The sequence below is a fragment of the Hyperolius riggenbachi genome, chromosome 3, assembly GCF_040937935.1.
Source record: "Hyperolius riggenbachi isolate aHypRig1 chromosome 3, aHypRig1.pri, whole genome shotgun sequence".
Lineage (NCBI taxonomy): Eukaryota > Metazoa > Chordata > Amphibia > Anura > Hyperoliidae > Hyperolius > Hyperolius riggenbachi.
Window position 1 is genome coordinate 249,262,483 of NC_090648.1, and position 72,089 is coordinate 249,334,571.

The window sequence follows — 72,089 nt, forward strand, 5'->3', positions numbered from 1 at the left end:
TTGTGAAACAAATTTCAATAACACCTCAGGTGATAGGCACCCTAGTGAGGGTATCCGTGTGCTACGCTGATATGGCGCTGTAGTCCAGCAGCTCCCAAAGCGTAAGTAGAAGAGATCAGCAGCACCACGTAGATGTATTTAAGCTCTTTATTGCATAAAGATAAAGCCCAGGGACAGCGACAGACGCTGTTTCGGAGGCAAACTCCTTCCTCAAGCTGTATAGGCTCACTCCAGGAGTGAGCCTATACAGCTTGAGGAAGGAGTTTGCCTCCGAAACAGCGTTTGTCGCTGTCCCTGGGCTTTATCTTTATGCAATAAAGAGCTTAAATACATCTACGTGGTGCTGCTGATCTCTTCTACTTACAAATTTCAATAATACATTTAATATAAATAAGGCAATGCTTACACAGACTAAACAACCATTTTTGAACAACCGAATGAATTCATAAGTCTGAATCCTGTGTATATATAGATATACAAAATCTTGTACACCAACCAAGTCACGTTGGACCTAACATATAGGTAAGGCCTGGAATAATACCTGACCTTCAAAGTATAGTCATAAAGAAAGATATACAATGACGATAGAAAAGGAGGCTAAATATGGTAGAAAAGAAAGAGAAAGGTGTCTAGCAGGGGACTCGTCCACAAAGTTTACAGGTATTTATATGGCAGACAATGGAACTGGGGATCGGATTTGCAAGTAATTGTTATAATAGGGTAACCAAGTTTTCTTAAACCGGTCCATTTTGACATCTATATGTGCTTTCATTTTGTCAAAATGCATACCAGTCTGTTACGGACATTCTCAAAACTATTTGAGGCAGACTTACATGTAGCAGCGATTGTCATTTTGGTAGCAAGTAGGTTTTTATTTTAGCCAATAAGGTTATTGCAAGTGTTCTAGGAGCATACATGAAAAAAGGCGCCCGGAAAAAAGGGTGCAGGGGATTGCCGCTAGTAGAGTATTGCTTAAATTATTGATATTCTACTACTGTACTTTGATACGGAAATATCTGTAATATTTACCAATATTTTACTATGGCTAAACCTAACCCTACTCTCACACAAAACCCTCCCCCTGGTGGTGCCTAAACCTAAGGCCTCCCCCCGGATGGTGCCTAACCCTAAATCCCCCCTGGTGGTGCCTAACCCTAAAACCTCCCCTGGTGGTGCCTAAACCTAACAACCCTCCTGGTGGTGCCTGACCCCTCCCCCCTACCAGTGGTGCCTGGTCCTAAACCTCCCTTAACATCTTCCAGACCGTCTCACACCTATGGGCGGTGGGAAGGTGATGCTCCCAGGACCACGTAATGTCGACTGGCGTCAAGTCCTGGAGGTGGGAATTAGCAGGGAATGCATGCGCGCACGTTCCCTGCTCGTAAACACAGCGGGGATCTGTTAGCCTTCCAGCCACGATCGGAGCTGGCATGCTGGAATGTAGTAAAAAAGATACAATTGTACAGCACAGCGATCTAGTGCAGCGCTTTACAGGGGACAGCCCTGCCACTTAGCTGTCCCTCTGATTCGCTCACAATCTAATCCCTCTCATAGGCTGGTGCCTATGAGAGTGGAATGTTATGTATGGAGCACGGTCAGGGCCAATTTAGGGGGGAGGGAGGAAAGGATTTTTTAAATAAATAAAAAAAATAACTTTAAAAATTAATAATAAAAAATATATACAAATCCTCCATTACTGGCAAGAAAAGGAGGTAAAATTCATTTTGGTAGTAAGTTGTATGACCGAGCAATTGTTAAAGCTGCGCAGTGCTGGATTGCAAAAAAATCGCCTGATCACTAGGGGGATATAAACCTGTGGTCCTCAAGTGGTTAAACCATAACTCCCCCTGCCGCAGAGCTGCAATATGCGGCAAAGCAGGTGAACTTCGGCGCTGCCATGCTGCCAATTTTCCCTTTCTAGCTGCAAAATGGGGCTTTTGTTAAATGCGCCTATGGCTGCGCCGTTTTTTCCGAAAGGGCTCCTGCGCCCTTTTTTCCTGCTTCAGTTCTGTGAACCCTTTGATCCATAATGGTATATATTATTTTAAAAATTCTACTCCAAAAAACTTCGAACCTTGGATCAGGTCCTCTAGGTCCAGTTTGAAAAAAGGTGCCTCTCTGTCCACAAGCTCAGAAACAATAGTGTGTTGTTGCAAGATCAAATTTCGCCATTAAAAAACATCAGTTTATATTGGGTCTTCACTAAAGTGGTGATACATGGCACCTTGAACGGCACCACCATGAAAACGCCTTAGGGTTATTGAATCCTGGGGTACACTGGGGATGATCTAAAAATGAGGCAAGTGGATTGTGTGGGGATGTAAGACCTTTCACTTGGTCCCACACTTTTAGCGAGTGTGTAATTATAGGATCATATTACAGCTTTCTGTGTGCGGGAGATATACACAATAGGTTGCTACCTGTCTACCTTAGTAATATTTTACCACTTTTAATAGTGTATACCTACATTAATATCTCTGTCCCTTATCTTCTATACCCAGGACTACAAGTTTCTTATTAAAGCCACGGAGATCTCTGTGAAAGGAAATGCTGAACAATCCCTTCATTTGGGACATGTACGACATGTTCAATAATAACCCCCCCCCCCCCCCCCCAAAAAAAAAAGTCTCTACCTCTAACCTCTCTCCATACTATCCAAAAGTGGAATTGACAAAATCCATGCAGTTGCACTTTTAGATCTTTAGTTAAAATACTATTAATGTGAGGAAATTTCTTTGCAAACTCAAAAGCTTCCAGTTCGCACAGAGATCCTTTGACTGTCAGGCCACTATATTTTCACACTGTGGTAAATGCAATTCTGTGTTTCACTTCCTTGCCAAACCAGGTAACCCAGACTAACAAATGGGAAAAATCTTGCCTATAGCTAACCACTGTTTTGGATGAGCAAAAACAAATTGAAGCAGAACTTTATAGTGTGATCAAATCTGTATTTGCTATAGTTACTCTGATACAGTAACACATTTGTATTACACATAACCCAAATGTATTATTGCACATCAGTAATACATTTGTAAAATCTATTAGGAGTCTTTTTTACATTTTTAAAATCTATGTAAAATCTATTAGGAGAAAATATTCACTGCCACATGTCAGAGGAATAAAATAATTCAAGACCTCCAACCTCCTAGTCCTCCTCTGACCCTCTGAGTATCGACTGGGACTCTGGGACATGGATTAAAATGGCCACAACAGGCCCTCTATAAGCACAAATGGTAAAATCAAACCACTCCAACACTCTAGTGCCACTCCAACCATAGCCTCAGCAAACTGAATTCAACTTTCACATTCTCCTTACAGCCATATCATTGCTGCCTATATGTAGTACTAGCACACCCAAGGGCCACTAGAGCTTTTAATTACAAGGAAAGTTGGGAAGAAGGCTACCCAGAGTTATCCCCTTTCCTCTCAACCACCTCGTCAATCCAAAAATCCAGATGAGCAGCTACAGCTGACATTAAAGAAGGACATAGAAAACACATTCCATGAGAAACTGCCATTTTCCTAAAACATAGAAGAATGTACGGCTTGAAGGACTAAGAGTCTCACATCCTGATTTTACAAACCATTTGCACTTTGGTCACCTGGTTGCCACCATGGCTGCCCCAATTTAGGAGGACTGAAGCTTGTGAAATAACAGTGGCCCGTCTCTTGTGTGCCTTCATAGCTGATACAACCTGAGTTTGTTTGGTTCCTCTAAATTTGTAGATGATTTTCCATTGCTCAATTGTTCTCTGGTATCCTTTCCTCTTTGTGTATCGATCTCCTGCCTTTCCCTTTCCTACCGACCATGTGAGCACTCATAACTGCAGCGCTCATGTAAAAAGAAAAATGCATGTGCTACTGAATCAGCACCCTCCTTGATTAAATTGGCAGGACACCCCATTATTGTGGCTGGAGCCTTGCTGTGCTGAGGCTCCCTGTCCTTCAGCTCCCACAGGAAATAAATGCTTCCCCCCAAGTGCTACAATTCGCTTTATCCACAGAGATTTCTTTGTGTTCCCACTTAATGCTAGGTCTCATTGCTTTCTGTTGTCTAAACTCCTCAGCATATCTTAATCAACCAGAGCTTCCATATGTACAGAGAGCCTTACCAAGTGCTTGGATGAAACAAAACAGAACCAAACAATCTTGTGGCACCTTTTCACCCACACTAGCCAAGACCTGAAAAGTTGTCTAGTCTAGTTTAGACTAGTTAAAAAAAGTAATTGATATCACTGCCTCTCCTGTGCTGTCAGTTTGTCCAGAAATATAATTCATGAAACATGCTGGTAGGTTGGACCATGGGTGAATAACTGTATGGTTTCATGATCCTTTGACAATACTGTTGCCTATCACTTTACTTTTGGCTATAAATCTTAATATGCACTGATAGCATTTCCTAAATCAGTATTTTTCAGTGTAATAACTCCATTGCAGTACTTCTGAGCACAGAGATTTGGGGAGCTGGGTGTTTTGACGTGGTAGATCTCGGGTGGTAGCTTGAAGTGACATCGGAATCAGATGATCTGATGTATCCAAATAAAGCTCAGTATTTACTGGTCCAATAAATGGAAGGGCTAACAACTAACAGCAAGATAGGTTAAAGTATCCCTGACATGGTCTTAAAGTGAATCTGAAGTCTCAATTAAAATAAAAAAGATACTTACCTAAGGAGAGGGAAGGCTCTGGGTCCTAGTGAGCCTTCCTGTTCTCCTCCCGGTGTCCTTGGTCTTCAGCAGGCTCCCTCGTTTGAATCTGCCGGGGGAGACTTCGGCAGCCTTTTGAAGCACTCAGGCCTCAGAAGACAGTTGGCTCTGAACCACGCACACGCGAGAGAGGGCGCATGCATGTGTTCACACTACAGAGCGGTCTGTCTTTGGAAGCCTGAGTGCTTCCGAAGTCTCCCAAACCCGGAAGAGAGCAGCCACAACCCTTTTGGTTGTGGTCTGTTAACAGGGGAGCCTGTGGGGGAATGCGGACATCAGGAGGAGAACAGGAAGGCTAATTAGGACCCAGAGCCTTCCCTCTGCTTAGGTAATTATCTTTTTTTTATTTTTATGGAGGCTTCAGACTCTTTAAATACTTATAAAATTGTTTTATTACTAGTGCTGTGACTTTCTGGCAGGAAGTGGCAGTTCTTCCTCCCCTCTGTGTCCTTAACTCCGCCCCCTCCACGCGTGGCTTTAGGTCCGTATATGTTTTACTGCACACAGCCCGCAGGGGAGCTGCGCTGTGTGCGGGCTTGTGTTAATTGAGGTTGTAAGGATATCTGAGCTCAATTATCACAAGCCCGCACACAGCGCAGCTCCCTTGCACGCTGTTTGCAGTGAAACATATATGGACCTAAAGCCACAAGTGGAGTGGCGGAGATAGAAAATAATTAATTGCAGTACTCACTTTCATAAAAATACATTTGGCAGCAGTAAGACTATGGGGTCACTCTTACCCCACCGTGAAGGGAAAAAAGTAAAAAATCCACAGGAGTCATTTTTTTTTAGCTTTATCTTACTGTCTGTTTGGCAGTGGTATAATGTGAACAGTGTGTGCTTCCCTGTGACCACGAGTGTAAACGGTCACATACAAATAATGAACACATTGTATAGCAACACTGGGAGAGTACAGCTGCTTCACAGGAATGCCATCACTCCTGGTATTGCATCCTCATCAAATGATAATACCCCAAGGAATTAGGAGAAGAAAAAAAAACTTGTGTAAATGTAGTCAGAATGTTTTATTAAATCTGTATTTAGATACATTTACATTTTTACATGATGTACATTGTGTTAAAAAAATACATTCATATTTGGATTACCACACATTTTTGTAGTTCACAGGTCTGTAATTGGCACTTAAATCCAAATTATTGGTTTATTTTGTTAAGTTCAGTAGCCCTCAGAATTATAATATGTATCTTCTCTAATCTTATACCACACTGATGTTACAGCACAAGACAAAAGTCTAATGACTACAAGTGTGTCAAATGGAGGGCACAAGTCTAATTCTTCTGGGACAACCATGATTAAAATGGCCGAAGCAAGATTCCACTGGCCTCATCTTTTAAACATTTGGGTGTGTCAGAAATGCCATGTCAAATAAGTGCTTTATTTCGCAAATGCAGTGGTCATTAAAGGCTATAATCTAATTACATAAACATTCAACACTCCCCAGTCAGAACACTGAATTGGAACAGCAATTGATGCACCAAGTTGCAGCATTCGACCTTAGTTAGAGTGCAGTCACAATCCTCAGCATAGTAAAAGCCAAGCAACTGCCACTTCACCCACCAACCAATCGACTTAGACTATTCACCGCTCCCAATCAGAATATCAATTATTTAGCTGCTTGAAATCAAGTAACTGACTGATAATGAGACACTTAAGTGGTTTTAGCAGATCTAGAAATATAAAATCTGTTCAAAATTCCCTTTTGATATTGGTAAATATGGCTAGTTTTAGATAATGGCTGGTGTGTTGAATCATTTGCCAGCTACTAGCTCGCCCAGAGACATCAGAGGTCAGATTTCTTCACAGCAGATAGGGTCTCTGATTCTCTCCACAAGGCTGTAGCTCCCAAAGTGCACTCTTTGGTGAATAAAGAAATTCTTGGCCCGACCTCAGGGCCCTAGTAGACAGCAATGCAAAGCTTGTTGGGGTATACAAACTCTAAGCATAATGGGCTCAATTCTGGTAGCGCTTAGTAAATAATTACCTCATGGAATTGGGTTTACCTCATGAGGGAAATCAACTTTTGAATTCTGGTAGTTTAAGTAAAGTTTTACCTCATGTAATTTCATGAGGTAATTCATGTGGTAATTTTGTACTAAAAATGTGTGGTATTTAGTAGTGAAATACCTCATACTTGAATTCTGAAGTGAAATAAGGTGCATGTTTGCATGTCTTTTTCCTCACATAATTAGACCTACCTCTACCACATGATAAATGTAGTGCTGTGACAGAATTGTGATATCTGTCACATAACATGAAGCCTTTTCAGCTTGTTCTGTGTTCAGGGCCCCCATATTTTGCTGAAATAAGTAAAAGTGATCTGACCAACGAATCCCCCCAGCTTCCATTTTGTTTTAAAAAAAGAAAAAGTGCTCCAAACCCTGTACAATCTTTCGTTTTTTTTTTATAATGGATGCCTATAAATTTACTTTTCATAGGTTGCTACATAATCAAATACACCTTCCCGCCTCAGAAAAAAAAAAAAAAAAAACATCTTCCAAAGACTATCCTAACTTATGGGAGACAATTAAAGACTATTACTTATGTGTTACTTATGTGCTGCAGGCTTACCAGTTACCACTGAAATACCCCATGTTTTACCTCATGTTTAGAAATGAAGAAAAATCTTTCAGAATTGATAAAGGAAGAGGAAAATACCTCATAAGGTATTTTACCTCCAAAAAAATATTTACCTCACATAGTTACCAGAATTGAGCCCAATGTTTCCTGGGTAGAAATTGATCATTGAGTAGGGGTTAAGTGCTGCAGGACAAAAGTGCTTACACTGCTGTTATTCACACTGACAAAGAACATCTGTGCTTCTTCAGTGTTACAGATGGAATGTCTGATGGATACTTTGGATTAAAGTTATTCATTCACTACCTCGATGATTATCACCTGGAAAGATCATTCTTTAATTGTTGTTGACACACTACTCAGAAGCCTGTTCTGTTCTATGGAGAAGGGAGGATGAATGAGAAGTGCCCCACTGTGGGAATTACAGCAGAAGAATAAAAGAGGTCATTCTCTGAGTCAACATGACAGATCGCTAAAAAACATTGTTAGTTGTAGCAGGGGACACCTGTACCCACAATCCATTTCCAAATGATCTCTCCAAGATAATCCAACAACTGGCCAATGAAAATCCAGGGCTTGTAAATAGCTTCACTTCACATTAAGTAATATCACCTCAGGAGGGATGTCACAATCATCTGACTGCAGGCATTAAGACAGTTGTGAGACATATGCAGCGAGGGTTTGCTAGGACAGCCTACAAGAGATAAAAGAAGCCAGTGTATTGGCAAGTAACCACCAGAATTTCAAATATGTGTTTAGGTGAGTTTGGCCCTTAACTTTACAGGCTGAAATCTTTGGAGGTTCTTTAAGAAAGACTACCACAAAACAAAGCATGCGTTACATAGCGCTGAGGGAAGCAGTCGGTCAAGCCGCATACCAGGTCTGATGAACCTGAATCAAATCATTGAGACCTTCCTCTAGAACCAGTATATAGCTGAATTGTCAGTGAACGCATGTTATTCAGAGGTTTATCCACTGGTGAACTAAGAGACCAGATGATTACACGGAGGAGTTGTGTCATGTACAGATGCATCATATCAGATCTGCATTTTTCATCTAAAGAGTCACACTAGAATTGCCAAAAAGATCTCAAACAAAATTGCATAATAAACAGTAATCACTGACAGTTTTAGAGTAGCGAAGGTGTTTCATAGGGTACTCCTCCTCTTCTTTTGATGGTGTTTTATAGGGTACTCTTTTTCTTGTGACAAGTTACATATTTATTCTTTCCCCATGCACACACCGTGCTTTTGCCATCCAAACATCCTGAATAAAAAAATGGAAATACTTAATTATAATTAAGATTAATGGCCAAACAAAAAGATTAAAAAAAAAAAAAAAAAAGCTACAAAGAGCTGAAGAACCCTTTATCAGGACAAGGGCTAACACTTTATAATATATAAATAAAAAAGTTTAAAGCTATGCCAGAACCCACTCACCCATGTGGACCTATCTAGGGCAAATATAATCATTTAGGTGTGTTTCACCAACACCTTCACTTGCAACTCTACATTGCCTTATGAAGGAACTCACTGGTGTGTGATCAATATGCAGCAATACATAACTTGAAAAAATGCATTGTATCGGATTATAGGACCTCTACACAAAATAATAATAATAATAATATAATTTAACTTTCAGTTGACATTAGTAAACTGAGTTTAAAGTGAACCTGAGACGAAGAACCCTTATGTATTTTACCATATATATCAGTGGGAACATTAGAGAAAACACCTACCCTGCTCTCTGTTTCATCCTTTAGTGCTCAGCCTGCTTGTTATCAACCCTGATAAAATCCCCGACTGAGCATTCAGTCTGGCTTCGCTCAGGAATCATTATAGCTGAGTCATTATAGCAGAGCCTGAAGGGAGCAGGCTTGGGCTTGAAAAGACATCAGAGAAGACAGACTCAGCTATAATGATTCCTGAGAAAAGCCAGACTGAATGCTGAGTCTGGGATTTTTTCAGGGCTGATAACAAGCAGGTTGAGCAGTAAAGGATGAAGCAGAGAGCAGGGTAGGTGTTTTCTCTAATGTTCCCACTGATATATATATAGTAAAATACATGAGGGTGCTTCATCTCTGGTTCACATTAACCACTTAACCCTATTTGGATGACTATAGTTCAGATAGAAGCCGCTCTGGTGTTTCCTCAGCAGAAAATGTATAGAAAATTAAGTACTTACTGAAAAACAAATATCACCCCCCAAAAAGCCTAATTTGTGGTGAACACTAGAGATGTCGCGAACGGTTCCTGGCGAACTTTGGGGGTTCGCGTTCGCCTACATCAGGTGAACTTTTGCGGAAGTTCGATTCGCCCCATAATGCTCTATTGAGCAAAACTTTGACCCTCCATATCACTGTCAGCGGACATGTTATTGCCAAACACACTGCTGGAGGACCCGCCCACCCTCCCTCCTCCAAGTTAGGTCCTTATACCATTTGACTCAGTTGCCTACCTACACTAATTAGTTATGGGACAGCTGCTACACACTCTGCTAGGGAGATTTTAATTAGCCTCTTGTGGGCTCCCTCCCTCCTCCTCCTCCCTCCTCCCCTTCTACCTATTCCCTCCTCCCTCCAGTAGGATCTTTTCTGCCAAGGAATTATACTATTTTAAAAACCAGTATACATCATACCATAGCTGGCAATTGAACCTAGTGGCTGCAGCTCTGGTGCTTTGAGTCCGCCAGGAGAAAAGTGTGATATAAATGTTATTTGTCTTGTCTACTTTTTCTCTTGTATTGAGCATAAATGGTAATTTTTAGGCCAGCTTCAGTTGGTACAGTGGTTAGGGTGCATGCCCACCACACAGTGAGACCCAGGTTCAAATCCCAGCCAATGTGAGTTGGCTTTTATGCTACAAATCCTTAAAGGGAACCTAAACGGAGAAGGATATGAATTTTTCCTTTTAAAATAATACCAGTTGCCTGAATCGCCTGCTGATCCTGTGTCTCTAATACTTTTAGCCACAGCCCCTGAACAAGCATGCAGATCAGGTGCTCTGACTGAAGTCAGACTGGATTAGCTGCATGCTTGTTTCAGGGTGTGATTCAGCCACTATTGCAGTCACAAAGATCAGCTGGACTGCCAGGCAACTGGTATTGTTTACAGGAAACATCCATATCACTCTCAGTTAAGGTTCCCTTTAAAGGAGAACTGTAGTGAAAGGTATTTGGAGGCTACCATATTGATTTCCTTTTAAGCAATACCAGTTACCTGGCTATCCTGCAGATCCTCTGCCTCCAATACTTTTAGCCCTAGACCCTGAACAAGCATGCAGCAGATCTGGTGTTTGACATTTTTGTAAGATCTGACAAGATTAGCTGCATGCTTGTTTCTGGTGTGATTCACACTACTGCAGCCAAATAGATCAGCAGGGCTGCCAGGCAACTGGTATAGCTTAAAAGGAAATCAATATGGCAGCCTCCATATACCTCTCACTACAGTTCTCCTTTAACCTCCTTGCCGGTTATCCCGAGCTCAGCTCGGGGTAACCTGCGCAGGAGGATATCTCAGGCCCCGCTGGGCCGATTTGCATAATTTTTTTTTTGTTACAAGCAGCTAGCACTTTGCTAGCTGCTTGTAACTTCCGATCGCCGCCGCTCGCCGCCGATCCGCCGCAATCCGCCGCGCCGAGTCGCTCCCCCCCGCCCCAGAGCCCTGCGCTGCCTGGCCAATCAGTGCCAGGCAGCGTTGAGGGGCGGATCGGGATTCCCTATGACGTCCCGACGTCCATGACGTCGGTGACGTCATCCCGCCCCGTCGCCATGGCGACCGGGGAAGCCCTGCAGGAAATCCCGTTCTCAACGGGATTCCCTGCATACTCTGATCGCCGAAGGCGATCGGAGTGGGTGGGGGGATGCCGCCGCTTAGCGGCTATCATGTAGCGAGCCCTTGGCTCGCTACATGATTTAAAAAAAAAAAAAATAAAAAAAATGTGCGCCGCTGCCTCCTTGCCGGATTTTTTAGACCGGCAAGGAGGTTAAGAAACCTAATGTTTCTATTGCATTAAGCATAAATGGTAAATTTTAGGCCAGCTTCACTTACTACTGTAGTGGTACAGTGGTTAGGGTGACTTGCCCACCACACAGTGAGATCTGGGTTCAATTCCCAGCTATGGTATGATGTATACTGGTTTTTAAAATAGTATAATTCCCTGGCAGAAGAGACCCTCCTCCCTCCGGGTCTCTTCTGCCAGGGAATTATACCGGGAGGAGGGAATAGGTAGAAGGGTAGGAGGGAGGACCTAACTTGGAGGAGGGAGGGTGGGCGGGCGGGTCCTCCAGCAGTGTGTTTGGCAATAACATGTCTGCTGACAGTGATATGGAGGGTCAAAGTTTTGCTCAATAGAGCATTATGGGGCGAGGGAGGTGGGAGGAGGGAGGTGGGAGCCCACAAGAGGCTAATTAAAATCTCCCTAGCAGAGTGTGTAGCAGCTGTCCCATAACTAATTAGTGTAGGCAGACAACTGAGTCAAATAGTATAAAGACCTTGCTTGGAGGGTGGGCGTGTCCTCCAGCAGTGATGTGTATTTCACTCAATCAGGTGTGCCTCCAGGTATTAGAGCTCTTGAAACATGTTTTCTAGCTGGTAGAATTTTTTCAAATTTTCAAAGTTCGCCTCCCCATTGAAGTCTATTGCGGTTCGAACCGCAAACTTTTTCGCGAACTGAACCTTTCGCGGAGGTTCGCGAACCGAAAATCGGAGGTTCGCGACATCTCTAGCGAACCCCCCCCCCCCCCCCCCCAGATATAGTTAATTTACGTATGATCAGTAGGGAAAAAGTTATTGGCGAATTAATGTGAGGAGTGCTGACGGGAAAATTGCTTTCATCCTTATGGTGAAAATACCCATAGGCTGAAGTGGTTAAAGCCGTTATACAGCCTTCCAATTTTTTCAAGTAAATGTATTAAAATTAGCTGGCAGACTCTAGACTCCCATTTTCTTGTGAGTTCTCAGTGCAATGTTACTGGAGAGAAGGCTCTCCAGATCAAACCTCTATCCCATCACATGAGGTAGTCAGGGAGAAGCCTGAGGGGGAATAAACCAGTATTTGCTTAGATTAGAACAGATCACCTAATCCAGCACATAACTTCCTTCTGCTGGAAGAGATGAACTGTTTATGGTCAGCAGTGCAGCCACAGCTGAGTCTCATAATGATAAGAATCTAGTGTAGATGCAGTGCTGGCACAAACAGTCTGTAAATAGCTTCGTAAAGAGGTGTAAAGGTTGGCTATGTGCTAAGCAGCGAGAACTGTTACTTAGCTGGTAAAAACTCACGCTCCTCAAAAATGCAAGCTTTTGAGAATGCATCCTGGGTAACAAGATTGAGTATTTGAAAAGTATGGCTGCATCACATATTGGAATTGTGTGAGAGATGGCATAATCCATATTCACAATGAAAAATAAGTGAGGGTTAAATATGCCTTTAAAATTTTTTTAATTGTTCCCCATTTACTAGGTCTAAAGACAAGGCAAGCAAACTATTAAACTACAAGTACAGAAAAGAATAAAAGTATTATCCATATGAAATAACACAGGTAAGCTTTTGGAGAGCTCTGGAGAAAGAATAGCAGACATCACATTTTACCTGGAGGGTAATAGGAAAATCAACTCCATAGCGCTTCATTGCAACTTCTCCAACTTCCTTCTCAATTAGCTCCTGGGATGTCCCCTTCACATCTATATAGTGGCAATCAGAGCTGGCATAGTGGCAGGAAATTGCCTAACATTCAAAAATAAATAAAAAAATAGTACTTATGGGTTATGTTGGAAACAAGACAGGACAACATTTATATTGCACTTTTCTCCTGGTGGACTCAAAGCACTTCTGGGCTGCGGCCACTGCTCCATGGGCAACCAGGTTTATTTGGGAGTCTTGCCCAAAGACTCCATACTGTTTTACGTACTGGCTTAAGCCGGGATTAAAACCCTGCTCAAAAGAAACAGCCTTAACCAGTGCACTATAACGAATATCTATATATAAAATCGGATGTATGTGTGTGTGTGTATGTGTGTGTGTGTGTGTATGTATGTGCCGCGATCAGGCGAAAACGCCTTGACCGATTTGAACGAAACTTGGTATACAAATCCCTTACTACCTGGGTATGATATGTTCTGCTGGTCTCTTGGCTCCCCTGCACACGTGGGTGGAGCTACAAACAGCCAATCAGATTTCACCCATTCAAGTCAATGGAAAAAATGTAAAAGGCTTCCATTTTCACAGTAATCAAGCGAGAGTCCCCACACTTGGCACAGTTGGTCACTTGGTGACCGAGGTTACAAATCCAGGAAAAGTGGGCGGAGCATAAAACAGCCAATCGAATTTCAGCCATTCATTTTAAATGGGAAAATGTAAACTGCAACCATTTTTAGACTGTTAATCGCAGGGTTCTCAAACTTGCCACAGTTGGTCACTGGGTGAATACGATTAAGATTCAAGAAAGTGGGTGGAGCCTACAACAGCCAATCAGAATTCACCTATTGATTTTCAAGGGGAATATTTAAACTGCTGCCATTCTTACACTGTTAATGGCAGAGGCTTCAAACTTGCTACAATCGGTCTTTGGGTGACTGGGGTCCAAATTCACAAAAGGGGCGGGGCCACAAACAGCCAATCAGATTTCCTTGGTGGATAAACTTCTTCCGTTCACACATTTTTGATGCCAGGAACCTGAAAGCTCACAAACTTGGTCATTGAGTGACTGTGTGTCCAGGTTACAAAAAGTGGGCGGAGCCAAAAACAAATTTTACTAGGAAAATGTAAACTGTGGCCATTCTTACACCGTTAATGGCAGTGTTCTCAAACTTTGCACAGTTGGTCACTGGGTGAATGAGATTAAGAATTTGGAAGGTAGGTGGAGCCTACAACAGCCAATACAAATTCACCTTTCGATTTTCAAAGGGAATATTTAAGCTGCTACCATTCTTATACTGTTAATAGCAGATGCCTCAAACCTGGTACAGTTGGTCACTGGGTGATTAGGGTTCAAATTCAGAAAGGGGGCGGAGCCACAAACAGCCAATCAGATTTGTTTATTTTTCAATGGGAAAATACAAAGTATTGATACCAAGGACCCCAAAGCTGATAAACTTGATAATTGAGTGACTGTATGTCAAGGTTAGAAAAAGTGTGCGGGGTCAAAAACTTAATTTTTTACATGGCAGGGTTCCCAAACTTGACACAATTGGCCACTAGGTGACTGGGATTAATATTCAGAAATGTGGGTGGAGCCTAAAATCAGCCAATCAAAATTCACCTATTGATTTTCAAGGGGGAACATTTACATTGCTACCATTCTTACACTGTTAATGGCAGAGGTCTCAAACCTGATACAGTCAGTTATTGGGTGACTGGGGTCCAAATTCACTAAAGTGGGTGGAGCCACAAACAGCCAATCAGATTTTTTAGATTGATTTCAGCCATTCTGTTATTGGCAGGGTTCTCAAACTTGACACAGTTGGCCACTGGGTGACTGGGACTAATATTCAGGAAAGTGGGTGGAGCCTTCAGCAGCCAATCAAAATTCACCTTTTGATTTTCAAGGGGAATATTTACATTGCTCCCATTCATACACTCTTAATGGCAGAGGCCTCAAATCTGGTACAGTCAGTCACAGGGAGACTGGGGTTTAAATTCTGAAAAGGGAGTGGGCCAAAACAGCCAATCAGATTTGTTTCATTTAAATGGTAAAATGCAACTTATTGATGCCAAAGACCCCACAGCTCATAAACTTGGTCATTGAGTGACTGCATGTCAAGGTTAGAAATAGTGGGCAGAGCCAAAAACAACTAACTTTTTACATGGGAAAATATAAATTGCAGTTATTATTACACTGTTAATAGCAGGGTTCTCAAACTTGACACAGTAATCTCCCAGCGAAGCAGGCACACCTTCCATTCCTTGGGGTGCTTGGTGAGGCGGTATAGGCAATACCAAACTCGTAAGTCAATCTCAAAGATCTCACCAGCACACCGCAGTTTAAAGCACACCCTTTATTGTGCCAGTATCCACAAAAGTTCCAACAATTGTTTCGGGAGCCACGCAGGGTCCCCCTTTCTCAAGGCATATGGTTACATCACACATCCATGACAATTCCTCTATATACACTCCTACTACCCAATACCCCACCCGAAAGCTGTGACCTCACAAATGGCATCATGGTTATTAACATAGATAAACACAACCTCTATTAACCAACAATGGATAATCTATGGGCTGTTCTTACAAAATGCATATTTCAGGGTATACCTCCTTTCGTTTGTTTACTACACCTATCGTCATCAGGTGCACCCAGATCGCCGCTGGCATATTACAGTCCTAATTACATGCATTCAAACTTCTAATACCTTCCCCCTCCGTCCGTTATCTGCTCATCACCGTCCTGATTCAGCAGAGCGCTCGCCGCTGATGCCGCCTGGGGGCGTGGCTAATGTGTGTCCAATCACTCTGCACAGTGTCACCTAGCCAATGCGCGATGACGCGTAAGCGGCTCACGTGTCGCATGCGTCACGCGTCTTGTCAACACTAGCCACATGCATAGTGCGTGAGTGACCAGGGCGGGCGTGTCAGTTATCCCCGACTCCGCCCTTCTCCACCAGCCCGAACCTCCATCCAGAGAGACCGAGGCGGGCGCGTCATAGACACAGCTCCGCCCCCATCTCTTCCAATGCGCTCACTGTGGACACCACTATTGATCGTTCGTACAGGGAGACCGAGGCAGGCGCGTCAGTAGATGCGACTCCGCCCCCATCCCTCCCAGCACGCTCACCATGGTAACCACTAACGCATTACACCTATGTGTAAACACAACTGTCCACAGGACTAGTTTAAGGCACTGGAGCTAGAGCACCCTCCTGAAGGAATTATCCGAAACCAACAATAGTCCGACCGAAAGAGGATTCTTCACGGATTGACGCGGACTGTGATTGGGTCCGTATTGGCAGTGCAATTGAATCAGTTGTCTGGCTGCGACTGAGCCAGACAAGTAGAGAATATACAAGACACCCTGACGGGCAGTTTAGCCCCAAATGGAGGAGGAAGATCAGATATGTGAATATTCATCGGATGACATCAGTGATATCCTATTCCCAAGGAGGCCTGGAGGCGGATTCGGTAACGATAATGATAAAGACTTGATCAAGGAATATAAAAGATTAAGGAAGAGGAAGGTGGACCTTGAACTGCATGGAGAAACATTATCAGAATATTACAGAGAAAAGAAAATTCCGAAAGGATTCCGCATACCGCTACAACCTACCATCAGCAGGAATAAAACCGAATTCTGTGAACGGTGGTGTGCCTTATCAACTAAGAACTCTCTTACATACATGTTGATGATTATTGAAGAAATAAGGGTTTTACTATCGGATGTGGAGAGTGATATCATTGTGATTCAGACCAAGATAGAAGTTGTATCAGAGAGGAGCGAGAGCTTTAAGAAGGACCTAGCTGCACTAGATAAGGACATTGAGGAGTATAAAAGATTCATTCAGCAAAAGAAGCGTGACAAATATAAATTGGTTTGCCTTGATTACAAGGAAGGCCGGGTGTATCCATGGGTACACGGAAATCAACACCCAAGCGGGCGACCCTTCCCTTACAGACGATGGCCACAACCGCAGAGGCCACAACCGCAGAAACCATACAAACCAAAATAAAGACCAAGACCAAAGGATTTACCCACCAATATAGAAAGCGATGTACTCACAGAAAATCCAAGCTCAGACAGCGAAGCTGGAGTAGGACCCTCGAGTTCTTTTCAACAGGCCGGAGAAGCAGACGACCCCGGAGGAGCAAGCGGAAAAGCAACAAAAAAACATCAAATGGAAACAAGGAAGGTGACCAACCGTGCCCGGTAATTAATCTATCACAAAGATGCCTAGACCCAGCCGAAATGAATCTACTATCCAAAGGATTATCGTTTTGCCCAAATAACCCCAAAAGTGACTTTCAGCTGGAAGTTGACATGTTCAAATTTGAACGTACATTAAAAATCAAGCAATTCTTCTCCAAACAACCACCGAAGCCACAGAGCCACGTAGAAGAGATGAGTCCCTTCAAGTTGAAGAGCAAGTTTGTACCACCCGGGGAGTACCCGAGTATTGAAAGTTTTAGCAATATGGTCAAATTTGACACCAAAAGAGGTGAAGGGAACAGGAAGTCGCGCCCTAATCTGACTAGAGCAGAAAAGGATGCGATCAAACGCCTGAGGAATGATGATACCATAATTATAAAACCAGCAGACAAGGGGGGAGCAATTGTGATTATGGATTATGAAAAGTACAGGGAGGGCATGGTCACCATGTTAAGTGATAACAGCACTTATGCATGTCTGGGTAGTGATCCCACCAATGAAATTAGACAAAAACTGGGGGAACTGTTAAAATTGGGCCTAAATAATGGTTGGGTAACAGAGAATGAATATGACTATATGCACATTTCTTTCCCACAGAGACCAGTAATATATGGACTCCCTAAAGTCCGTAAGGGGGTAAACCCTTTGAAATATAGACCGATTGTATCTGGAACAGAATCGGTTACACAGCCTTTGGCCCAATTCATAGACTTTGTTCTACAGCCCCTAGTGAGAAGTCTGCCGGCCTATCTAAAGGACACGAATGATTTCCTAACAAAATTGGGGAATGTAAGGGAAGTAAAAGCGAATACCCTATTGTGTACAATGGACATAGGGGCTCTATATACATCTATACCAAATATGGCTGGATTGGAAGCAGTACGTTACTTCCTGAATAAGTCACAACACCCAAAGATCCCAGCCGAGTTTATTGTTGAAGGTCTGGAGCTCATTTTGACATCAAACTATTTCAGGTTTGAGACTCAGTGGTACAAACAACACAGGGGCACAGCCATGGGAAGCTCGGCCGCACCGGCCTTTGCTAATCTCTTTATGGGATGGTTGGAGGAGGAGTTTGTCTATACTTCTGCGCCATACAGTCTCCATGTAATGTGGTGGGCCAGATTTATAGACGATATCTTTGTCCTTTGGAGTGGCACCGAACAAGAATTCTATGAGTTTGTGGACTTCCTCAATGGTATGTTCGAAGGAATTGTGTTTAACCCCGAGGTATCAGTGACACAGATACCCTTTCTGGATGTGATGGTGATTAATGAGAAAGGGGCCTTAACTACAACTTTGTATCGCAAACCGACAGATAGGAACACCCTGCTACACTTCCAGAGTGCACATCCCAAACATCTGAGGGAGGGTCTCCCCATATCCCAATTCCTTAGAGTCTTGAGGATATGTAAAGATAGTGAGATGTGTAGAACAAACCTGGCTGAGATGGAAACTAGGTTTCTAGAAAGAGGATACCCCATAGAGGTGTTAGAGAGAGCAAAGAAAAGGGCACTCGAAATAGCGGAGGGCAGGAGCACAAAGAACACCAACCCCAGGAAAGGAATACCTTTTGTACAAACACACAATGTAAATGCGGGTTTGGTTAAGAAAGCTACCATCAAAAATTTGGACATTCTCGAAGCAGATCGGACACTGGTTCCGGAAATTAAGGAAAGACCGATGTTTGCTTACAGGTCCAGTGCTAATCTCAGGAATCTTCTGGTGCAGGCTGACCCCCAATCTAAATATAAAAAAGAATTTGTATTCTCTAACAAAAAAGGCTGTTACAGATGTCACAACTGTAACGTCTGCGATTCCATCATAGTGGGCCCAGAATTTGTGAACCCCAATAGTGGCAAAAAATACAAAATGAATGGATATTTCAATTGCAATACGGACCATTGTGTGTATATGCTAAAATGTCCATGTGGCCTAGCATATATAGGACAGACCACAAATCCTTTTAAAAAACGCTTCCAACACCACCGCAGTGACATCAGGGTGGCATGGGTAGCCAAAGAAAAGGGTGAGAAATTAGATTATACTAAGCCGGTGGCCATACATTGTGTGGAAAACAACCATAGAGCACATCAAATAAGAGGGGTAGTTATTGAGCAAGTAAATAAGCCCAAACGGGGAGGAGACTGGGAGAGAAAACTACTACAGCGAGAGGCCTTCTGGATTTTTGAGATGGGGACAGTTGCACCAGGGGGTCTAAACAAGAACAATCCCCTGACATGCTTCTTGGGGGAAAGATAATGTAAAGCTTGGTGTTGTCGTATGGATATTAACCTCCTTTTTTTCAGGATGATCTTGTACTTTTAATCTTTGATTTTATTGATATTTCACTGTATCATCATGGTTTTTCGTTCATAGAGTGATATGGGATTCCTGTTTGTTTGTTTTTTTCAGATTTGTCCTGGTCACTTCCACACGATAGTCAGTCCGTATGTCCCTCCCATATGTGGGGGTGGCGCTTCACGTTATGGGGTGCCCCGAGATTGCAGGTGGTAAGTGATTATATTATTAATAACGAATGCATTCAGCTCTAAGCCTTCCCTACCAGAAGTACTCTATGCGCATTATATGGGGGATCACTGTCTCCCCCTCGTGGAAAAGTCTGGGGATAGTTATCATGTGCGTACAGTAGCCCTTCATCCATATAACTAGTCCTGTGGACAGTTGTGTTTACACATAGGTGTAATGCGTTAGTGGTTACCATGGTGAGCGTGCTGGGAGGGATGGGGGCGGAGTCGCGTCTACTGACGCGCCTGCCTCGGTCTCCCTGTACGAACGATCAATAGTGGTGTCCACAGTGAGCGCATTGGAAGAGATGGGGGCGGAGCTGTGTCTATGACGCGCCCGCCTCGGTCTCTCTGGATGGAGGTTCGGGCTGGTGGAGAAGGGCGGAGTCGGGGATAACTGACACGCCCGCCCTGGTCACTCACGCACTATGCATGTGGCTAGTGTTGACAAGACGCGTGACGCATGCGACACGTGAGCCGCTTACGCGTCATCGCGCATTGGCTAGGTGACACTGTGCAGAGTGATTGGACACACGTTAGCCACGCCCCCAGGCGGCATCAGCGGCGAGCGCTCTGCTGAATCAGGACGGTGATGAGCAGATAACGGACGGAGGGGGAAGGTATTAGAAGTTTGAATGCATGTAATTAGGACTGTAATATGCCAGCGGCGATCTGGGTGCACCTGATGACGATAGGTGTAGTAAACAAACGAAAGGAGGTATACCCTGAAATATGCATTTTGTAAGAACAGCCCATAGATTATCCATTGTTGGTTAATAGAGGTTGTGTTTATCTATGTTAATAACCATGATGCCATTTGTGAGGTCACAGCTTTCGGGTGGGGTATTGGGTAGTAGGAGTGTATATAGAGGAATTGTCATGGATGTGTGATGTAACCATATGCCTTGAGAAAGGGGGACCCTGCGTGGCTCCCGAAACAATTGTTGGAACTTTTGTGGATACTGGCACAATAAAGGGTGTGCTTTAAACTGCGGTGTGCTGGTGAGATCTTTGAGATAAACTTGACACAGTTGGTCACTGGGGGACTAGGATTAATATTCGGAAAAATAGGTGGAGCCTACAAGAGCCAATCAAAATTCACCTATTGATTTTCAAGGGGAATTGAAACTGCTGTCATTCTTACACTGTTAATGGCAGAGGCCTCAAACCTGCTACAGTCGGTCATCAAGTGACTGGGGGTTCAAATTCACTAAAGGGGTAAAAGCTCACAAACAGCCAATCAGATTTGCTTTTTTTTTATAAACTGCTTCCATTCACACAATTTTGATGCCAGGAACCCAAAAGCTCACAAAATTGGTCATTGAGTAGTGACTGTGTATCAAGGTTACAAAAAGTGGGTGGAGTCAAAAACAGATTTTTCTGGGAAATTGTAAACTGCAGCCCTTCTTCACTGTTAATGGCAGGGTTCTCAAACTTTGCACAGTTGGTTACTGGGTGACTGGGATTAATATTCAGAAAAGTGGGTGGAGCCTAAAAAAGCCAATCAAAATCACCTGTTGATTTTCAAGGGGAATATTAAAATTGCTACCATTCTTGCACTGTTAATGGCACAAACCTCAAACCTGGTACAGTTAGTCATTGGGGTTCAAATTCAGAAAAGGGGACAGAGCCACAAACAGTTTCATTTCTTGAGAAAATACAAATGATTGATGCCAAGGACCCCAAAGCTCACAAACTTGGTCATTGAGTGACTGTATGTCCAGGTTACAAAAAGTAGGCGGAACGAAAACAAAATTTCACTGGGAAAATGTAGACTGCGGGCCTTCTTACACTGTTAATGGCAAGGTTCCCAAACGTTGCCCAGGTGGTCACTGGGTGACTGAGATTAATATTCAGGGAAGTGGATGGAGCCTATAATAGCCAATCAAAATTCACCTGTTGATTTTCAAGGGGAATGTTTAAATTTCTGCCATTTTTATACTGGTAATAGCAGATGCCTCAAACCTGCTACAGTTGTTCATTGGGTGATGGGATCAAATGCTGGAGAGGGGCAGAGCCACAAACAGCCAATCTGATTTGTTTAATTTCTATGGGATTATACAAATTATTGATGCTAAAGACACCAAAGCTCACAAACTTGGTCATTGAGTGTTTGTGCATTAGGGTTAGAAGAAGTGGGCGGAACCAACACAAGACAAATACATACCCGGGCAACGCCGGGTCATCAGTGGGTGGAGACAAATACAAATTTCACTGGGAAAATGTAAACTGCAGCCAATCTTACACTGTTAATGGGAGGGTTCTTAAACTTTGCACAGTTGGTCACTCAGTGAATGGGATTAATATTCAGAAAAGTGGGTAATGGCACAGGCCACAAACCTGGTACAGTTGGTCATTAAGTGACTGGGGTTCAAATTCAGAAAAGGGGGTGGAGCCACAAACAACCCATCAGATTTTTTCATTTCAAAGCAAATTATTGATGCCAAAGACTACAAAGCTCACAAACTTGGTCATTGAGTAATTGTGTGTTAGGGTTAGAAAAAGTGGGTGGAGCCGACACCAGCCAAATACATACCTGGGCAACGCCGGGTAATCAGCTAGTATATATATATATATATATATATATATATATATATATATATATATATATACACACACACACACAGGTATTCCCCGACTTACAAACGTCCGACTTTACGAACGACCCGCCGAAACGAACGGCATGGATTCTGTGTTTCCATGGGAACAAGTCAAAAAAACTTGTAGTTTTTGAGAAAATTGATTTTAAAAAAATCAAAGAAAAAATGGCTTTTAACCACTTGCCGACCTCCCACTGCACAGAGGCGGCCGGCAAGTGGATCCCGCAAGGACCGCCGCATGCATAGAGGCGGCGGTCCTTGTACGGGCATGGGCGGAGCGATCACGTCATTCGTGACGCGATCAGCCACCGGCGCCTGGCTCCGCCCCCTCGCGCTGTAACCCGCTGGCCGTTCGGAAGTGCCGGCGGGTTACTAGCACCCGGATCGCCACATACAAAGTGTATAATACACTTTGTAATGTATACAAAGTGTATTATACAGGCTGCCTCCTGCCCTGGTGGTCCCAGTGTCCGAAGGACCACCAGGGCAGGCTGCAGCCACCCTAGTCTGCACCCAAGCACACTGATTTCCACCCCCCCTGCCCCCTGATCGCCCACAGCATCCCTCAGACCCCCCCCCCTGCCCACCCCCCAGACCACTGTTTGCACCCAATCACCCCCCTAATCACCCATGAATCACTCCCTGTCACTATCTGTAAATGCTATTTTTTTTTATTCCCTAAACTGCCCCCTGCTCCCTCCTGATCACCCCCCACCCCTCAGTTTCTCCCCAGACCCCCCCCCCCCCTGTGTACTGTATGCATCTATCCCCCTGATCACCTGTCAATCACCCATCAATCAACCCCTGTCACTGCCACCCATTAATCAGCCCCTAAAGGGCAATCTGATCACCCACCCACACCAATAGATCGCCCGCAGATCCGACGTCAGATCACCTCCCAAGTGCAGTGTTTACATCTGTTCTCTACCCTAAACACCCACTAATTACCCATCAATCACCCGTCAATCACCCCCTATCACCACCTGTCACTTTTACCCATCAGATCCTAATCTGCCCCTTGCGGGCACCCAATCACCCGCCTACACGCTCAGATTGCCCTGAGACCCCCCCCCCCCCCCTTATCAATTCGCCAGTGCAATATTTACATCTGTTCTTCCCTGTAATAACCCACTGATCACCTGTCAATCACCCATCAATCACCCCCTGTCACTGCCACCCATCAATCACCCCCTGTCACTGCCACCCATCAATCAGACCCTAACCTGCCCCTTGCGGGCAATCTGATCACCCACCCACACCAATAGATCGCCCGCAGATCCGACGTCAGATCACCTCCCAAGTGCAGTGTTTACATCTGTTCTCTACCCTAAACACCCACTAAGTACCCATCAATCACCACCTGTCACTGTTACCCATCAGATCAGACCCTAATCTGCCCCTTGCGGGCACCCAATCACCCGCCTACATGCTCAGATTGCCCTCAGACCCCGCCTTATCAATTTGCCAGTGCATTATTTACATCTGTTCTCCCCTGTAATAACCCACTGATCACCTGTCAATCACCTGTCAATCACCCATCAATCACCCCCTGTCACTGCCACCCATCAATCACCCCCTGTCACTGCCACCCATCAATCAGCCCCTAACCTGCCCCTTGCGTGCAATCTGATCACCCACCCACACCAATAGATCGCCCGCAGATCCGACGTCGTATCACCTCCCAAATGCATTGTTTACATCTGTTCTCTACCCTAAACACCCACTAATTACCCATCAATCATCCCGTCACTGCTACCCATCAGATTAGACCCCTATCTGCCCCTAGGGCACTCAATCACCCGCCCACACCCTCAGACCCCAGCCCTGATCACCTCGCCAGTGCATTGCTTGCATCTATTCCCCCCTCTAATCACACCTTGAGACACCCATCAATCACCTCCTGTCACCCCCTAGCACACCTACCCATCAGATCAGGCCCTAATTTGCCCCGTGTGGGCTCCTGATCACTCGGCCAAACCCTCAGACCCCATTCCGATCACCTCCCCAGTGCATTGATTGCATCTATTTTCCCCTCTAACCACCCCCTGAGACACCCATCAATCACCTCCTGTCACCCCCCTAGCACTCCTATCCATCAGATCAGGCCCAATACAACCTGTCATCTAAAAGGCCACCCTGCTTATGACTGGTTCTACAAAATTCGCCCCCTCATAGACAACCTGTCATCAAAATTTGCAAATGCTTATACCCCTGAACAGTCATTTTGAGACATTTGGTTTCCAGACTACTCACGGTTTTGGGCCCGTAAAATGCCAGGGCGGTATAGGAACCCCACAAGTGACCCCATTTTAGAAAAAAGACACCCCAGGGTATTCTGTTAGGTGTATTACGAGTTCATAGATTTTTTTTTTTGTCAAAAGTTAGCGGAAATTGATTTTTATTGTTTTTTTTTCCCAAAGTGTCATTTTTCACTAACTTGCGACAAAAAATAAAAGCTTCTATGAACTCGCCATACACCTAACGGAATACCTTGGGGTGTCTTCTTTCTAAAATGGGATCACTTGTGGGGTTCCTATACTGCCCTGGCATTTTAGGGGCCCTAAACCGTGAGGAGTAGTCTAGAAAACAAATGCCTCAAAATGACCTGTGAATAGGACGTTGGGCCCCTTAGCGCACCTAGGCTGCAAAAAGTGTCACACATCTGGTACCGCCGTACTCAGGAAAAGTAGTATAATGTGTTTTGGGGTGTATTTTTACACATACCCATGCTGTGTGGGAGAAATATATCTCTATAAATGACAATTGTTTGATTTTTTTTTACACACAATTGTCAATTTTCAGAGATATTTCTCCCACCCAGCATAGGTATGTGTAAAAATACACCCCAAAACACATTATACTACTTCTCCTGAGTACGGCAATACCACATGTGTGGCACTTTTTTGCAGCCTAACTGCGCTAAAGGGCCCAAAGTCCAATGAGCACCTTTAGGCTTTACAGGGGTGCTTACAAATTAGCACCCCCCAAAATGCCAGGACAGTAAACACACCCTACAAATGACCCCATTTTGGAAAGTAGACACTTCAAGGTAATCAGAGAGGGGCATGGTGAGTCCGTGGCAGATTTCATTTTATTTTTTTTGTCACAAGTTAGCAGAAATGGAAACTTTTTTTTTCTTTTTTTACTTTTCACAAACTGTCATTTTCCGCAACTTGTGACAAAAAATAATATCTTCTATGAACTCACTATGCCTATCAGTGAATACTTTGGGATGTCTTCTTTCCAAAATGGGGTCATTTGGGGGGTATTTATACTATCCTTGAATTCTAGCCCCTCATGAAACATGACAGGTGGTCAGAAAAGTCATAGATGCTACAAAATGGGAAAATTCACTTTTTGCACCATAGTTTGTAAACCCTATAACTTTTACCCAAACCAATAAATATAGGCTGAATGGGTTTTTTTTTATCAAAAACATGTTTGTCCACATTTTTCGTGCTGCATGTATACAGAAATTTTACTTTATTTGAAAAATGTCAGCACAGAAAGTTAAAAAAATCATTTTTTTGACAAAATTCATGTCTTTTTTGATGAATATAATAAAAAGTAAAAATCGCAGCAGCAATCAAATAGCACCTAAAGAAAGCTTTATTAGTGACAAGAAAAGGAGCCAAAATTCATTTAGGTGGTAGGTTGTATGAGCGAGCAATAAACCGTGAAAGCTGCAGTGGTCTGAATGGAAAAAAAGGGTCTGGTCCTTAACCACTTGCCGACCAGGGCTGTATTGGCTGATCTGTGCTGCGTGGGCTCTCCAGCCCGCAGCACAGATCAGTATTATGCCAGGGCGATCAGACTTCCCAACTTTTTTCCCCACTAGGGGGATGTCCTGCCGGGGGTTCTGATCGCCGCCGGCCATCTGCGTTTTGCGGGGGGGCTCCTCAAAGCCCCCCTCCGCAGCCATTTCCGCCCTCTGTCTCCTTACCTCCCTCCCTCCCTCTCTCCGTAATGCGCAGGACGGAGTTCCGTCCTGCGCATTGAAGGATAGGCTTCCACCTATCAGATGCCGGCGATCCCCGGCCAATCAGAGGCCGGGGATCGCCGATCTGCCTTACGGCGCTGCTGCGTAGCTGCGGCGTATGATGTAAACAGCGGGGATTTCTTCCCTGCGTGTTTACATTTTGCCGGAGAGCCGCGATCGGCGGCTCTCCGGCTGTTCACGGAGACACCCTCCGTGAACTGACATGGAAAGGCCGCTCGATCGAGCGGCCGTTTCCATGGTAACCCGCAGACGACCAGTTTACGCCGATCGGCGTTAGCTGGTCGTCAAGAGGTTAAAGGGACACTTAAGTCAAACAAAAAAAATGAGTTTTACTCACCTGGGGCTTCTAATAGCCCCCTGCAGCTGTCCGGTGCCCTCGCCGTCTCCCACCGATCCTCCTGGCCCCGCCGGCAGCCGCTTCCTGTTTCGGTGACAGGAGCTGACAGGCTGGGGACGCGAGTGATTCTTCGTGTTCCTGGCCACATTAGCGCCATCTATGCTGCTATAGCATATATCATATACCATATAGCAGCATAGAGGGTGCTAATGTGTCTGGGAACGCGAAGAATCACTCGCGTCCCCAGCCTGTCAGCTCCTGTCACCGAAACAGGAAGTGGCTGCCGGCGGGGCCAGGAGGATCGAAGGGAGACGCCGAGGGCACCGGACAGCTGCAGGGGGCTATTGGAAGCCCTAGGTGAGTAAAACTCATTTTTTTTGTTTGACTTAAGTGTCCCTTTAAGGGGGGTAAAGCCCGCGGTCCTCAAGTGGTTAAACTTGTATAAACAGGTACAAAGGACAGAGGTGACACAGAAGGGGACACTGGAGGCACAAGGGGGGAAAGAGGAGGTACAGGGGACAGAGATAGCACACTGTTCCGACTTAAGAACAGATTCAGGTTAAGAACGAACCTACAGTCCCTATCTCGTTTGTTAACCGGGGACTACCTGTGCGTATATATATATATATATATATGCATTTGAAATAAATGACAAGTGCCTAAATTCACTAACCTTAACTCCTGTCTTTAATAACTCTTCTGAGCTGTTTTACAGTTATCACAATTATATCACCATGGTGATAACTGTCAAACAGCTCAGAAGAGTTATTAAAGACAGGAGTTAAGGTTAGTGAATTGAGGCCATTGTCATTTTTTGAGCACCACAGAATGAACCTGCTTCCTGAAGAGGCAGTTACCCAGAGAACTGTATTGTTTTAGAAAGATTAGGCTGTTGTGTTAACCCTTTCTTTTCTAGCTCAGACTAGATAGTGGGACTAATCCCTCAAATAAGTGGAGGCAGTTTACCGTTAACATATTGAGTAGCAGAATTGTATTCTGGACTCTGTATGCCCATTTCCAGCAATCTGGCATATTGACTGTATACATGAGATTGGTTGGTCTGTGTGCCTGAGTAGATTGGGAGGCTTGACGCAGGCTGGCCGTGGCCAGTAGGTGGCGTGTGACATTGGAGCAAAAGTAGCAACTGCCTGTCAGCAGGGCATATACTGGTTTACATATATAGGTATGCTGACGGTGAGCATCAAATTTGGACAGTAGATTTGCTTATTTCTGTGTGCAATGCGCGATTCATGTATCGATGCAAGTCAATGGAAATGCAGAAAATTTGCATAAAAATGTTCATTTGGCGTAAAAATTTGCATGCAATTTTGTAATTAATTAGATGTATTTTCATTCAAATCAGCTTCATTAATATTCATGGAAAAATCACAATGTGAACTTTTGCATACAAGCGCGTATAATTTTTTTTTTTTTTTGCAAAAACGTGCACAAATGTTAGAAAAAGGAAAATAACATACATAATAAATAATAATAACACACATACATAATAAATATTACTTTTTCTGTGTCCTGTGCAGACAGGAACTCAAGTAAATGTATCAAGTCTTCACTGTTTTCTTCCCTTCCTGCCTCAGTGGCCCCCTATGCTCACTCTAAATTTCATGATGCAAATGGAGCTCAAAATGAGGGAAACACAGACAGCAGTAACAACAGAGGTTCCAGCCCTTATGCTATACAAAGCTAAATGAGGAATGGTCTGTCAGTGTTGGGCTTTAACCAGCTGAGCGGTCTGGACGAGCTCAGCTCGTCCAGTACCGCCGGAGCCTGCCGCTCAGGCCCTGCTGGGCCGATTTGGCTCAAATAAAAAGCAGCACACGCAGCCGGCACTTTGCCACCCGCGTGTGCTGCCTGATCGCCGCTGCAGTGCGGCGATCCGCCGCATGCAGCGGCGAAAGAGGGTCCCCCCAGCCGCCTGAGCCCAGCGTAGCCAGAACAAAAAGTTCCGGCCAGCGCTAAGGGCTGGATCGGAGGCGGCTGACGTCAGGACGTCGGCTGACGTCCATGACGTCACTCCGCTCGTCGCCATGGCGACGAGGTAAGCGAAACAAGGAAGGCTGCTCATTGCGGCCTTCCTTGTTTATTCTGGGCGCCGGAGGCGATCGGAAGATCGCCTCCGGAGCACCCTCTAGTGGGCTTTCATGCAGCCAACTTTCAGTTGGCTGCATGAAATAGTTTTTTTTTTATTAAAAAAAACCCTTCCGCAGCCTCCCTGGCGATCTTAATAGAACGCCAGGGTGGTTAATGATTTACTGTAACAAGAAACAACACATGTGCCTGCTTTCTCAGCTCAATCTCTCTTATAATTTCTATTTTTATTCTATATAGAGTGGGAAAGAGTTTGAACCACTATCAGTTTATTATTGTTGTTGGTATGCCTGTTGGGGAGGTTTCCTCTTGCATTATGTGTCTCCCATGGGACAGACAAGAAGAAAGGCAAACAATGAAAGCAGTGAAAAAAAACAAAAAAAAAACTTAACAGTGATTCAAACTGTTCCCCACTCTGGAAAAAAAATGTCTGTCTATTTCTTTGTTTTGATCACTTCACCTCTCTTCTTTTTGTTTCTGACACCCATAAGAGCAATAGGAAGTGAGTAAAATTCTCAATGTGAAACTTGACAAAAACGTGTCCTAGGTTCTTACCTTTTCTTGCTCTGTTCAAAAACCCCATGACATAAATCTGTATTCATAAAGGCCTTTTCCGCATGAAAAGCCGACATTCGCGAGCAGAGTGATAAATCACCGCCTTGCGGGGTGATTATCATAACAAAAGTAACAAGTAGTCAATTCATAAAGATTAGAGGTAGCGGTATGCGGACGGGTATTACCGCTACCTCTGATGTGGCGAGAAGCGTGCGGAATACATTGCAGTGAATGGGACAGACCTCCCAAGCAGCTGCAGAGAGAACACCGCACAGAGGGACTCCGCCTGCTTCTCCTGTTTCCGCATGTCTCCCGACAGCCTAACGCCTGCCTACAGCGGAATATCTCCGCACGCCTGTCACAACTAGCAACATTTTTATGAATTACCACCCTGAAGGCTGAAATACCGACAGCGGTGTTTCCCCGCTCGACGTTACCTTACCGACAGAACTTTTATGAATCGAGGCCATTGTAGGTGAAGTAGGAATATTAGACTTTAATCTTAAAGTGAACCTCCAGACTAAAAATCTACTCAGCAGAACTGAAAAGGCTTGGTGTTTCTTTAACAGTTTCACAGCATCAGAATTTTGTTTTTCTTACCAAAGCATCATTTTTAGCTGCATTTTTAGCTAAGCTCCACCCATCCAAGAAAACTGCCCAGGCTTTTTTTCCCTGATGCTGTGCAAAGCATGATGGGATTTCCTATGTTGTTGTTTACGTTGCCTAGCAACTGGTAGGGGTGATCAGCACACAGGACAGTTTGAACTGTGTCTCATGCTCCCTGTCACCTCCTTTCAACCAAAAAGATGGCTGCCCTCATGAAATCACAAACATTTGCCTGTTCTTTTAAAACAAGGTTGGTAAGAGATTATATTACCTATCTATTTTAATTAATATAACTAATGTAACTTAATGACAGTATGTTTGTTTAGGCTTAAGTTCCTCTTTAAGTACCACTGTCATGTCATTTTACTGGTAATAGCAGTAGAATATTGTACAGGTAGTCCCCGACTTACGAGCGTCCGACTTACGAACGACCCGCCGATACGATCGGCATGGATTCTCTGTTTCCATGGGAACAAGCCAAAACATTTTTTTTCAAATTGGACTTGTAGTTTTTGAGAAAATCGATTTTGAAAAAATCAAAGAAAAAATGGCTTTTAAACTTGTATAAACAGGTACAAAGGGCAAAGGTGACACAGAGGAGGACACTGGAGGCACAGAGAAGGTACAGGGGACAGAGATGGCATAATGTTCTGACTTAAGAAAAGATTCAGGTTAAGAACGAACCTACAGTCCCTATCTCGTTCGTTAACCAGGGACTACCTGTATCGTGTTAGCCTTTAGTAAAAGCAAGAAGTTTTGAATCAGGATGATACCATTTATTGACTAACTTAAGAAGTTTTGAATCAGATGATACCATTTACTAACTGCATATAGATAATAGGATAACAGAGGCGCCAATAGGATAAAAAACACTAAAAGAACTTAAAAACCCATCTTGGTAATAGAGGAGGAAGTGGTGGACTCACCCCCTCCAAGCAGAACACACGACTGTGGATTTTCAGTCAAAACAATTTTATTGGATACTCCAAATAAAGTGCAACGCGTTTCACGGGATACAAACCCGCTTCATCAGGCAATAACAGATAGGAGTAAACAGCATATGCCAGTATCATCAACACTGAGCGCCTTACTTTGCACTTTATTTGGAGTATCCAATAAAATTGTTTTGACTGAAAATCCACAGTCGTTTGTTCTGCTTGGAGGGGGTGAGTCCACCACTGCCTCCTCTATTACCAAGATGGGTTTTTAAGTTCTTTTAGTGTTTTTTATCCTATTGGCGCCTCTGTTATCCTATTATCTACATCAAGTCCACCCTTGGTGGAGGGTTGTACCCTTCCTTCTTCAACTACAGAGAGCGACTTTTTAATCCTGAGTGGGGTCAGGACAATCTCCCCACCTGCTTTGACAGTGGTTGCCTACTTGGTAACCCTGGTTTGTGAGTATTAAATTAATATTATTACTCTATCAATTATACCTTACCAGTACATACTACACTATATTGGGCTCTTGGTGTTCTCTCTTTTTCTCTTATTAACTGCATATGTTCTGACAGGGTGGACAGAGACAAACATTTGGATTACCTTTAAAAAATTTCATTAACAAGGTTACAACCCTCTGACTGAGACCCAAATCAGGAAAGCTAACGTCATCCCTAGGGCTCGGCTCCTGAAATATAAACAAAACCAGTAAGAGGGACGAATCCCACTGGTTGTCACCTAGAACCGACACCTGGAAATCTTAAAATGGATTGCAAAAGAACTTCATTCCATTTGACACAAGGATTACAGACTGAGAAAGATATTCCCTGAACTTCCGCTCCTGGCATATCGACAGCCACCCAATCTAAAACAGATGATTGTCAGGAGTTCTTTGAATAGGCCACAACAGAATGGAACATCACCCTGCCAACAAAAAAGGTGTGAAACCTGCAGACACATCTACTTCACTGACAGGATATCAATACCAGGTACACAACAGGAATACAAGGTAAAAGGCACCTTTTCCTGTGATTCTACTAACCTGGTATATCTGATGAAGTGTGCAAAATGCCCCAAAGGAACTTACGTAGGAGAAACTGGACAAACTCTGCGTAAACGTATGAACAGACACAGGTACACTGTTAATAATACAGAATCTAAACTCCCAGCCCCTACACACTTTCCCATTGAAGATCTTAAATTAAATGATCTTCGGGTTACTGCCCTGGAGGGTGGTTTTACATCACAAAATGAGAGACTGATAGCAGAGACAAAATGTATATGTTGGTTCAAATCTGTAGATGACATATTAAACAAGGATACCAATTTCTTAAATTGGCATGAGGTTGATGATGATATTTAATGTCATACTTCTTTTTTAGCCCAGACTAACTTCATCCATTCTGTTTCCAGCTAACTCTTGAACTAGGAATTTAAAATGTCTGTGTGACAGGCAGAGTCTCAGTTGTGTGAGTATTGAGTAAACAATAATATATCACCTAACAACCTCTCAAAGCCCTCTTTGGATGTTTTGTTTTAATTAAGGCATCATAATGACATGTATTAATGTTTCCTAAAAAATCCATGTATCCCCTTTGATGTTGCATGTACTGTATATAGCGGTCTTGTAAGCATATAGGAATCAGTCTGACGAAGGCTGAAAAGCAAAAAGTTTAGCCTATTTATCTCTAAATTAGCCCATAAATGGTATCATTCTGATTCAAAACTTCATCCTTTTACTGGTGGTCCTGAGATTATATTGTAAAATGCGGTGCCCAAAAAAACAAAGACTTATTTTTCCACACATAGTATGAGAACCAGGGCCCATATGCAATTAACTTTTTCTCTTGGGATATCTCCTAGGAGATAATTTTAATCTGCTCTTTAAAATAACTTTTCAGTTTTTTACAATTGAAAAAGAACCTAGGTTGAGTATTTTCTTACTTGCTGGTGATTTAAAAAGGCAATGTGTGAAAATATTACATAGGCGAAAACTCAGGAGAAAAAATAAATTGTATATGGGCCCAGTGATCAGATATCCATTTACCTTTCTGAAGCCTGCTGTTTTGTTCATTCCAGAGCCATGGATAAGGACTGGATGGAAAAATACAGTGTCCCCCTTCTCCATAACCAGATGCACTCGGGGAGCATTTGGATCAAAGTCCCGCACACCGTGGTACATCTTGTTAACACCTCCCTAAAGACAAATATTTCAGTTATACAGTTCTAGAAAGGTTTACCAAATGCACAACTGGTATAATGCTGAGCAATAATAAACACGGTGTATAGTTCTTTTTATAATAAAGAAAATTGTTGTCTGATTAAAATAATTCCAATTAGAATATGACTAATGTTAGTTGTTCATCTATTCAAGCTTTCTGTTAATACAGAACATTTTCTAGTTCTAAATTATAAGTAATGTATTCAATGAGATTTAAATGTTGAACTAGAGAGGTATTTACATAATCAATCAAGAAAAGACACTGGCAAAAGGAAGGAAGCAAATGTATCCTGGAAATATGCAGTCACATGACGCTGGAAACCATTAGAGATGTCAGAGCATATTTCCCAGCATCCTTGTGTTGCAGGAGAAACTACCGTATGTGTCCTGTATATGAGGAGGCTGTCTTGTAGCTTGGTAAAGAGGTAAAATATCTCAGTATGCAAACAGGAAGGTAGCTAGGCCTAAGGACTGATCTCCATTGGCTGTGATTATCTGCGTTTTGTGGAACGTTTACAATTTGCAAAGCGCGAGCAGACAGGCTCTCTAATGGGAAATCATAAAGGTACATTTTCATTAGTGTGATTCGATTGTGGTGCGATTTTGCCCAGTTCTAAATGTCAGTCCTGCTGCATTTTTTATGCATTTACACAAAGTAAAGGAGTGCAAAAAAAAAAAAAAATATAGCAATTAGGGTGCCATTTGATCTTTTTGCGATCCAGCAAGAAAAAAAAATTCTCCCCTCTCTTCCGTTGCAAACGCAGATGCGCCATGGTGTAAAACCCATTGAATGAAATGAAAATCGCACCAGCAACTTGTGCAGTGGATAAAGGTAACCATGATCACATCACAGCGCGACTGTGATCCTAGTGGAAAACAGCCTTAAAGGGACTCCGAGGCACCTCTCATGGGCATGCCTTTAAAGGGATACTGTAGGGGGGTCGGGGGAAAATGAGTTGAACTTACCTGGGGCTTCTAATGGTCCCCCGCAGACATTCTGTGCCCGCGCAGCCACTCACCGATGTAATTTCAGACTTTAAAGTCTGAAAACCACTGCACCTGCGTTGCCGTGTCCTCGCTCCTGCTGATGTCACCAGGAGTGTACTGCACAGGAACAGACCATACTGGGCTTGTGCTATACACTCCTGGTGACATCAGCGGGAGCGAGGACACGGCAACGCAGGCGCAGTGGTTTTCAGACTTTAAAGTCTGAAATTCCAGAAGTGAACAGGAGGCGGGGCCGGAGCATCGGTGAGTGGCTGCGCGGGCACAGGATGTCTGCGGGGGACCATTAGAAGCCCCGGGTAAGTTCAACTCATTTTCCCCCGACCCCCCTACAGTATCCCTTTAAGGCTCCGACCAGCAAAGTACTTAAAGATGCATACCTTCCTGTAGCACAGGGCAGCACTGAACAAGGGTCAATTTCTGAGGTTCTGAGTACCACATTGCCAGGGGGAGAGTCCTAAGTGGATTAGGACCCTCTGGAAGTAAGTGTGTTACCTCGAATCACCTGTATTGCCCTGTTTTATCCAGAAATAAAAGAACAGATATTTTTCCACTAAAAGCATCCCTGTCTGCTTTGTTTGCACTTTGAGTGCACACAGGTGGTGGAGTGGAAAATTACATACCAGAAGAAGGATATACCTGCGCTGTGACTCATTGCTAATATATTGACTTTTTGGATATAAGGATTCTATCCTAGCACAGCTGCAACTCTATTCTACACGCTTAAGTGGGGCGCCACAGTACATACTGCACAGAATACCTTTCTGTAGTTTGTGCTCTCCTCTTTCATTTGATGCCTGCATTACTGTTCTACACCAAATAGTTTTCGTTTGATTTCAATTTAAAAATCGCGGCTGCCATCTTGGCTATGTTATAACTCCCTTGACTTCTCTGTTAGAGAAGTGCAAATACTTGGATTTTGGCAAGTGTAGTCAGGTGACCAGCAGGCACTAGTGCAGGAGACAACATCAGGCCCTCACAGCAACCTTACTGGTAGTATGTAAAGTACATCTACATGGATGTCATTGGAATATTAAAACTTTTAAATGTAACTGCAAGCTTTATACTTTAAAATCATAAAAGAGTCAACAATCCGAGGAACACGGCACCTCCCTAACACTACTGGACAGATTCCATTCAGAACAATGAACAGCAACAAAGGTCAGCAAAAGTCCAGCACTCATCTGATCTATATATTTACTATTCCCTGTAGTAACCAAGTATTTATACAGTCTGATTAACACATTTCAAGACTAACAACTTGCCCCAGCACTAATGGTATCTTGACTGAGGATACAATGCCAATTAACACCATGTGACTACTTCCTTGGATTAAAATAGAGGCTTATAAGGCTTTTAAACAAAAACTGTTGAGAGAGTTATAAGGAGGTTGCCATCTTTATACACTCTAGAAAATGGCAATTGCCTGGCTGCCAATTCCAGAGCCACGCACCTGGAGCACATACACAGCCAATACAGGCAGACCTGAATCAGATCACTTGATTGCATATTATTTTTGTGTTAAGGACTCAGAAAGTGCAGTATAACAGCTATTTAGGAAGGTAAAAAAAGATAGGAAGAAGCTAGCTAACCTCCCATTCTGGATAGTCATGCTGCTTTAGTTCTCCTTTGTGTGTTCCAGGGACAACCACAAGGCAGCCATTGCTACGATCTATACGCTCCATAGCTGTCCAGGCACAGACTACCCGCTCTGCAGGTCTGAATGGGAAATAGTGCAGATCTTGATGCATTGGGTGACGAGAGGTCTTTTTACCTTGCAGAGAAACAAAGAAACTACCGGTAAGTCTTTTATGCAGACAAAATAGGAGCAAAAGCACAGTTGCTCAGTCCTCAGTTTCTCAATTCACAAAATGAATAATTTTCAGTATCTAATTTGAAACAATGTAAACAGTAACAGATGCAGGAGTTACCCTGCAATCCTGCTGGACCAGGCACATCAGCTACCTTGATGGGTGAGATGCAGTAATGTAGATGGTCTCATTTAATTGCTTTCTGTTAGGGCCTGTTCCTACTACGCACACTATGTTGCATTTCTACATGAAGAATTAAGGCATGGTGATGCATTACCTATTACTTTTAGGCTGCTTTCACAGTGGGACGTTACAGGCGCACGTTAGAGCAGCCTGTAACGCAGCCCACTGCACAGTAATGAAAAATCAATGGGCTGTTGCGTTACATTGTAACACTGCACGTTCTGGGAAAGTGCAGCATGCTGTGCATTATACTGGGCTTTAGCTGCGTTAGACTGCTTGCACATGCTCAGTGACTAGCCACATGGCTAATTAATATTCACTGCACTGTGGTGACTTAACCTGGACTCATAGTGTTGTCCGGATCATGAATGAATCATTAATTTGATCCAGATCTTTTTTGTGAGTCGAATCATCCGGATCATCACAATGAACGATTCGTTTCACAGTGGATGTCTGTCTGGAAGAAACAGGAACATACAGAATGTACAGTGCAGGGAAAGTCGTGTCCTGCTAGTCATTTCACCCCCAGTCTGCTTCCCTAGTAAAATGATTCAAATGATTTGGTTCAAAGATCCGGATCTTTTCAATGTTCCGATTTGAACCATCTAAATCTTTGAAAAGATCCGGACTTCCCATCACTAGCTTGGAGCGGCTGTTCTATCAGTATAGATAGAACAAAAACAGCGCACCAAGAGCCGCATAACGCGGCTCAATCTGACGTCCAACTTCAACACCACCATGCGTTGCGTTAGGGGCACGTTATGCGATCTTTTAACGTCCCCTAAAACGCAACGTCTTGGTGTGAAAGAGGCCTTAAAGGGAAGGTCCAAGCAAAATAAAAAAATGGGTTTCACTTACCTGGGGCTTCTACCAGCCCCATGTAGCCATCCTGTGCCCTTGTAGTCACTCACTGCTGCTCCAGTCCCCCGCTGGCAGCTTGCCGACCTCGGAGGTCGGCGGGCCGCATTGCGTACATTTTTACGCATTCCTGCTAGTGCAGGAACATTAACACATACATTTTTACGCATTACTGGTTCAATGTGTAAAAATGTACGCATTGAACAAGTAAAAATGTATGTGTTATTGTTCCTGCACTAGCGGGAATGCGTAAAAATGTACGCAATGCGGCCCGCCGACCTCCAAGGTCGGCAAGCTGCCAGCGGGGGATTGGAGCAGCAGTGAGTGACTACGAGGGCACAGGATGGCTGCATGGGGCTGCTAGAAGCCCCAGGTAAGTGAAACTCATTTTTTTTATTTTGCTTGGACCTTCCCTTTAAGGTGGGTATTCAGATTATGCGCATCGCAACTTGCAGCATAATTTAAAACCACTGCCCTGTAATGTGTATGGCATTTTATGTTAACATAACTGAAGCATTAGTATGAATAACATGTTAAAACATGCATAAAATGCATTGTATACATGCACAATACAATCCACATATTGCATAACACATATACTGTAAGCCCTGATTCACTAACCTGCAGCAAGAATGCCATGTGCAGGCAGCCCAAGGCAATATTACAATTACTACTGCTACCAGCATAGCATGTGTTGCATAATTAACGTGACCCTGATTATCTAAGTAACGCGGGCATTGCTAGCATAACGATTGCTGCAATGCGTGTTACCCTAGCAATGCTCGTGTTAATTAGGTAACCTTACTGTCAGTTAATGAGTTGGGGCTAGTGTGTGAATGGGTCCTTACCATAGCAGTAATAAAGAGGAAGGCCAATGTGTGAGACATTTTGTATCCTGAGCCACAGTTATATATTAGTAGTGCTTTTGATGTGACTAGACTGGAACTCACAAACCTATTCCTAGAAATTATTTTCTTGATACCTTGAAATTGAAATGGACAATGTTCAGCATGATTGCCCTCTCTCTTCCTGCCTGCCCCAGATTTTTCAACCTGTAGCCTCTTATTAAAGCAGCGTGGAGCAATCCAGCTCTAGTTTCACTTAACCACTTACCATTCCTGGGTTTACCCCCTTATGATTCCTGACAATTTTGACACTTCAGCTGTGTCACTATTGATACAGAGAATCCAACTAATTTTCATATAACAAATGCAACTGCTATAAAACACCTCAAAATATATTCCTTGGCTCCTCCCACCACATATGCCTTAATTCATGACTAGTTGGTCATGTTGCAGACCATTATCCCCAGACTGTGTGCCTGTAGTGATGGGATCTGATCGCTAGGATGACAGTTATGTAGACCCAGATACTGTACAGGTGTGTTGCAAGGCAATGGCAGAGCTAAACATCTGTGCAGCATTGGGGCTTTCAAGCGTACCTGAACTCAGAACTTCCTCTCTGCTCTAAAAGATAAGCAACAGCATAATAACCTTTAAAGAAAAAACATTTATTTGTTACAGCTGATAGAAGTCCTGCAATAAATCTAAGTGTGTCTGCTTCCTGCTTTCCTTAGCTGCTCTGCCAAGATTCCTGTGATTCCTGATTCCCAGCTGAGAGATCAAATTACAGTTGTGATTAGTCACAGATGAGGGGGCATTAACCCTCCTGGCGGTTTGTCAAAATCCGCCAGGGGGCAGCAAATACGTTTTTTTAAAGGTCTCGCTACATGATAGCCCTACAGCCCCTCCGATCGCCGGCGGGATCTCTTGTAGGGCTTCCCCCGTCGCCATGGCGACGGGGCGGGATGACGTCACCGACGTCAAAGGGGACTCCGATCCACACCACGGCGCTGCCTGGCACTGATTGGCCAGGCAGCGCACGGGGTCTAGGGGGAGGGGGGGGCTGCGGCGACGCGTATAGCGGCGGATCGGCGGCGATCGGGCACTGCACGCAGCTAGCAAAGTGCTAGCTGCGTGCAGCAAAAAAAAAATTATGCAAATCGGCCCAGTGGGGCCTGAACGGTGCCTCCCGGCGGCATAGCCCGTGCTCAGCACGGGCTTACCGCCAGGGAGGTTAAACAGGCTACTCACTATATAGTGTCCCCAGGGCTTGAATCAGGAGGCTGTTCCCCTCAGTGATACAGTGATGCCTGCCATGCAATGTGCATTATACCACTTGGAATCCAAAATGTCAAGCAGTAGGAGCACCAATGAATCCAAACGGTGTGCCCAGACCCCAACCCCAGTGCCTCTTGGGGTCCTCTGTAGTAAAGAATGCAATGTGGGTCGGCACCACCTAAGTGGTATAAAGCTCTTTATTGGAATAAAGAGCTTTATACCACTTAGGTGGTGCCGACCCACATTGCATTCTTCATTATACCACTTGTACGCCAATAAGTTCTTTCTAATGCAGATATGTGAACAAGACCAATGAGTTGTATAGGCCTTGTGTTTGCACACCTTAACAAGTTGCATTGTTATGCAATGCTCATAGGCCCAACCCAATATCTATCTGTTTGTAATGAATAGTAACTTATCAGCTGCGGTGGATAGCAGTACCACCGCAGCTGCTTCTGGTTCCCTGCCTGTCAGTCTCTCAGCGCCTCGGGCGTCTAGCACGCCGAGGACAGGCGTGGGCAGTCAGCGCTTGTCGGCTGCGGTGGACGGAGGGTCCACCGCAGGTATTGTTGGGTCCCCGCCTGCCAGGTTTTCCGCGTCCCAGGCGTCTAGTACGCCGAGGATACGCGTCTCTACTGTTCTCCAGAGTACATTAGCGCGTGCGCGCTCACCGCCAGGATCTTTATGCCAGGAGGAGGCGCGTCAGCTGACCGGCTGACGTCAGAGGGCACGCTTGCCTCTCCTGATTGGCTGAGGCTGCTGGGCGTGCCTCGAGGGTCTCCTCCGCTTCTTAAGCCTCTCGGCTTCACTTGCAATTTGTCTGCTGTCGTGAATACTTCGTGTTAGCGCTCAGACCTTAGATAGTTCCGGTGTGCTTTGATCTGGGAGGAAAACAGGGATTTCACACAAGACTAGGAATTATTATTACTACTGTTATTATTGCTTGATTATCTGTGTATGACTCTGGCTAGTTCTGACCAATCTTACTCTCAGTGATTCTGTATCTCTGCCTATCTGATCCTGTTGCCAAACCTAGCCTGATACTCGTTCTGCCTCTGTCTCCTGATTTTGTACCTCTGCCCATCTGATCCTGTTGCCAACCTTGCCTGATACTCGTTCTGTCTTTGTCTGTCGATTCTGTACCTGACCAGTCTGTCTGTTGCCGAGCTGATCTGTCTGACCATTCTGCTCTCACCAGGGACCCCTTGTCTCTGTTGAGAGGTTCAGTACGGGTAGTGCCCACCAGCTCCTCTGGTGAGGTAGTGCTAATACTGCCAGTACTACTGTTACACCAATCACTACACTTAGTGCACTTAGTGTGATTACGTCACTTCTTAGTGGCATATTAGCATTGCTAGCTAACACATCAGTATCTATATATCTGTATTATTGGTGATTCTGCAGATCATCATATAATCAGGTATATATCTGTATTATAGGTGATACTGCAGATCACCTGATAATCAGAAATTTGTTCTTGCTAACACCAATTGTTACACTGTTACTATTATACATTTGAAACACATCTCACGTGAATGTTGCTCTGTTACTTAGCAACTAGGAAGTAATGGACCAGTGGTCATGTGAGATTTAGGGTGAAAGGAAGGGGAGGACTTTCAGGCTACTACACCCTGATGTATTGTCCAATTAGGACAGGAAACACATAACTGGTTATGTGACACAAGGGAGGATCAAATTACAACTTGTGATTAGACACAAACGAGGGGGAATTAAACAGGCTAAACTCTCTAAATACACACATTGTGGATTCATCTATGTTTTCCTTCTGTCCTGTGCAAGAGTTCAGGTCCACTTTAAGATGTGTGCACACCTCTAATGAATGTTGTCTGTAACAATTGTTAGGGTAATTTAAATTTTCCAGTTGGCTATTCCTGTAGCATGTGTTTTACTTACTTCATCTGGATCCAGCGTGACACACTCACAACCTGTGAAATACACCAACTACACATGAACTCTGCACGTCAAGGAATGAATATTCAGCCACAGGAGCTCCGTCTCCCCAAAATGCCGGTATAGCTTGGATGTCGTCTTCCACTGACAGAAACAGCACTATCGCCGGTTACTCCCCTAATGCCTTTTACCTACATAGAGCAGTGCTGATTTCCAGCCTGCTTTCCAGGTGTGCACATTCCTTAATATCACTTTCTAGTTGCTTGAGAAGTTGAGAGTCAATGTTAAAAATAGCCCTAGCAAAAAAAAAAAAAACAGTACTATACCCCACACTGTATAGTTACCATAAACTTTGTATTACAGAACCACTAAAGTAAGCAGTTAAATTCTGACAGAACGGATAGGTTTTGGACTAGCCCATATCCTCATGGTGGATTCTCAGGATAATCTTTGTTTTCAAAGGCATTTCTTGAATGGCAGTTGCTAAGTCTAACTGCCAAGATCGAGTGCAATTGAGTAGGGAGGCTGGCATCTTACTATTTTGGCAGTTAGACTTAGTATTCAGGAAATGCTTTTGAAAACAAAGAAAACCCTGAGAACCCCCACGATGAGATTGACTAGTTCAAAACCTGTCCATTCTGTCTCTTTCACTCCTTATTTTTTTTACTATAGTGGTGTAACGATCGGTGTAACAGAGAGGGTCTGATTACCGGTGAACTGCAGTATCACCGAGAATACAGAATATACCCGATTATTGGTGATCTGCAGTATCACCGATAATCAGATATATATTCTAACCTCTGGATACCTGAGGGATAGGAGTGTTTTGGTTTAACAGTAATACTTTGAGTATTGCACCTTAGGAGAAGGTACAGAAGCAGTAAGGAGTACTGCACAGAATAAGTTCCTTCCGTATGCCCAGACTCTCCCGGGGGAGGAGCTAGGCTGAGGATAGGAAGGACAGAACGTGAGTGACACCAGAGAGAGGGTGTCACTAACAGGTCTGGGAACTGCCTCTAACAGTAAGGCCAGTTCTCGAGGTCGGGCAATCCAGGTCGTTAACACACAGACAGATACGGTACAGATTCAGGAGACAGATACGGAATCCAATAAACAGGCAGGGTTTGACAACGGAGTATCAGAATAGCGGGGTACAGAATCGAGAGGCAAATACAGAGTCCAGAAACGTGCAGAGTTTGGCAACAGGATATCAGAGATAGCAAGGTACAGAGTCAGAGTTCAGCAGGATAGTCAGGCAGGCAGAAGGTCATAACAAATAATACAGTTCAATATTCCTAACGCTAAGGTGTGAGGTCCGTGATCGTCAACTACTTTGGAAACTATGCTAGAACACAGATACAGACAAGGCCTGAGTGCTACCACGTAGTGATCGCAACGACAGACAACCAGAGAATGACCAGCACCCAGTATGTATACACTTGTGCTCTCCAGCACCTCCCTCAAGTGCTGGACCAATGAAAGTTGCTGTGATTGTCAGCTGACTGGCCTGGTCAGCTGACCGTTCTCTGACTGCCATAAAGGTTCTGCCTCTCCGCGCGCACGCGCGTCATTCTGAACCTAGGTGGACTATCAGTCCCAGCCCCCCCAGTACTGCTTTGCAATGTCTCCGCTGACCCATGCGCGGGGTTGGTCGCACCGCTATCTGCACCGGCGGCTGCCTCCCCGCGCTGGGTCAAAGTGTCAGCAACAGAGCCATGCGTGCTAACCGCCGCGTCAGACGCGGCGGTTTTTCCGCGTTTCGCCATGCTCTCTATGGAAACAGCTGCCTCACGCTGAGTGGAGGCGGCTGATTTTCCGCGTTTTCTTACTAGTGGTCCTTTAATGTTGAAATACAGTAATGAAAAGCAAATTAAGTCAAAGGACAGACCTGACTTCATGTAACAGAGATTTATAACTGTATAAAGAAGTGTAAAAGTAGATTTTTGTGTCCTGCAAGCCAGGATTTTTTTTTCTGGTTGCTTGAGAATTCTGGCTAACTGAGTTCTGGTTAAAGGGGGTTTTACTGTAAATCCATTCAGGTCAAACGTATCTGGCAAATGCTGAGGAAAGCAAATATTTCCCCTTTAAATGTATTTCCTGGTACACCTTTACGTAGATAGAAAAAACAAAGTCTTGTAAAAGTAATACCTTTTAAACCTACATAATTTGTTTGGCTAACACAGTACATAAACATTTTTACCTGTACACCTTTAGTGCGACTTACCTGCATCAGGTGGCTTATTTATCAGCATGGTATGCATGGCCATAATATTCGGTCCAGTAAAGCATTCCACATAGTTCACAATCTAAGGAACATTAACAAAGGTCTAGTGAAAATGCATAATAATTCCTACAAAGATGTTATACTGTAATTTGGCTGGGGGGAGGGGTGACATCGATATCGCCCAGATCAGCGCATAAGGGTGATTATAGCCAATACTGGGGATGGGAGGAACGCTCAGTGTGGCTAAAAAGTGCTGATTTGCTCTACGCCATTAGCCCTTGATGAGTACATCAGTATGAAACGTATAGGACGGAGGGACGGGAGAGATTAGCACGAGACGGACTTGTTGTTGTTACATGCTTATCTATGGAAATGTGAGTGCACTATTTGTAATTCTTTTATAAAGTAATGTTTTACGCTATGAGGAGCTCCTTTAGCTATTAGAAAACCTGTGTAAGGTCTAATGCAAGATGTGCAAGGAGAGTTACTGAGTGATGAGAGAAGGTTTGAGTCACGGAGTGAAGAGCACGAGGTGCAACATATATAGTGTTACAATATGTTTTTTTTTCTATCTCCATTTTCTCTGGAGAACCATACACATATAGGATCAAGTTGGGACCAATTGTATTAAACGTGTGAGCGCAGCATACTTCAGGAAAACTCGAACATTCACTTTACAACAATGGCAGACAACTTAGAAAATGAAAGTAATGGAAGTAACCAAAGCCAAATATCACAGGGGTGAGGGTGGCGGGGCAAAGGGTATAAAGCCACGCTGAAAGCATGGCCAGGATGAAGTGTATGGTACATCCAGTAAAAATGAGGCATGGCAACAGTTCAATCATATACTGGCTTTATTATCAATGAGAAGCAGACGTCATTGACACAGTAATAATACTAGCAACAGGTAGAGATTGCCAACGGCAGACAAATATCAACAGCATCCAAATATAAATAACAACAGGCATATATTATTATTATTATTTATTATTTAGTATTTATATAGCGCTGACATATTACGCAGCGCTGTACAGTGTATATATATATTGTCACTAACTGTCCCTCAAAGGAGCTCACAATCTAATCCCTACCATTGCCATATGTCTATATTATGTAGTGTAAGTACTGTAGTCTAGGGCCAATTTTTAGGGGGAGCCAATTAACTTATCCGTATGTTTTTGGAATGTGGGAGGAAACCGGAGTGCCCGGAGGAAACCCACACAGACACGGAAAGAACATACAAACTCTTTGCAGATAGTGCCCTGGCTGGGATTCGAACCAGGGATCCAGCGCTGCAAGGTGAGAGAGCTAACCACTACGCCACCGTGCTGCCCAATATATTAATAATATGCAGTTATTACCACTAACAGACAGACTGCCAAGTAATAGCTACACCAGAAGCAGAATATCTCAGAATTCAAAGCTGCACACAGTTTACAAAAAAAAACTGCACACAAGCAGGAAATCTGCATTTTCTTAACCATTTGAAGTTGAAGGACAACTTTGCCTCCTACTTTATCCAGGGTGAAATCATGTTTTTCTGAGTAACATTTACTTGCTTCTGAGTCCTGCATCTAATCCTGAAAGTCACCTGCATTAGAAACATCTCACCTGCACCTGTATTATGCTCCCTGCACACTGCATGTGATTCCAGTTTTTACATCCGATTCCCATTCCGATTTTTAATTGTTACTGCATGTTGCGTTTTTTCCTCCGTTTTTACTGTTGATTGCATTCAGGGAAAATCAGAATTGCAAATCAGAAACGGAATCGGAAAATGGATTTGCAGTGTGCAGGGAGCCTTAGTATGTAATAAGAAAACACACTACCTGTGGTAGACTGCAGTATCTATACAAATCAGGAACCTCTTGAAAGTCTTGAACCTTTGTTATAGCTTTTTGGTCAGGAACAAATTCTGATTTAGCAATGGCAACATCTCGCATAATAACCAGTCCTGGTGCCGTCAATTCCTTCTTGCACAGTTTCTCAAACACATTCCTACACAGAATAATCACACATCCATAAATAAAGTACATAGAGTGGATATAAAAGACTTCAGATTTAACTGAGCAATGTCCACATTTTTTTAGACAAAAGTTTCTTCCTTACATAACCTCTGCATGAAGATTTATACAAAAAGCATTTAGTGACATATATATATATATATATATATATATATATACATATATACATATACATACTCAAACTCAAATAATAGAGGAATAATTATCTTTACACAGCACATCAGAGATGTTATAAAGATAACATAGCTTAATTGTAGGTTCACTGCCAGATAAAATACTTCATCAGCCTCATGTTTTGATAATAAAGGTGAACTGCAGTAGCTTTGTTATCGTGCTCTGATTTGTCAATCTGATGTCTGAATGCTTACATAGACAAGCAACATTACAGAGTGTGGATCTTATTCTAAAGCGTACTACAGGTATATAATGGTATTATGTCTTGTGCATCTCTACACTATATACGGTCATATGCAGAACATAAAAAGACATTTCAGTGATTCAGAAAACATTTGTACCTGAACTCATCAATGTCCTCATGTGACACCAGATTCTTTATGACAAGAAATCCATTTTCCTCATAGAAGTGTCTTTGTTCTGTGGTCAGCAAATCATTATCCAAAGTGTATCTGTAAAGAGAGAGAACAGGAATAAATCCCCCTCCTTATTCTTTTTAGAAGGAAGATGGTAACCAAATACACAAATGACTGCATTATCTGATATACGGTAACCATCGGTAACCTGCAAAGTAGAGAAGCTTAATGTACAAGGGAACTCAGTATACACAGAAATAAACCTATTTCAAAGAGTTGGCTTCACTGAACTAGAAAACATGACTCCTTAAAACTGGCCTGGATTTAATAATAAAAAAATATTTGTGTAAATGTCCAAGGTAACCTTACAAAAACCTCAATTAAAGTGCTCCATAGATTCTGCTCTACATCTTATATGCCACAATTTTTCAACCTCCAAACCCAGCAAGTGCCCACAACCGTGACCGCTCTGCGTGTGACGTAGTCGTGACATCATGCACATGCACAAAGCACTCCCGGCCGCGTGCCGACGGACGTGCAAAGCTGTGCCAGCGCAGTGATGACTGACTCCGGTGACCCGGAAGAGGATGCCGGAGGGCAATTAGTAGCATCAGAGGGGCAGAAAGGGGAACAGGGGGAGCGGTGGACATCAGGACGGCTGTATTAGCGAGGCCTATTTTTAACATCAACTCTCAAGCAACCGGAAAGCACACTTATCTGGCATCAGCTGATCCACGGTGCTGCTGGATAACAGGACTCTACAGTATAATTACATAGTAACGACTGGCAGGAGCCTTAGGTGAGGACCATGGCACTTCCTCCTTACAAGTTAGTTTTTGCATGGAGCCCAGAGTTTTACTTCATGAATGTAGTGGTACATTATTATTAAACATTATTTTAATGCCATTTTAGCGTAGTTACTGTAAGAATGCTTATAACGATTATCCTGCCGCCATTTACATATCAGAGTATATCACCTGTGACACTTGCTGAATATAAAAATTGTACTATAGTTATCAGCTCACACATACAATTACTTCATGCTCTTTTAATTCATATTCAGAATGCAAATGTACTTACTTGAAGCTTGCTGGATGAGTGGCAACTGAAACCTGGCCTGACACAGGAACTGCTGTCTGAAGCATTATGTAAGGCAACCATAATGGTTTCATGTGGTATTTTTTAAATTAAAACACAGAACCGAAGATTTCTCTATGAGCCACATTTAAGCTGCAATGTGCAGTGGGTGCAGGCCACATTTCTTGCAGAGAAAAATACATACCCTTACAACTTACTTTAATGCAACCTCATCACAGAGCCTAGTGTGGTCAAAAACACACACCCGTTACCATATTTCCACTTTATTTCATCATAAATACCATGTAACTCGCACAATGCACAATAAGTGGCACTGCAATTGCCATCTCAATCCCACTGTAACAGGCTGCGATGATGGAACACTTCACAAGATAGGGATCTAGCTGTTTAGAGCGGTCACTTATTTGTTGAAGCTGGACCAAACACAACAGGAGCTGTGTGCAGGGGACTGCTGTGTTGCTGGAATCGGAAGCATCTGGGAAGATTTTGCACTCAATATAAAAAATGCATAATCAAGAGATTGTTTTCAGTGACATTTACATGTAAAACCCAATGAGTAAACCCAGGAATACAGACACCAGAATTAAACTTCAAAATAAAGCTTTCCTGTAAGGGTCAGCCTTATGGTGGCCAAACACATGACAATTTTTTTTTTCCGATTCGGCAATTTCGATCCTTTTTTTTTGCTCAAATGAAAAATTAGACTCTTGTAACCAATGTACCACACGCGTATGTTCGATTTTAACACAAACACAACACAAAAACTATCAAATAAAAGAATGAATAAAATAGAAGGCTCTCTATACCAGCCTTTCAAAAGGACTTGTACCGCATACTGCTGCCACACTGTTAACCAACCAACCAACCCCGTCACTGCCACATAACGCCAGTCCTGCACTCCCTTCACTGGCTACCTATAAAATGGAGTATTCTTTTCAAGATCAGCCTACTGACATTTAAATCACTGCATAATCTGGGCCCTGGAAACATGAAAGAAATGTTGCAGCTGTGTAACAATCCCTGCAATCTCAGATCCACAGGTTCTAATAATCTAGTCATACCCAGAGTCCCAGAGCCTTCTGTCATACCACTCCTACATAATGGAACTCCTTACCTCAGCAGATCAGGTCAGTTCCATCTCTGGACGTGTTTAACCTGCTATGGACTGCCTAACGCAGAATGGCAGCAGGTCTGCTGGCTCTAATTTTCCGCGATTCAATTGGGGCTCGCACGAGCGCCCGCTCCCGTCAGCGTGCACAGCAGGCCCCAGCGATCAGCCAATGATCGGCGCTGGCAGGCTATTTTTTTTTTCTAGTAATTATTTATAGAAGTATTTATTTAGCGCTGACATCTTACACAGCGCTGTACAGAGTATAGTCTTGTCACTTAACTGTCCCTCGGAGGGGCTCACAATCTAGTTTCTAACATAGGCATATGTCTATGTATGTATAGTGTAGTGTTTGTAATGTAGTCTAAGGCCAATTTAGGGGGAAGCCAATTAACACATCCGTATGTTTTGTTTTTGTGTTTTTTACAAAATTTTTGTTAAAGTTGTGAAGTACCGAATTGTGAAAAATGGCTGGGTCACTAGGGGGTATAAACCTCTGGTCCTCAAGAGGTTTAATCCAGACTAAAAACCCACCTGTTCAATTTGGCATTTGCAGAAATATAATTTTTGTACCCTATGGAAGAAAAGCGCTATAGAAATGTTATTGTTATGTAATTAGTAATGTAATAATGTGTAACGGGTGCTCTGTGCCATCACTGCTATGTATAGAAACACACAACACAAACAACTTTAGAAAATTTGCCTTACATTAGTTCCTAATTTATTTTAAACAACAATACTACATGTACTACAGTTAAGAAATACATTTTATCTAATGTGTCACTTTGACAAATAAAGTTTCTTTATTCTTGAATGTAAACTTAAAATCAGTTCGAATTACTTTCATACAACCCACCACACACCATTCAATTTCTGACAAAATTGATCAGATTTTTTTCAACCTTGCTGAAAAAAAATACAATTTCTTTTGAATTTATCAATTGGAAAAAATATTTCCTCTCGATTTTTTTCACACGATCAATCGTTTTAATCGAATTGGGGTAAAATTGAAGAGAAAAATTGTAACGTGTGGCCACCATATGTCTTAACTCATCTCTTGGAACTTCTCCCTCCTGTGTTGTGACAACACCTAATATTTGCCCAGTTATATACTAGGCCATCATATGCCCCTGCCAGGAACTTAGCGCCTACTCATACAGGATGTACTGTAAAACAAATGTTTAATGAAGAGACTGTTTGTTTGATTCACAAAACCTCTCTATCACCATAGCTATATAAAATATTTTTTACTGTATGCTTATTTTGAGTGATTTATTCACTTGGGAAGTGCTGAAAAGTTCATTTATAGATAAGCTGAGTTGTAAGGAAATGTAATTTAGCCTTCTTTAACCACTTCCTCTCCTAACTACAATATATTCACGCCGTACAAGTGAATATAAGTAGCCTCCTTTAAATGAGCACAACGCGCATTCCCTCCCCTCAACAACACGAATCAGGGCTGACAGCGGTACTGAATGGAGGGGAGCCTGATCGTTGCAGACACAAGGTCAGGTGAGAAATCCATACTTTATAATGCTTCATTGCGCCCATCTCTGCAGGAGGCGGTGGGTCATAAAGGGAACTCACAAAGCAATCCATGGGGGGGGCGAGCGGCGCACACACACACGACATTCAGGGGGGGGGGGGGCTTAGAGATAGAGGAGCACACACCTGGCTATCCATGGGGGGGGGGGAGAATAAAGAGGCACATCTGGCCAACTTGGGGGAGGGCAGAGAGGGCAAGAGGCACATCTGGCTAACTGGAAGGCGGGTAAAAAGACACATGTGGCTAGTGGGGGGCGGGGGGGGGGGGACTGCGGTGGTACATCTGGCCAACTATGGTGGGGGGGGGATATATAGGGTCATATCTGACTAACTACGAGGGGGGGGGATAATAAAGAAGCACATTTTTAAAATAAAAATCAGGCATGAAATGGAAAAAAGGGTCATAATTTAAATGTAATAACCAGGACAAATGGACAAATAAAATGTGTGGGTTTAATTACCTTTTATTTTTAAACTACTGTATAATGGCTGAAAACAGAAATAATGAAGTTTTTTTTCATTTGTTATCCTTTATTCCCTTTAACATGCATAAAGAATAATATAATTCTTAGCAAAAAGTACCACCCAAAGAAAGCCTATTTGGTGGCGAAAAAACAAGGTATAGATCATTTATGTGTGATAAGTAGTGATAAAATTATTGGCTAATGAATGGGAGGCGTGTAAAACTTAGAAAATTGCTCTGCTTTTTAATGGGGAAAACCCCAGGGTAGAGAAGTGGTTAAACAGAAGGTATTTGCGCTCATTCATCTTTAAATGAACATCTGTGGTTTCCCATGATACACCACTCCTGAATATTCAAATCATCTATTTATGCCCCTCAAAGCCAGACACAAATCTAGAAACACTAGTGTATATAGTGAGCTTATAGCTAATACATTTTACAAAGGAACACTAATCCAACATGCAATACAGCCTGTTTCTGACTTTCTGGTCCTCATCAGTGCATGACATGGATTGATATGGCTCTATGTCATAGGGTTTGGACCAATACTAAAAAAAAATATCCAAATAGCTCATGATGACCCAAAGAGGGCTAAAAGAGACCAATAGAGGGCTTTTTGGTCTCTTTTAGCCCTTTATACTCTAATAGTGCTTTGGGGTCACCATGAGCTATCTGGATATTCCCAAAAAAGTAAGAAGAGAAAGTTAATGAAAAAAAACCCTATACCGGTAGTTCTTTTCAGTGTTAGTTTATATAATAAAATATTATTATTTGGACTGTTAAACTAGAAAACAGTGTGATAATACAAGGAGGATAAGCTAGTGTTATGTGACAAACAAGCCATATCTTATCTAATATAATAAGCAAGCACAGCTCTGCATGGGACACAAAGTAAAGTTCATAGACCATTCAGTGACTGAAGTTCAGATTATGTTCGTACTGTAACACTGTTAAAAGGTCACTCCCCCAAGCTCACACATTAGCAGATTGTGGAAACATGAGAGCTAAATGTTCAGTGCAAGCAGAAGTAACAGATCAGTTCCACATTAGATTAGGCCACAATCAGACAGACCACTGACCAGCCGATAACTGCTTTCATACAGTGTCTGCTCAAGTGCATTGTACAGTGTGGCTTGACTAATACCTGCTGTGGGAGTTTGGTACCAGTGGAATGAAAGACCCTGTCACAACCACCAGAACCTGTGTTTTATTTTATATAGGTAGTTATATAGGTAGTTAAGACTACTAGACATTAAAGCTCTACTATGGCGGCTATCAAACATATGACAGCTGTTTAACAAAAACATTGTAATTAATTGTGAAATAGAACATAGGGAGGTGGTTAGCTGTGTTTAAGACATTAACAACCTAGGATTCTTGACCTATAAAGACTTGAAAAAAAAATCTATTTGAAGGAAACCTTATTGTTGCTGCTTGGTAGGCCATAATATGGGCTGCAGCAATTATGAGGGTCTCTTTTATTCTCATTGGACTTTTTATTTAAAGTCAACCTGTAATAACAGAAATATAGGAGCTGCCATTGCTGACCTGTTTTAGTTGCTAATTCGCTAGCTGTCCACGTCTCCCTATGGCTTCACTACATGCACGTTGCAGTCTGAACCATGTATGGAAGTCCGGAATTCTGACTGCACTTAGAGCACATTTGCTTTAGACGTCTGATAGCAGTTGATAACTCCTCTTGACACTTATATTCTTATATTGCTAGGTATGTTTAATATTTTGGCATACATTCTCACATTTATAGTTATGTTCAATATGTTGGCACTTTACAAATATCTAATGTGATATCAAAGACAATAAATAGTAAATGTGCTACACATCCATCCATTCTTATGATACTCAATCCAACTGGCACTTCCTCCTGCTACAGTAATAACAAGGATCGGCTTTGTGATTGCAAAAGATTGGATATTAACATTTTTTAGGGGAAAGCGATGCAATATAAACAGATTCAATTAACTAAATCTGTATGAAATTGTTCTGTTCTGCTATAGAAGGACATATTCTCGGTTGATATATTCAGAAGATATTTTAAACAGGCACATAACACAAGCCCTACAGAGAGAATTGAATGTGTGCATTAAACACCAAGTGAACACCTGACATAACTGGCTGAGCAAATTTGGCCTAATTGGCTATTTATGAGGCAATGCTCATGCAAATATGCATTGGCTTTCGCATGCCAACTTATGCAGGGTCCAAAACCAATGCCGCAAAGCGGTTGCCCTGCGGGAATTAGTTCATGCTACAATAGCACTATCCAGGAGCAACACGAGGAGGATTCCCAATGCCCCCATACAACCAGGGACCGCAGGGGTCCCAGGCGCTCTCACTGCCGTCCGCACCCACCTCCCAATATTTATGGGGGCATTGGGAAGCCTCCCCGTGGCGCTCCTGGATAGTGCTATTGCAGCATGAACTAATTCCCACAGGGCAACCGCTTTGCGGCATTGGTTTTTGACCCTGCATAAGTTGGCATGCGAAAGCGTATGCATATTTGCATGAGCATTGCCTCATGAACAGCCAATTAGGCCAAATTTGCTTAGCCAGATATGTCAGGTGTTCACTTGGTGTTTAATGCACACATTCAATTCTTTGGGTAGTGGTTCAAATAACACAAGCTACTGGTCTCAGGGTGTGGTCTACTGAACAGGGCAAATGGATCATTTGCTACTGGTCCCCAATCCCAGGGAAGCCATTCTGCCCCTGTAGTAATGCTGCTCTGCTGCTGCCACTGCTACTAGTATCCTCTATGATGAGAGCACAGGATAAATGCCACAGGGAAGCAAGGATGATAGTCACCTGTTCTGGCTGCTTCTGTGCTCAGGGTTCTTTAGCTGTCATGTTGATCTCTGTCTGATTTATGATTACTTGAAACCACATTGACATCGCTGCAGGATAGATACAGACAGAGCTGACATAACAGCTGTGGGCGATGCTATGGGGCACATACAGGCAGCAGTGAACGGGAACACTGTGAGCTGATACTAAAGTGATGAGGGACACTGAGATGATACTAAAGGGGAACACTGAACTAATTCTAGTGGCTCACAATCTAATCCCTACCATAGTCCAAGTCTAATGATCCTACCACAATCTAAAGGCCAGCACCCACCTCGCAATATTTCAATCTCGCAATAACGATTTTGCAGACTGGTTTTTTTTTGAGCGACAAGCGGTCGTTTCTTTCTCGTGACATGGGTACAGGTGCATGGTCACGTGAACACCGCTTAGTGTCATGCGGTGATCATCACGGTGGATTAGATCTTTAAAATATCCGATGACTCCCACGCAAAGTACCGCGGATTGCTTGAAGTCTCATTGTGCCTATTGTGTAACATCGCTCATACCCACCGGCCGGGAGATGGAGGAAGATCGGGGGAGCGTTTTTCATCAGGGAGACGTCGCTGGATCCATCTCAATGCATCGCAAGGTGAATACTTAGTTTGAGGCCTCCTGGCTGCCCGCCATTAGCACCTTTTGGCTGCAATTAAATGCAGCCAAATAGCAGGGTTAGTAATCTCACACGTGTACATGGAAGCAAAAAAAGCAACATGTGTCTGAGCATGGCTATGGCCACACTCAGGTGGTACTCGATGGGGGACCTCCTCACCATCTCCCAGCCAGTGCAGGAGAGCAGATGACAGGTGGTCAATTCACTGCCTTCAGCCTCCTGTGTGAAAAAGGAGTAATGATTGTTGGATGCAGACAGAAACCAGACTGCTCAGAAATAACCCATGCAGTCTTCCTGTGTGAAAAAGGAGTAATGATTTTGGGATGTAGACAGAAACCAGACTGCTCAGAAATAACCCATGCAGTCACAGGAAGAATGTACAAATTCCAAATACATAGGCCCATATGCAATAAACTTCTTCTCCTGAGATTTATCCTAGTTCATAATTTTTCATCTTCTCTTTAAAATCATTTTCAGCACTTTGCAACTGAAAAAGCAACAAAAAATAGGTAACAAAGTACTATGAAGATTATATTATTGTTATTAGTATTTTCTTGCTTGCTGGTGATTTAAAAGGCATTTTATTATTATTATTATTATTATTGATTTATAAAGCGGCAACATATTCCATGGCGCTGAGAAGATTTGAACATATCACCTAAGGAAAAAGTCCAAAGAAAAAGTTAATTGCGTATGCGCCAAAGTGTCCACGTCAGTAATTGAACCGCGGACTTTAGGTTTTACTGATTTCAATTTGCTCCAGTGAGTAAAATATAAAATCTGATGTTAGTATAGGTAACCACACTTTACAAAGTAAACTACATGCATTTACAGCTATACATACACTGGGCCAGACTTCCTAAACATTTCTAAAGTGGAGATTATTTAGGAACAAAAGCGATCCTGCAAACCTGGCCTAAAGTTATTCAAAATGTCTGCTTTTTAGGTTGCAAGAATTGTCTGGGACATATTAGATGATTCTGAGAGAAGCTTAATGCGAAGAGCAATAGTGGCTGTGCAACTCCATGAAGGCTGAAGGCATCTCTAATTCTGTGGTGACCGACTTCTTTGATCATGAATGACAGCTTCTCTAAAGCTTCATACACATGCTCAACTAAAGTATTTTTAAACATCTGACAAATCAGACTTCACAGTGTTGAATGACAATCTTCTTCAAAAACGCAGCCAAACGCCATGGCAAGCAATAGAGATCAGGCATTTTTGCCCAATCCCTCAGGTGGATCAACTCGCACAACTTTTGGGCAGATATTCTGCAGTTAGCCACACATGTACATAGTAGGTTGAATGACATTATTCCACTGAATGCGGACATGTCTGCATACAGTAATTTCTGCTTGCGCGCAGTATTTAAATAAGTTGGTCATTTACAACAACTGAGTGCTCGTCGTTTCAATGAATTTGTTTTTGCCACATTGGTCGTGTGTTTTCTGTGACTTTTTGTTTGACAAATAGCATTTCAGCAGCATAGTTTGATAACAGGCTCTGCCCCATGTGCCTCCTGGACAGACACTTGTGGGTTGCCCTGCTACTTCATATTCACCCCCCCCCCCCCCCACCACCACCACCACCACTTACACACATCAGTTTTCTCTCTTTCAGTCCATGCAAACACCACCCAATCCAGTTCTCTGGGACAGGACATCATGGGAAAATCTAAGTAACTGGGCAAAACAAAGCAACATTAACTAATTATTGTACAAGTTTGCAACGTTTACCTGGGTTATATCAGGTCATAGCAAGGGTTACTGAAAAATTAGGGAATGCATTCACAACAAGTATTTTTTTCTTCCATAAAGCCAGAACTGCCTGCAATTGTAAAGCCACTAATCCAATAACTTTCCAGCACCCTTCACTGGGCTCTGGTTGGTGAGGGCTGCAAATGTTTGCAATCTAAGGCCCCATTCGCACTAGCTGCGATTTTGGCAAAACGCTCGGCAAAACCCTATGGGCTCGTTCTTACTTGGGCGATTTGCGCTAATCGCCGCAAATCGCCCAAAAACAGGCAAAAACGGGAAACGCAAACGCGTCGCCTGCACCATTTTCAGGTGATTTCCCGGCGATCGCGTTTCAGTGCTATAGAAGCAAAATCGCCGCAGTGTTCAGTGATTTTTCGCAGAAAAATCACTCCTGCAAAACGCCGGCAAAAAACGCTGGCGTTTTGTAAGTGTGAATGGGGCCTAATAGCAGTCACGTTTTAGAAAATCCAGGCCAGGCTCTGTCCTGCCAAAACCTTAGTAAATCTGGCCCTATGAAACATGGCATTTACAGTACCACCTGAAAAACTAGTGAATCTACACAGCAACGGTCACAGTCATTAGAAAAGTTCTGGTTACTAATTTGGAAAGATTTCTATTTACTTGTCTATGGAAAAGGCACACCAACCTCATTGCACTGCATTTTCAGCACAGTAACTGAAGAACTATCTCTATAATAATGTATTAGTTATGCAGCTATTATTCACCTATGTTTAATCATTTAATTTGATGGGTGAGCGATAATTATAGATATTAATAGGATCTGGAGAGACAACACTGAGCAATGTATAGTTACATCTGTATATTCTATGACACTGTCTGTACATACTGTTATTTGAAATTACAGTTCACACTTCTTACAACATCATTGAACAAACATAAAAATTGCAGTGGCAAAGTAAAACCTGTTATCTTTTATGGACATCTTTTTCAAAATGTCGGAGGCCTGGAACCCACTAGGAGCGCTTTTTTGAGCACTTTGTGATTTGAAAAGCTCTTGCTAATGTAATGCTATGGGTGTGATCCCACATGAGCGAGGTAATTTTATAAAAATCCCCCATAGCATTGCATTAGCAAGAGCTTTTTCAAATCACTAGCGATTAGAAAGCTGCTAGTGGGTTTGAGCCCTAAATAACCATTGGGAAGATTTCACCTAAGGGCTGGTTTACACGGACGCTTGGAGGGTGTTTATCGTTGGCGTCCAGGACTCGACGATTAACGTTCCCATTCAAGTGAATGTGAGCATTTGTATCGGGCTTTCAGGCGACCCTGGACGCTACATGCAACGTCCAGGGTCGATTACCGTCATATCTTCATGTATCCCTGCAGCCATAAAAAAACGCTGTGACAGGACGCCGATGAACAAGACGCCGTTAGAAGCTGTGAACCAGCCCTAACTCGCTGCAAAAAAAATAACCCAAAATTATAGGAAGGTTGGAAAATTTTCACCAGCTTCAGCTCTAGGTAAAAACTCAAAGAGAAAAAAAGTTTACAGCTGTTTCAATTTTCAGAGAATTGCAATTACATGATTTTCTGCAAAACGTAAAGCTAGTAAAACGGCATGTTTTGCTACCTCATGCCTCGTATATATTGTCAGTCCTGTTACAGTAGGACATCTTTCTCTCTCCTCCATAGCGTCAGTGCTTGAAAACACGCATCATATTTCCGTCAGGCAGGCTGACTGACTGCTAATATGACGTAACGAGCCTCCTTCTAGCAATGAAGGCCTGTGGTACAGAGAAAGGATACGAGGTGCCGCTGGAGGACGGAAAGGCGGCCGCCTCCTCCTGGGGTGATCTGGTGGCTCTGGGCCTGCATGTCGCTGCTGATGGTGGCGATGTCTCAGTCACCAGCTCTGCTCGGGGTCGCGAACTTTGCTTTGGCTTCTTATTAGGGAACTGTTCCCAGTAGCGCCTCCTCACTGGAAGACGCTGTGCACCGCCCTCGCCCTGCACGAAGTCCAACAATACAATCGGCGTGACACAGACCTGCCAATAACTACAGGAGGGGAACTGCCACAGCCCGACCTTCATATACCGCCCATACATTCATGTAACCACCCATCACTGTATGCAATAGCCTTTTTCTCCCACGCTAACATTCATTTACAGAACTCCAGGCACTCGGGCAGTATTACAAGAAACCTGGCTGTGATACATCACACATGAAAAGAAAAAATAGCTCAGAGGTTACACTCAGTAATAACTGCACATTAAAGCAGACCTGAACTCAGAACTTCATCTCAGCTCTAATAGATAAGCAACAGCATAATAACCTTTAAAGAAAAAAAACATTTCTTTACAACTGATATGAATTCTAAAATAAATCTCAAGTGTTTCTACTTCCTGATTTCATTGAAACAGACATATTGTTAACATCCTGTGCTTTCAAATGAGCTTACCTCCAGTGGCAGTCAGCTGGCAAAGGGGAGAGCTCAAATCACAATTTGTGATTAGACACAGATGAGGGGGAATTAGGCTAAATACATACAGGGTGCATTTCCCCATGTTTTCCTTCTGCCCTGTGCAAAAGTTCTGGTCCACCTGAAAATTCTCACGCATGGGCAGCATCTGCAGAAAGTGTACAGGATGTTCTCAAAAAATTAGCATATTGTGATAAAGTTCATTATTTTCTGTAATGTACTGACATGGGCGTCCGCAGAAAATTTTCCAGTGGGGGGGGCAAAAAGTGGGAAGCAAAAAGCGGGGCGGCAAATCTGGGTCGGTGAAAAAATGGAGCTACGTCATATGCGCGCCGCGCCGAAAAATGGGTGTGGTCATGAACCAGAATGTGGGTGTGGTCGTGGGTGGAGACAAGTTTACATGAACTAAGCAATGGTGGGACATTAGATTAGGACAGTGGTGGCGAACCTTTTGGAGGTCGAGTGTCCAAACTGCAAAGTCACTTTACTATCACAAAGTGCCAACAGCAATTTAAACTAAATACAAACGTTTTAACTCATACATGAACATTATGGAAAATTAAGTTGAAAATAAACTGTGAAGATAAACAATTTCATCCATCGTACTCCTGAAAAAATTATTCATTTTTTTTAGAACCTCCCAGTTTCATTTTCTGTTTTAAAAAGCGGAAAAAGTAGGTTTAATGCTATTGTCTCATATGATGATGATTAAGCTTTTTCCATAGTCTCGCAGTTAGCAATCATGTGACCCCCAACAAGACAAATTCAGCAATCATGAGGCCCCCAACATGACCAACTCAGCAATCGTGAGGCCCCCAACAAGACAAATTCAGCAATCATGAGGCCCCCAACAAGACAAATTCAGCAATCATGAGGCCCCCAACAAGACAAATTCAGCAATCTTGAGGCCCCCAACAAATCATGAGGCCCCCAACAAGACAAAGTCAGTAACCATGAGGCCCGCAACAAGACAAATTCAGCAGTCATGAGGCACATAAATAGACAGCTTTTCACATAAATAGGCAGAATGCCCCCTTAATATGTAGACACCTCTCACCTGGCAGCAGTTCCCCAAAATACACTCAATCTGACAGCAGTGGTTCCCCAAAAATAGGTAGCCCCAGGTCTATAGGTGTCCCCAGAATAGGTGGCCAGCGGTATAGATGTCCCCAGAACTGGTAGCCAGGGGTAGAGATGTCCCCAGAACAGGTAGCCAGGGGTATATGTGCCCAGTATATGTAGTCAGGGGTATATGTGCCCAGTATATGTAGGCAGGGGTATATGTGCCCAGTATATGTAGGCAGGGGTATATGTCCCCAGTATATGTAGGCAGGGGTATATGTCCCAGTATATGTAGCCAGGGGGATATGTCCCAGTATATGTAGCCAGGGGGATATGTCCCAGTATATGTAGGCAGGGGGTATATGTCCCAGTATATGTAGGCAGGGGTATATGTCCCAGTATATGTAGCCAGGGGGATATGTCCCAGTATATGTAGCCAGGGGGATATGTCCCAGTATATGTAGGCAGGGGTATATGTCCCAGTATATGTAGGCAGGAGTATATGTCCCAGTATATGTAGCCAGGGGGATATGTCCCAGTATATGTAGCCAGGGGTATATGTCCCCAGAAAAAGTGGCCATGTGTGCCCCAGCAGGAGGGGAGCAGCGCAGAGAAGAGGGAGAGCTATGGGCACTCACCTTAGGGGGCTCTCCCTCCCTCTCTCACTCTCCCCTCCGGAGTCCGGAATGAAGTGTGCAGCGGCTGAGCAGCGGGCGGAACTTACCTCCTCTCGTCGCACGCGCCGGATGGATTAGCCGCTACTCTGGTCTGATCCAGACCAGAGTGCGGCACCAGAACTTCCGGCGCAGGAGCGAGACGAGGTAAGTTCCGCCCGCTGCCCAGCCGCTGCACACTTCATTCCGGAGGGGACAGCGAGGGAGAGAGAGCCCCCTAAGGTGAGGGAAGGGGGGGAGACATCCGCCCTTCCCCACTGTGCCCATAGCTCTCTCTCTTCTCTGCGCTGCTCTCCTCCTTCTGGCTGCACGGGCATGCGGCCAGGGGGGGGGGGGGGGGCAGCGGGCGGCCAGGCTCGGGCAGATGCCCGGTTTTGCTGTATGTGCGGACGCCCATGTGTACTGATAAACATTAGACTTTCATAAATTTTAGATTCAAATACACACAACTGAAGTAGTACAAGCCTTTTATTGTTTTAATATTGATGATTTTGGCATACAGCTCATGAAAACCCAAATTTCCTATCTCAAAAAATTAGCATATTTCATCCGACCAATAAAAGGAAAGTGTTTTTAAAACAAAAAAAGTCAACCTTCAAATAATTATGTTCAGTTATGCACTCAATACTTGGTCGGGAATCCTTTTGCAGAAATGACTGCCACCTCCGGCGTGGCATGGAGGCAACCAGCCTGTGGCACTGCTCAGGTGTTATGGAGGCCCAGGATGCTTCGATAGCAGCCTTAAGCGCATCCAGAGTGTTGGGTCTTGCGTCTCTCAACTTTCTCTTCACAATATCCCACATATTCTCTATGGGGTTCAGGTCAGGAGAGTTGGCAGGCCAATTGAGCACAGTAATACCATGGTCAGTAAACCATTTACCAGTGGTTTTGGCACTGTGAGCAGGTGCCAGGTCGTGCTGAAAAATGAAATCTTCATCTCCATAAAGCTTTTCAGAAGAGAAGGGAGAGCTGCTGCAGAGAGAGCTATAGGGAAAGCTTAGTTAGGCTCTTGTAGGCTTGTTAGCTTGCTCCTTGCTGATTCTTATTGCTAAAAAAGCACCCCTCAACAGCTCTTTTGAGAGCTAATCTTGTTCTTGTGATCTACTTTTTTTTTGTGTGGCCCCCTGGTGGTAATTCCTACTCTGCCACTGCCAGGCCCAGCGCATTCAGTGACTACCTATGTGTGTGACAGGCAGCTGCACATTTGTCATTCCAATCACTGCACCTGTTCACTGTTCAGTGCACCTACCTACCTATACCTACGTGACCGCACGCATTGTTAATACCACCAGTCATTGCACCTGTTCACGGTACCTGTTTGTGTGTGACAGGCAGCTGCACATTTGTAATCCCAATCACTGCACCTGTTCACTGCTCAGTGCACCTGCCTACCTATACCTACGTGAGCACGCACTGTTAATACCACCAGTCATTGCACCTGTTCACGGTACCTGTGTGTGTGTGACAGGCAGCTGCACATTTGTAATCCCAATCACTGCACCTGTTCACTGTTCAGTGCACCTACCTACCTATACCTACGTGAGCACACGCATTGTTAATACCACTGCACCTGTTTACGGTACCTGTGTGTGTGTGTGTGTGTGTGTGTGTGTGTGTGTGTGTGTGTCAGGCAGCTGCACATTTGTAATACCAATCACTGCAGTGCATACCTGTAACCTGTTCAGTGCACCTACGTGAGCGCAAGCAGTGTAATTCACCACCAGTCGCTGCACCTGTTCACGGTACCTGTGTGTGACAGCTGCACATTTGTAATACCAATCCCTGTATACCTGTTCACTGCACCTGTGTGACCGCACGCTGTTTAGTATACCAGTCCATACATACCTGTTAACTGCACCTGTGTGACAGCTGCACATTGTATTGTAATACCAGTCACTGCATACCTTTCACTGCACCTGTGTGACTGCACATTGTATTAGTCAAGTCAGTGCATACCTTTCACTTCATCCTCCCCGATATGGACAAAACAACAGGCAGAGGCAGGCCACCTGGCAGGTCTGTTCGAGGTCGTGCTGACGAGATTTCATGCGGCCCTGGCCCAAAGTACAGTGCTCAGAAGAAGGCACGTCCAATCAACTCCCAAGATTGTTAGGACGTGGTTGACTATTTAACACAGAACACCATCTTCCGCAGCCACCATCGCTACTACAAGTACCACATCCACTACATTTGACACTTCACAGGAGTTATTTGGTGGGGAAATCACTGATTCACAGCCATTATTGTTACAACAAGATGAAGGCGCTAAGCAAGTTAAACCACCTCATATGTCTGAGTTAGGCGACACTATGGACGTAACGTGTGAGGAGGAGGATGATGAAGTACCTGCTGTTGGTGCAGTTTTGGAGGTGTTTGATACAAGCGAAGCTGGGGAGGATGATTATGTTGATACGGATGCCACGTGGGTTCCCAATAGAGGAGATGAACAGGTGAACAGTTCAGAGGGTGAGTCAGAGAGGAGTAGGAGGAGACGAGTTGCTGAAAGAAGCAGGGGAGCTCACCGTCAGAAACAGCTGGTGGCAGTGTCCGGTGCCATGTATCGCCACCTATGGACAGCCAGCCAACATGCCCTTCAACGTCAGCTGCTGACGCCACCATAGTGCCATCACCCCAGGGGGGCTCAGCGGTTTGGAAATTTTTAATTGTGTATGCCAAAGATCAGAGCAATGCCATCTGTACTCTCTGCCACCAAAAATTGAGCCGTGGAGAGGCCAACACCCACGTAGGGACAACTGCCTTACGAAGGCACACACAGAAGAGGCACAAGCTGTAATGGGAAGACCACCTCAGCAAAAGCAGCACACAAAAGCAAAGCCACCCTCCTTCTCCTCTTCCTCCTTCAGGTGCATTTTCTTCAGCCGCTTTCTCCCTTGCACCTTCACAATCACAGCCAACCTCCTCCACTCTGCCTCTCACCTTGAGCGGCTCCTGCTCCTCTGCCCACAGCAGCAGCCAGGTGTCCGTGAGGGAAATCTTTGAGCGGAAGAAGCCAATGCCTGCCAGTCACCCCCTTGCCCGGCGTCTGACAGCTGGCTTGGTGGGACTGTTATCCCGCCAGCTGTTACCATACCAGCTGGTGGACTCTGAGGCCTTCCAAAAATTTGTGGCCATTGGGACACCACAGTGGAAGATACCAGGCCGCAATTATTTCTCAGAAAAGGCGATACCCAAACTGTACCGGGAAGTAGAAAGGCAAGTGGTGTCATCTGTGGCACAAAGCGTTGGGTCAAGGGTCCATTTGACCACGGATGCCTGGTCTGCCAAGCACGGTCAGGGCAGGTACATTACTTACACAGCCCATTGGGTCAACCTGGTGACCGATGGCAAGCAGGGAGTACGTGGCTGTGCAGCAGACCAACTTGTGACACCTCCACGGCTTGCAGGCAGGCCTGCTGCCACCTCCTCTCTTTCTCCTCCTACTCCTGCTACATCCTCTTCGCGGAGTGGCAGTTCAACTCAACATGTCTTGCCTCAAAGCAGAGAGTCACACAAACAGGTGGATCAGTGGCTGACCCCGCACCAACTGGAGATCAGCAACGTGGTGTGTGACAATGGCAGTAATCTCATTTCAGCTTTGAATTTGGGAAAGTTGACACATGTACCCTGCATGGCATATGTGCTCAATCTCGTAATCCAGAGATTTGTGTCTAAGTACCCAGGCTTACAGGACGTCCTAAAGCAGGCCAGGAAGTTGTATGGGCATTTTAGGCGGTCTTACACGGCCATGGCACGCTTGGCCGATATTCAGCGGAGAAACAACTTGCCGGTGAGACGCTTGATTTGCAATAGGAATTCGACCCTCCTGATGTTCGACTGCCTGCTACAACAGGAGAAAGCCGTCAAACAGTATCTCTACTACAGTCAAAGGACACAGTCTGGGGAGATGAGGATGTTCTGGTCGGAGTACTGGAGACTCATGCGGCCGTTTGAGGAGGTGACAAACATAGTGAGTCGCAGTGAAGGCGCCATCAGCAACTAGATCCCGTATGCCTTCTTCCTGGAGCGTGCCGTGCAAAGAGTGGTGGATGTTATGATCATGTCTGCAGCGTTTACTGCTGGCTGCAGTGGTATTGTAACCCAAGCAGTTCTGATGTCATTACATGCATTCTGCAGTCGCTCTGAAGTTAATGACAGTTTCATATGCTTTTGTGTACACAAACATTGTCTGCTGCAATGGAGGGGCAATCCCTTTCCTGCAGGCTGCATATCATTGTCTGCCTTTTCCTGCTGTCAGCCTGTGATTAATTACCATTCACTTGTGTGGGAATCTGCAGGTCTGCTCCCATTGGATGACCTCAGTATAAAGAACTGCTTCCTGCAATGCTTGATGGGCTACCATAGTCTCAGATTCAGTCTGTTACTCTGCCCGTGCCCCACCTCGTTCCTAGTCCGTGTGGACTGCGCTGACTCCTGCGAAGGGGTCAGCGAGTCCTCCTAGTTCTGCTCTTGTTTCTAGAAGTTGTTACTTTGCTTGTCTTGTGTCATATATTGGTTCATCGCCAATATATACGCATACTTGCACGTTTATTATTTTCCTTGTATTCGTGTTACGTTGATACATCAGTGTCGCTGATATATACGTACACGAACTGTTTATATCCTGTGTTCCGTTAGTCAGCGTTCCAGCACGCTGAGCTAGTTATCCTGTTCCTGGTCCTGTTTGTGGATTGCGTTCATCTCTGCGAAGAGATAGCGAATCCTTCTGAGTCCTGTTCCCTGTATTACTCCAGTCTTAGTCAGAGTTCCTGCTTATGTCATATATCGGTTCATTGCCGATATATACATATGTTAGTCAGACGTTACAAATAGTTTCATTGATAGCTGTAATTGTAATACGCTAGGAAATCATACTTATTGTATATTTATCTGTGTTACGTTCATCTATCTTGATCCTGCTATTTCCTGACTATCCTGTCCTGTCTTTGTGAGGCACGTCATTGCTGCAAACGCATTGGCTACCTCATTCCAGTCTGTTTTATTGTGGACGCTTGCTGTCACTAAGTAGTGGCTAGTTAAGCAAGCGTTCATTCTGTCTACCTGTCCTGATCTCCTCAGTCCTGGTTTATGCGCTCAGCGCTACTTTGCACTGAGACGTTATTACGAAAGTGTTGTTTGTGGCTGTTCGGATCTGCACCGGCTCTGTGCACCACAATCTCCTATTGGAGTCAGTCCTCTCCTCCACTAAACTGGGGATATCCTGATCCCTTGTGCTGGTGTGTGTACCTCCTTCACGTCAGCTTATGTGTTGTATGCTGACTGTGGAGATTACACCTCCAAGCTTAACATTATGGTAGCCCCATTACCAATCCCTATTGTGGGGGGAATTTCCAGAAATTATGACACTGTTTGTCAGGGGTCCTGCTCCTTTAAAAAATTTGAAAAGCTTGGTCCTGAAGTTACAGACAAATTTATATCAGAATTGGTTAAAGTTCTGGCCAATCCCGACTTTCGGGCTTCTGCAATTTCTACCTGGTCTGATTGGATCGTTTGTGCTCTTTTTAAGGGCAAACTTTTTGATTCGGCAATCGATGTCTTAGATCACACTCAGTTTAGACAAAGTCCTTTGCAATTTATATAATTCACAATTGGTTGCGCATAGATCCATTGCCTTTTCCTCTTAATGAACTCCTGGCAGCAGGCCAATTAGCTGCTCCTTCAATTGCTTGCAAGAATGAGCAGCAAGCAGAAAGTGTTACTGATAATTTTCCTGCAGCTTTGAATAAATCACCAAAAACAGCAAGGTCAAAGGCAAAACGCAAACGTTCTAAGAAACGTGTCCAATCTGCAGAATCGTTATCTTTAGCGACTGCGCATCAGACCTGCAATAAGATTCTGCCATTAACAGATAATGAAATGCAATTGTCTTTCAGGGGAGTTAAATGGACTTATGAAACTACTAATGAAACTACTAATGAACTTTCATCACTGGCTAGGGAAAATAAAGATTTTTGTTTAAAAGAATTATCTGAGTATGATTATGAGGATATATTACAGAGTATTGAACAAATCAATCTATTCGTGCAGCAAGAAAAATTTGCATACACTACAGTCCAACACTTGCTACAGGTATTGGAGATCCTTAGGAATAAGAAATCTGCCAATCGCCTGCTAAATAATCCAATGTATGTTTCTGCCAAAACTACATTTGCAAACTGTGATCTGCCTGTTAAGTATGCTTGGAATCCTCCATTTGAGAAAGGAGAGATGGAAGCTCTGGTCAATGAATGGAAGAATGATTCAAGTTCATTTTGTCAATTTTACAGTGCAAAAAGTGAATTAGTATTGAATGCATGCATTAAGTCTGCCTATAACCTAATAAAAACTGGTGTGTGTGGGTATGACCTTGTGGCTCCATTGATCGATGTGTGGAAAATGATTTTGGACGATTTTTATGCGATTCAATCAGTTGATACCAGGGAAGACACACTGTCAATTGGAGACTGTTCCACTTCTCCAGTTACTGAGTCCCTGCCATGTCTTGTGAATGTTCCCGTAACTCCACCCTGTACCATGGATAACTCAGTGTTACTTCCCAGTAAAACAGAAGCCACTGATACTTTCTTAACTTTGCCCTGCACAAATTTCTCAGCAGAGAATCCAGAGGTCCTGCTGACTTCTGAGTCCAGCCTAGCCAGTACTCATGAGTCTTTGTTCAGTGAAACAGACACCAGAAAAATCTTGCCTGTCTCTGCAAACACTTCTGCAGAAATTACCTGTGTTAGTAAAGTTCAACTCCTGTCTGATCCAGCAGATGCCAATAGATGCACTACATCAGTTTCCGAGTCCCAGCAATCCTGTCCAAAAACCTCAGAACCCTAGTGTGACGCCGTCGGTATGACATAGCGAATGCGTCATGGAGTTACCAACGCTAGTTGTTCGCAAACCACCCAAACTGACAGTTTTTGGTTTAAATACACTTTTTCTTTCCCTTCACCAAAGGGCTGGAGAAATCTTTTCCTGGTCAGCTAATTAGCCTCCTGTTGAAAAGATTTTCTGCCAGCACAGGGACCCCCAACCAGGCAGAAGGAGGGAAATCTCACACCTTCACTGCCTAACCCCGACTTGGTGGCTCCTCAGCTCCGTACATGAAAAGAGCAGCCACAGGAGGTCCTGCTAACATCCTGCAGAAGCCACTTAGAGACTACAGCTGGCTTTCTCAATGACCCTAGGAAAACCTGCTGTGACCTCAGGAATCCCAATATTCATATGTTCTCCATATTTCCTTCATAATTCCTGACATAGCAGATCTCCCTGCCCATGAAATCTGCACAGGTTATGGGATTCCACAGGGCGCTGGTTCTGACAGGTTTACGGACCAATCGGACTGCCAGATCTAGCGTAAGATTGTTTTAAAATAACCCTCTAATACCCCAGGGGTCTGATTCCCCAAGTTTGGTATCAACGTTCTTGATAAATTCTGACAAACCTAAAAATGTTATTAGATTTAACACAACTTGTACGGTTTGCAGATGAGCACACTTATCATGATTCAGGTAAAATTTTGTCTCTCGAAGAGGGGCAGGGATCTCCTATTCCAAAGAGGTGTGTGATCCACGCCCCCTAACCCCTCCTTGCTGGAGTGGGGGCTATAACCAGACAGAGCCCAGAAAGCTCTGGGTCCTTTACCTTCAATCTGATGCCTAGTAACATCCTGGCAGCCCGCAGGGACACGGGCCAACCTCCATCTTTGAACTTTCTAACAAAGGCCTGTTGGCCGCATGGCAACCGCCATTTTGGGACTTTCGCCAAAGACTTGCGATTGCCGCATGGACTACCAATAACGGTATTTGAACTGTATATAATCAGACATTCTGTTCTCTTTTCCTCTCTTCTCTCTGTCAATCAATCTGTTCTAAAATAAGCTGTGTGTATGTAGTTTAGAAATAAACTAGCGATTTTATCGTTCAGTCTTGTGCCTGTTCTGGTCATCTGATTGCTGCTATAACGAATCTGCCCTCTGAAGAGTCAGTCATACTACCGCATTGTTTTATGATTTGCTTATGATTGTTGATTTGCTAGCTAGGTTGTAAATAACCGTTTCTTCCTTCTAGGATTAGCTAGTACCAGTTTTCCTGTGCGAAATCGATAACGTTAGTTTCTCGATTGTAAATACAATTCGAGATTGCATCATATAGGGACCCAGTAACCTTTCTTTAACGTCACATTGCTCACAGTCTTTAAGCCGTCGGAAGTGACTATTCCCCGAACGGTGACTTGAGCGTGTTGAACGTGATTGGGCTAGCTACCGTATTATGATAGCGGGAGTCTCTTTCCTCCCTGAACTTGAGAGAGTGGTGGCAGTTTACTTTATTTACCCGATTTCCAGCGCGAAATCGATATTTTTAGTGTACCGATTGTATATACAATCAAAATTGTACATGTATGGGCACCTCCAACCAATCTTAACCGTTTACTACGCACACAATGAATTTGCCTCCAGCAGTCTCTAGTGCATGAGACCTGCATGGCAACAGTGGCCTAGTAATACAGGATTGGTGAGTGTTTGTCCCATTACATATTGTCGGCAGCTGCGCGACCAATCTTTATTGTCAGTCTGTTCACCGTACTTCCTGCGTATGCTAACGGGAGCAGATTAGACGGGATTGGCATGCTCTGTCGCCCTTTTCCTTCTTACCTCTGACGATCCAGCAACCGGTCTCGTTGTCCGTCTGCGCCCGTACTTCCTGCGTACGCTAACGGGAGCAGATCTCGACGGGATCGCGGGGCTGGATTGTCACATTGGTGGCAGTGGTGGGATAGCACACCCCAAAACCAGGCATAGCCAGCTTTTGGGAAATCAGAGCGCAAAGATCTGACAAACTCAGTCTTTGCAACCAGAATAATAAGACAGTGGTCGCTAAGTATCCTGTCTTGCAGAACCGAAGTTCTGGGCACAAAACGGTACACATTGATAGCGAATAGATTGGTCTACATTTCCTAACTTTTTCTTTGCTATATCCTATTCTTTCTTATACTCTTCTCTTCTGAATGTCTGATTCAGTTCAGTTTCACCAAAATTGGTCAGTTCCTGACGTGCAAGCCCTCTGCGAATCGCACGGCATTGCTGCTTGCAGCACAAGCAAGGCTGAGCTGGTGGCATAACCCCAGAGATGGAATCCTTGTCGCCACCTTGCTTAATGCCTCTATTACCTGCAATCCTGATACCCCCGGAGTGGTTGGCAAACCTGACCGGCGAGGATCTGCGCTTGTACCAGGAGTTCCGAGAATGTCAGCGCCAGCATGAGGCAGCGATGCTCCAGCATGAGGCGGAGATGCTCCAGCGTGAAGCAGAGCACCAAGAGCGGCTGCGCCAGTTTGATCTCCAGGCCAAGGAGCGACGACTCCAGCGGGAATTGGAGTTGGCAAACCTGACCGGCGAGGAACTGCGCAGATACCAGGAGCACCGAGAGTGTCTGCGCCAGCGGGATCTCCAGATCGAAGAGCTACGGCTCCAGCGTGAATTGGAGTTGGCCCAGCTAACCCAATCAAATCAGCACTCTTCACTATGTGTTTCGGTGGAGAGATGCAAACCTCTACCCGTGACCCCCACAGCCAAACTTCCTGCCATGGAAGAGGGCACGGAACGAGACTTTCCTGTATGCACCTCTGAGAGGGCGTACCATCAGGTTCCTGTACCTGACAGCCAGAGAACTCTGGTGCTGGGCAGTCACAGAACACTGTCCCAAGACTTGGAAGGAGGTAAGCCTACTGCATTTGCTCCTCCTGGTCCGGTGAGCGTTGCGCCACCGAGACCTGCAGCTTCTGCTATTGCTGCATCCCAGTCTGACACACCTGCCATTCGCACGTGTAATCTTTGTGGCGCAACTGGCCACATAAAGTTCTTCTGTCCCAAGAGGAAAAGAACGACCGTCCCTAGCCCGAAGATGGCTAGCAACCCTGATCCGTCACCTGCATCACCCTCTGCACTGCCTGTCAGTGTGTCAGAGATGCTCTACGGTTCCGGAAATCTTCACAGTGCTCCAGTGGACGACCAGATCATCTTTTGCTCCAGTGCTCCAGAAGCAGATGTTTCCTTGGTCTGTTCCGACCTTGCCACAGAGGAAGATATTCTCCCACAAAAGCTCCTCACCCTGACTGAAGTCAGGCCCAACCACCACAACCCTGTTATCCCAGGTCCCGAGAAGGCCAGATGGGGGGTGGGTTTTCCAGAGTGGGCTGTTGCTGAGTTTCCCTCTCCTCCTGTGCTTGGCACTGATCTAGGCACGCTTGTATGCCCTTCGGAATTTTCTGCTGATATGCAGGAGTTCCCAGCAGGACTCCCTGACCACCAGGTACTGTACAAGCCTTTGGGAAAACAGGGAGATGTCAAACCCTTACCTGCTAATGCTACTGTACCTAACACCGCTGGGCGGGAGGTACCCTCAGATTTACATGTACCAGCAACTGACTGTCTTTTATCTCTTTCTGCACCTGTTATTACTAATGAAATTGCATGTGTCAGTGATAATTGTGATAGAAACGCTGTACATTCTTTGGCCATTACATACTCTATGGCCAGCCGCATGAACTCAGAGCTGACAGCAGGGATTCCCTCTGACAATTCTGACTTTCAGGCGGGTGACACTCATGCTAAAAATGACATCTCATGTTATGCAAATGCTTTTGATAATGTTGTGCATGTTTGTGAGAGTACGCTGGATGACGTTTTCAGTGTCACCGGCAGTCTGGACTCAGGACTATCTGGAGAAGTCTCGACTTCCCCTGATATCTCTGACCTTCAGACCAATGTCCATATTGACGTGATTTTGATGTACCCAAAAGGTGATGTTTATTGTAGTGTACCTGTGCAGACAGACACACACAGTACTGTTAACCTGAGCTCAGAGCCTGCAGGCATTCCTGTCAGCTCTGACCCCAGAGAGTTTGATTTTCAGCAGCTGACCTCAGATCACACTAGGCAGCTGGCTGAGACTTGTAGTCCCACATCCGTGAGGATACTACAGAGCGACTCCAACCTGCGTGCGCTTAGTGGCCAGACCGCTAAGCCGCTAGCAGTGGAAGCTCCACTACAGGTGTACAGGGAGAATGGTAACTACTCCAGTGAGCCCATTCCCCATGTAACTGACACCCCAGGTGAAAGCACGGTCCATGTGGATCTGTTAGAAGCCCAGTCAGATAGAACGCAGTTAGTTCTGGGAGAGCACGGCCGATTAGAACAGGAAGACACAGGTCCCCTGCCAGGCTTGATAGCTCCCACACGAGAATTGGCGGATGATGTGGAAGTCACCCCCCACCTCTCGTACTCCCCGAAGGCCTCGCTGAAGCGCACTGCGCCCCCACAGCGAAATCTTCACAGCAACCCTGGGCAGGATACAGCAGTTCACAGAAGGGACCCGGGGACTCACAAGCCCTTATGGCAGATCCCCTACAGCGCCTCTCCGGAGGTGCAAGCAAAAGTGAAGATGAAGTATGAGGAGATGTTACAGATGTCTGTCCTCCGCAAATCCTCCAACTCACAGACCACCATGTTCTGTGAGGCCTATAGGATGCCGGACGACATCCCAACAACCGTTGCGTATCCCATGACTCCCCTCGGTGATCTGTTGGATTGGCTGGCATCCGCCAACTACCTAACGATCATAGATCGGAGCTACAGATACTGGCAGATTCCAACCGTGCCCAAGGCACGCCTGGAATCCACATTCACCCTGCCCTTGGACTTAAACGCCTCGATGCAGATGTCGTTTGGCATGATGAATGCCCAAGCCACCTTTCTCCAGGCGTGGAACGACCTGTGGAAGAGCAAGCACGGTTGTACAGTCACGTACCCGGATGACATCCCTGTGTTCCCCCCGACTTGGGAGCAACACTGCGATCACTCATCCCTGGTACTAGGACAGCTGTCAGCTGACAATCTGACCGTTGAACCAGACGCAGATCAGATTGTCATGACAGAGGTACAGGCCTCTCTGGGAACAGCGGGATACTACAGGACGTTTGTGAAGCCCTGTAGCCTCCTGGCTAAACCACTGACCAACACAAAAAAGGGCAACCCCAAGGTCATGTGGAACCCAGGCTGCCCCGCTGTACTGAGCCCAAGTAGCAAGTTGGTATTGCTTCAGTCAAGGTCCTGCTAACCTATCCTTCCCCAATCTTGGAAGGGGAGGAGATGTGACGCCGTCGGTATGACATAGCGAATGCGTCATGGAGTTACCAACGCTAGTTGTTCGCAAACCACCCAAACTGACAGTTTTTGGTTTAAATACACTTTTTCTTTCCCTTCACCAAAGGGCTGGAGAAATCTTTTCCTGGTCAGCTAATTAGCCTCCTGTTGAAAAGATTTTCTGCCAGCACAGGGACCCCCAACCAGGCAGAAGGAGGGAAATCTCACACCTTCACTGCCTAACCCCGACTTGGTGGCTCCTCAGCTCCGTACATGAAAAGAGCAGCCACAGGAGGTCCTGCTAACATCCTGCAGAAGCCACTTAGAGACTACAGCTGGCTTTCTCAATGACCCTAGGAAAACCTGCTGTGACCTCAGGAATCCCAATATTCATATGTTCTCCATATTTCCTTCATAATTCCTGACATAGCAGATCTCCCTGCCCATGAAATCTGCACAGGTTATGGGATTCCACAGGGCGCTGGTTCTGACAGGTTTACGGACCAATCGGACTGCCAGATCTAGCGTAAGATTGTTTTAAAATAACCCTCTAATACCCCAGGGGTCTGATTCCCCAAGTTTGGTATCAACGTTCTTGATAAATTC

General features: G+C 44.2%; 1 protein-coding gene across 1 annotated transcript; it reads right to left on the reverse strand.

Annotated features, from left to right (window-relative positions):
* Window positions 1-5,707: 5,707 nt before the first annotated feature.
* On the reverse strand, window positions 5,708-57,145 carry PHYH (phytanoyl-CoA 2-hydroxylase). The gene is made up of 9 exons (XM_068276137.1): window positions 56,930-57,145; window positions 46,797-46,852; window positions 45,702-45,812; window positions 44,992-45,160; window positions 43,163-43,244; window positions 35,648-35,829; window positions 32,877-33,026; window positions 12,893-13,027; window positions 5,708-8,567 (listed from the first exon to the last, which is right to left on the reverse strand). The coding sequence occupies exons 1-9, from the start codon at window positions 56,996-56,998 to the stop codon at window positions 8,514-8,516; spliced, it is 1,008 nt and encodes a 335-aa protein (XP_068132238.1). The 5' UTR covers window positions 56,999-57,145; the 3' UTR covers window positions 5,708-8,513.
* Window positions 57,146-72,089: the final 14,944 nt, after the last annotated feature.

What these genes read in the sequence shown, in the direction of transcription:
- PHYH (XM_068276137.1), bottom strand. Translation starts at nt 56,998, where the DNA reads ATGCAGGCCCAGAGCCACCAGATCACCCCAGGAGGAGGCGGCCGCCTT. An exon ending in GATACTGCAGTCTACCACAG is followed by an intron (nt 43,245 to 44,991) that starts GTAGTGTGTTTT and finishes AATGTTCCTTAG; the next exon opens with ATTGTGAACTATGTGGAATG. An exon ending in AAATAAGCCACCTGATGCAG is followed by an intron (nt 35,830 to 43,162) that starts GTAAGTCGCACT and finishes TTTCTCTGCAAG; the next exon opens with GTAAAAAGACCTCTCGTCAC.